Source organism: Amblyomma maculatum, chromosome 8 (assembly GCF_055883805.1).
Source record: "Amblyomma maculatum isolate TAMU_Amacu chromosome 8, ASM5588380v1, whole genome shotgun sequence".
NCBI lineage: Eukaryota > Metazoa > Arthropoda > Arachnida > Ixodida > Ixodidae > Amblyomma > Amblyomma maculatum.
Genome location: NC_139351.1, coordinates 71,508,531 through 71,576,285, shown reverse-complemented (window position 1 = coordinate 71,576,285; position 67,755 = coordinate 71,508,531). Strand labels below are relative to the sequence as shown.

General features: G+C 48.4%; 1 protein-coding gene across 1 annotated transcript; it reads right to left on the bottom strand.

Annotated features, from left to right (window-relative positions):
* Positions 1-9,199: 9,199 nt before the first annotated feature.
* Positions 9,200-64,380, bottom strand: LOC146181464 (putative chitinase 10). The gene is made up of 9 exons (XM_084577889.1): positions 64,335-64,380; positions 63,417-63,440; positions 60,760-60,909; positions 54,512-54,729; positions 22,918-23,012; positions 19,754-19,865; positions 14,030-14,191; positions 11,838-11,951; positions 9,200-9,364 (listed from the first exon to the last, which is right to left on the bottom strand). Exons 1-9 carry the CDS (start codon positions 64,378-64,380, stop codon positions 9,200-9,202), a joined length of 1,086 nt encoding a protein of 361 aa, XP_084434015.1.
* Positions 64,381-67,755: the final 3,375 nt, after the last annotated feature.

Here is a 67,755-nt window from a genome sequence, read left to right as displayed (position 1 = left end):
CTGCCACAAAAAGCGGTATATATGTTTCTGGAGCTGTTTTTTCTTGTCTGGGGGATGTCAAGAGGGATGTCAAGAATGCTGGCCACAAAGCTGAGGGTAGAAATCAGCATTGCCTTGATGATGGTGGCTTGCGCGGTCAGGGGACATTTTAGAGCACCAAGATTGTGGGTTTTGATGCGTAGTTGCTCTTCAGCCCTATTCCAATTTCTAGGCGCTGGCCCAGCCGAATCGAAGAAATATCCGAGGATTCGTGTCTCGCGAGTAACAGAGATCGATTGGATAGTGGTAGGGGAGGGGATCGTGTTCAAGGCCATAACAGTGGACTTCTTGTGATTGAGGCGAGCCCCGCTCGCTTGGCAGTATTCCGTAGTTAGTTCAAGTAGTCTCTCCACTGATGTGTCTGGCACCACCACAGAAACGTCATCCGCGTAGGCGAACACTGGAGTGCAGGGAGGGCCCGCTGGCAATGGTGTTTTGCGGATGCTGCCATCTCTAACAATCTTTTGCAGGAGGGGTTCAATCGCTATGACATAGAGCAACGGGGAGAGGGGGCAACCTTGTCGGACACCCCTTTCCACGGGGAATGGCATTGAGATGCCCCCTGTACAATGACTGCTGCTTGTGGTGCGGCATAAAGCGCCTTGCACATATTTATGTATTGTACGGGAATGCGCGCGAGCTCCAGTGTCCTAAACAGGTACTCGTGACTCAGGCGGTCGAATGCCTTCTCTTGGTCCAGGGAGCAAAGAAAGCCATTGATGCTGCGTGATTCCATCCATGTCAAAAGGTCTCTCAGAGCCATGCCGTGGAGTTCTACCGAACGGCCTGGGACACAGCAAGCCTGTTGCGGGCCTACTATTGACGATAGAGCAGGCGTCAGGCGCAAGGAGAGACATTTGGCAATTGCCTTGTAGTCCGTATTTAGAAGGGTTATTGGCCTCCAAGCTTTAAGGTCACTGCTCCTGGAAGTGTCCTTGCACAGGAGTGTGATGAGGCCTTCGTTCATACTTGGAGTTAGTTCCCCTCGCTCTAGGGCGTCGTTTGCTAAGTTGGTGAAAGCGGTCTTTAGCGACGGCCAAAACTTTATGTAAAAAGCTGGCGGGAGTCCATCCATACCCGGACTTCTGTTTGGCTTCATCTGTTTTAGGGCTGTGTGTAGTTCTTCAGACGACAGCCATGTGTCGTCTAGGTTAGGTGCGTCAGTTGCTACCTCCAGCTGGAACGATGTGGGGGTGCAGGGCTCAGCAGCATAAAGTTCAATGTAGAAATCGCGTGCTAAACTCAATACCTGCTCAGGGTTCGTAACAATATGGCCGGTGAGTGGATCTTCGACTGCAGAGAGGGTTTCGTTCTTTCTGGCAAGGCGACGGCGTAGCAGATGACGCGAACACCATGCCTCGGTTTCCCATCGTTCAGCGCGTGCTGTTGCGCGAAGTCTGTCCCAGCGCCGATTTAGAAGACGATGGAACTCCTTACGCAGGGTGGCCAACGCCGCGGGGATGCTTGGCCCCTGAGAAAATGGGGTCGATAGCGCGATGATGGCATCCGAGACTATTCGGATTTCTTCTCTCTCTTTCCGCGCCATCTTCTTCCCCCACTCTTGGAGGCAAATCTTGATGGAGGTTTTCATATTATCCCAGCTTTGAGCATCCATGTTAGGGGTGTTACGACCGTGCATCCGCATTTGCGCGCTCTATTGTTCGCCTGTGGGCATGGATAAGTGCTGTGGATATGGGCTGTTGGTACAAAGGCTCTAAGTGAGCCTGTTTCCATAAATCCTTTGTGTAAGCCTGTTTTGCCTTGTGAAAACCCTGCAAATGCCAAATTGACCCTGTCAAGAGAACGTCTAGAAAAGTACAAAGGGATGTCCCCCTGCGGGATATAGCCGGAAGTGCTTTCTTTCTTTTGTTCACCCTTCCCGTCGAGAAGCGCTATGGTCAAGTAAGGAATGCCTACTGTACAAAGGAGACGACAGAGTGACACGTCCGCTGACGTGCAGGACAAGAAAGGAGCATGACGCATACGGCCATTAAATGATTTCCCGGGAATGCAGGAAAGATTTGCAATTGCCGGAAAGGAACAATGCTGGAAGCGTATGCGGCGCGCACGTGTACTTGGGTTTCTGAGAAGTAAATCCACTGGCCGGAACCAGCCTATCGATTCTTGGCTGAAGAATAGAAATATACCTCCTCGCCGTTCCCAAGCTTTTCCCGCCAACAAGTGACCAGGCTCAACGAAACAATGCCGGGCCAGTCAGTGCTTCAGACCATCAGTGCAGTGATGTGTTCGATTGGATGCCGATATCTGAGGGGCGTGCCCTGGATTTGGTTGGTCAGCATCTTCAGAGAGGGGCTGGACATAGGGGGTTTTAAGGACGCTGCAGAGCACGAAATGTCGCTCTGAGCCCTGGGTAAACGGCTCATCCAGTCGCTTCTCGCTATGAACTCTTAACGCTTGTCATTTTGCTGATGTACCCTTCTTTTTCGTGTAAATAATCATGTAAATAAGTTTTCTCAAAGTGCCAGTAAACCTGCTTGTACATATTTCACCAACTTCGAAGATTCAGTCCTTCTTCAACCCGGAGTCTCTGCACGCTACCAAGTGAAGGCCGGGTCGACATAGCCCCAGCGTCACGACAGGGGAAACATAACGCTTTATAACTTTGACGACTTCCTGCTGGACACGCTCGTCATCCAGAAGTCGCGTGTTTAATTTCCAGCAACCCTTTTCTCGTGGAGAAATATCAGCCGCACACAAGCGCGTGATAAGCAGCTTGTGATCACTTAGGGCATTGGGGAATACCCACACAGAGTGCAGGGAATCAGCTACACTAGCAGAGACATAGACGCGGTCAATACGGCTTTCGAGACCACGACCAGACCAGGTCATGCCGGCGCGACCAGGTTGGAGTGCGCGCCAAGCATCGGTTAAGTCTAACTCCTCCACCAGATCACGCAAGGCCTGTGCGCCATTGTAGTCTCGTCTAAGCCGCCGCGGTGTACCCCGAAGAGAGCGGCGGTCTTCTTTGAAGAGGACACAGTTAAAATCGCCCAATATCACTATTTTGGCTGGGCCAATAAATCTCTCTTCTAGCCCCTCAAAAAATTCTCGCTGTCCAAAACGGCATGGGGCATATACATTAATGATGCGCATGCCATTGTTAAGGTCAATCGAGACAAAGCGTCCTGCGTTGTCCCTATCATGGCGTAGGACTGACAGGCCGGCGTCTCTTAGGAAGATGAGCGCAACTCCCCCTGAACCCTTCCGAAACTCCAATAGGATTTTGTGCTGAAACGGAGGTCAAAATTTTCAATTTGTTCTTGCCGGTGAATATAAGTTTCTTGAAGTGCGAGGATGTCGATCTTTTTGGCGCGGGCTATGTCTATTGTTTCAGCTTGTTTCGCTGCTTTAGTAAAGCCGCGAATGTTTAGCGTTGCGAGAACGAAGGAAAAGGCCAGGATGTAGCTAAAGGAAGGAAAGGGGGGAAAGCGCGACCACCTCATGAGGAGGGAGCGGTGTCATGCGCAGTGGGAGAAGCGGAAGGTGACTCCGCTGTGGAATCGGCGTCGTAGATGTCCGAGATGTCCGAGTAGCAATCACAATTCGTTGTGTTGCAAATGTGACAGCGATGTTGGCTCGGCATTTCTGTTTCAGTGTCAGAGCTGCTCTCGCTTATTGGTGGAGGGTTTTTCAGAAACGCACGCTTCGTCAACGGCGCGTCGGCGGAAGATTCCGATGATGTTGATGGCGCTGATTTTTTGGTTTTCTTCTTTTTGGGACTCCGCTTGCGTTTGGGGCGCACTGTGGTCGTATCCATGTCCTTCTCTTCATCTTCTTCAGTTTCAACCGATCGGTCTTGTTTTGCGGCAGCGGCGCCGGCTGCACACTCTTGTTCCTCTACCGTGGCGGCCACTGAGGGCACCTGGCAGTGTCCAGTTTCAGTTTTCTTTTCGGGGATCTGTTCGGGCGCTGTAGAGGGTGCGGCAATGTCCGTAACCGCTTTCCCGGCAGCGGACGTTGGGGGCACCTAGTGGTCTTCATAGACAACTTCTGCTTGTTTTCCCTCTAATTCTTCAGATGGCGCGGCCGCAGCCGTCGCCTCCTTGCTATCTTCCTCGGTGACGGCGTTTGTAGACGCATCACCCTGCGTCTCGGTTTCTTTCGGGTTTTCAGGAGTTGCCAGCACGAGTGCTGGTGCGGGGTGCTCCCAATAATCGGCTGGCTGTTCATTCACGTCTTCATTCCCTAACACAGACGCAAATGTCCTCCTCTTACATGCCTTTACAGCGTGGTCCTCACCACACTTAGGGCACACGGCATCGCACACTTCATGCCCATACGCGCCGCAACGCTCGCACTGTGGCGTGTTGCAACTCGCGCCCATGTGGCCTTCGTATCCGCACTTGCGACATACCCTCTTGACTCCTTTATACTAGCACTGGATGGTTGTATCAATCACATCCAGGAAGTTCGGAATCTCAGACTTCATCTCTATCTTTATGCGTCGGATCCCCGTGGTGACGAACGGGAAACCGGGGACGGTCTCGCGGGCAACGCTGACAATTTTTCCATAGGGCTGAAGTGCATTTGCCAACTCTACGTCATGGTGCTCCGATGAGTAGCCAAAGACGCGCACCAGCTTCGCGCGCGTGCCCCGATACTCAAAAGTCACCGCAGTTCCCTTAACATCTACGACGGGATCCTTCAGGAATCTCTCAACAGCAGCCCTAGTCTTCAGGAAAATCTCGAACTTCCCGCCCGTGAAATCTTGAGCGCCACCGAGTTCCGTTTTCGAAAAACGTTTCACTAGGATTTTCGTCAGTTCTAGTGTTGTGGTGCCTTGCGGCACACGGCCGAAAAACGTAAAAGGCTTCAGCCGCTTGGCTCCTGGCATTGCGAGAACGCGCAAGTGTCCTCTCAGCGACGCGAGGCAAGAATGGCGGCGTGGACGCACAATAATCAAATCACAGGGCCAGCTGGCCAACTCACCCCTTTAGGTAACGTATCCGTCCTTGCGTCGCCTTCCTTCTCAGCCTTCGAACTGCGTCTGCACCAGCCCCATCAGAACTGCACAGAAATTCTGTCGTAACATCAAAAAATTTTCTGTAATTTCTTCCGACTGGGGTAGTTCCTATCGCAGCTAGTGAACATAAATTTGGTAACTTCCCGTTGGTGGTTTCTGTTCTATAATCAAAATTATTTTCCTTGTTTAAAAAAATGGTTCTGGTTTAACTCTGGTTAACCCTAGTTCAATTGCGATAGCAAAGGCGGAAGCTTCTTTTGCCTGCTACATCATCACGTCCTATCAGTGTAAGGTGCTACATTATTGGGGACACTTGAGCTCGTCCTTTAGGAGTATGACGCGAGAGCGTGTTACCAGTCTTTTTCTTCTTCTGCTCCTCCTCCTCCTCCTCGGCTGTTCACGGTCAAGCGTGGCCTGCGCCGGGACCACGCGACGGCTCGAAACTATCGCAATAAAAACTAAATGTCTTCATAAGAAAGAGAGGCCCGTTAAGTACTGCATGGACATCTGAACGGCGGATACGTGAAAGATGGTGGTTAAGAAGCAGAATGAATGAAAAACTTTTCGTCAAAGGGAATTCTTCCGGAGTGGGTGGGGCCCTCAGTCCATGGCCCTAGTGGCCTTTGCCGTCTTGCGCGCTCTGTCGTTCCGTTTGAGATGGTCATCAGGCGTTGAGCAGGATAGCGCAGCCTTCCACTGACCCGGTGTTGGTGTGGTGTTTATTGGCGCTACCTGTGTTTATTGACGCCCATGTAACATGGTAGAGTGTAGGGGGTTCCCCGCTAGTGGGCCTATGTTGTCGAATGAATTTTACTGAGTAGACTTAGGTTGAGGTAGGTATTAGTCTGTAGCTGTCTCCAGGCAACCGACTGCTCTCTATTAAGGTCTTCGTGGGGATGTGGGTAGGTACTCCTTAAGGTTTGGTTTGGTTTGGTTTGGTTTGTGGGGTTTACCGTCCCAAAGCAACCCAGGGTATGAGAGACGCCGTACTGGAGGACTCCGGAAATTTCGACCACCTGGGGTTCTTTAACGTGCACTGACATCGCACAGCACACGGGCGCCTTGCTTCCCGCCTCCTTCGAAAAGCGGCCGCTGAGGCCGGGATTCGATCCCGCGTCCTTGGGAACAGTAGTCGAGCGCCGTAACCACTGCGCCATCCCGGTGGGGTAAAGGCTTTTTGATGTTTAAGGATGACTCCAGAGCGTCTAGTGACTGCGTCCAGTTCCCAATCGTTGTGCGTCTCCCGGTTGGCGTATGCTTGGGCATTGGCGTCGGCACGTTGGTTACCTTTGACAGTCTCATGGCCTGGTGTCCACGTTATGAAGCATCTCGAAAAGGGGATTTTTCTTGCATTGAGTAGGCGGATGGCCACAGTGGATATGCGTCCGCTGCTATACCTTCTGCATGCTTCTTGCGAGTCCGTAATTATTTGGGTAGCAGCCTCCTCGCCCTGGTGGGTGATAGCGAGAGCGATTGCCGCTTCCTCAGCCTCGGGAATGTTGTTGCTTTTGACCGAGACGCTGTCGATTTCCCTAAGCTGATGATCAACCACGCTGGCTACCGCTCCGTATTGTTCTTTGCATGTGGTCGCGTCGACGTACAATATACTTTTTTATTGCGAAAGCAATACTGCTAGCACTTTTCTGCCGTCGGTGGAGGTCGTTCCTTCGCTCCGGCGCACCACATGACAACGTGACGTCATGACCAGAGGAGAGCAGCGGCCCCAAATCTTCTCTTTGGCCGTAGTCGTTCCTTCGCTCGGCGCGGCAGCTACCACGTGACAGCGTGACGTCATGACTAGAAGAGAGCATGGGCCCCAACTCGTCTCTTCGGCCGTAGTCGTTCCTTCGCTCGGCGCGGCGGCTACCACGTGATGGCCTCCTCGGCCCGCCGCGTGAGGGTGCTCGCTAGGAGAGGATAAACGGGGCGCCGCAGGCGCGCTCCGCGAGTCCGCTTAGTCATGTCTGAGGAGTTGTGAAAGGCGTCGCTGGAGCGACGTGCTGCGCGCAAACGCCGATGCCATGCCGAGGAGACAGATGTAAGAAATGCAAGAGCGGTTGGCTAAACAACGCGCCTATGCCGCAGAATGGCGAGCCCTGCGGCGTTCTACAAGTTCAGTGAGCGAGAGTAGTTTCATGGACTCTCTGAATGCCGCAGAGCGATATAATTACCACAGAAGAAAGAGAGACCCAGAATTCATACGAGCTCTCGACGAAAAGTACTACCTTGAGCTTTGTCCTCTCCAACCAAAGATTACTACCCAATGGGGTAGCAGTCTAGACTTGGTGATGTATAGACATTCTGACGACTATGTAATTACCAGTGTTCAGACCAAGAGTCACTACTTAACGGACCACCAAAGCGTGTTCATTGGAATAAACAAACAGCAGAAACCATGTTGTGTCCAGAGTAAAGCCTTTAGTCGCACAAAAGGCGAAGCCATATGCCTAACCACCAGCAGAGCAAAGCGCAGGAGGTATTGCTTTCGTATTCAGGCTTAACCAGAGCTAAGCCACAGCTAATTTTTTCGTACACTACGAAATTACTGCGTAGCCCTCCACTACGGCTCCCCTTTCTCTCTTTCCACTTTCACTTCCACTTTCCTCCCTTTCCTTACGGCGCGGTTCGGGTGTCCACAGAGCAAGTGTGACAGATTCTGCGCCTTTCCCTTCCTGTGTACCAATGATTATTATTTATTCTGCGCACTCAAGGGTCGCCGATGCTTCTTGCCGCAGTTTTTTTGCTTTGTTGTCTCTGGATTAGTCATCTTGCACAGCTTTGACAGCATGCGAGGAGCAGAGAAAACGACTATCAGCGCCGTCCTTGTCGTCTGGTGGGCCCACATCCATGACTATAATAGCTCGCCCCATCCGCAGCGCTGCCAAGAGACATTCGGGGTGGGATGCGTTGGTTTGGTTTGTGGGGTTTAACGTCCCAAAGAGACTACGACTATGAGAGACGCCGTAGTGGAGGACTCCGGAAATTTTGACGATCTTGTGTTCTTTAACCTGAACAGACATCACAGAGCATTCGGACTTCTTGCTTTTCGCCTCCATCGAAAAGCAGCAGCCGAGCCCGGGATTCGATCCCGCATCCTTGGTCACAGCAGTCGAGTGCCCTAACCACTGCGCTACCTCAGTGGGATGGGGTGGAATGGTGCGACTAGATACAAGACGACGTCGTACGGAGTTCGTGACTAGTATTTTTAACTTTTGCGTTCACCAATTCAGTAACATATGTTTTGGACACCATTGTTGACTCTTGTCCCCACCTACGATAGGCTGTGGACTTGTTTCTCACCTCTCACTTCTGCCTCTATGTGATCCGTAACATAGTGCATTCATTCGTAGTTCATCGCATTTTTTGTCAACCCGTTGCTATTGTCGACAGATACTTTTAAATATCAAATGTACAGATCCGTTGAGCACGTAACGTGGTGAGTTATGATTGTTGTTGAATATAACGGCGTACTTTGCAACTGTGGGCCGCGCTGGGTCTCCTCCTTGGACGCCACAGATTGGAAGGCATTTACCTGTCTACCGTTTCGATGTTTTGTTACATAGCGGCTCCGCTGTAGCAACAAATAAAGCGCCGAAACATCTTAATTTAACTGTAGAAAGTATGTGCACAATTCATAACTCTTCTAGTCATTTTCACGTGAATTAATATTGGTGATCTCATATCGCTGTGGTCTAGTTCGGTTACCACAAATAGTGAATACCGGTTGCTGCATTTCATGCTCGGGAATTCGTTATTGCTGTGCGATGCTTCACAGAAGTATCCCTATACATGTAGTAAGCTGCATCAAGCTCTTTCCGATATTTCAACCCTAATTTATATTAAGGAAATCCCCCCCCCCCTAGTAGTGAGGAACGTCGTTATGGATGTCTCTGTGCTACTTACCACCACGTGGTGATGTTGACCATGCACTGAAAATACACGGCTTCGTATTTGTCATCATCATCGCAATCTCAGGTCTCCGTCAAGGCAGGTTCGGACCCCTCATAACGCGGACTTAGCAGAAAAGTACGGCCGGCACTAGGCCAAGAGTTACTGCGTCAGAATTGCGATCGATAATAAGAGAAAAAATGCAGGCAACAAAAACACTCGGATGTCGCATCCTTTGAGCGCAACTGCACTCTTTATTCTCGATCCAAACGTGCACTTCACAGACCCTCAGGTATCCTGATTGGGCGGCTTGCGATGGAAGAGGCGCATGGCCTGCTTCACGCTCTGAGCTAGGGGGAAGTGCTTCTCGGAACAGATGCCCCGGAAGTCGTCCTTTTCAACTTGGACGAGCATCACGCAGAAATCTGGGTTCCTGCGCATCGCCATCCGCACCTGCGGGAGAGTGCCCAGGCGGCTGAAGGCAGGAAACGAATGGGCCGGCAAGGGGTGCCTAACGAACAGTTCATGCTCGAAGCATCATCCACATTCATGCAGTACGAATGTGCAAAACTTAACACTGAAGAGGTCTGCATTAGAGAAATCCAAAAGCATGCGCGTTGGCTGCTCTTTATAGTTCCTAGAATGACATGAATTAGCCCTTTTGAGTGTGTTGACTAGACACTAGTTATGGTAATGATTTTTATTGACTTACACAAGTCACGGACTCGATAGTCACGCATTTTGGATCTCCGATCAGACTGACTCATGACAAGTGAGTATGACTCGCGATTAAACTCTAATGACTCACATGACATGACCAGGCGTGACACAGCATTTGTACCACTTGTCGTTACACACACATTCATGACTACAAGCCTCATCTTAATCAGATACCATATCACACTTTAGATTTTGCTTCCACTTTTTGCTTCCATGTTTTTCGGACTTGTTTTCGCAACCATAGCCCTAATAAACGCACCTTGATAAGGACAGGGACAAGAGCTTGCGGCCAGAAAACAGCACTCATCCCGAACCACTAATAAATTATACATTTTACTGTCTCTTCTGGTGCCCCGCCCGCAGCCTGCAGGAACCAAATAAATAACACTCGACAGGAAGAAAGCCACCGCTTACACAACACGCATGAGGCTTCGTCTCAAGTTCATTTGTGCATATTTCTTCAAGACGGTTCGTTAGTGTAAGCACAGAAAGTGCCCTCGTATCCATAAGTAGTTTTTATTTCTGCTTGCGAGTGTATGTGAACGTATAGACTACACAATACATATTTACTGCTCTCTGTGTAATTATTTACTTTCTAGCTTTCTCCCTCACTTATTACCAAAACAAAAAAATTCGTGGGCTGTGGAAAGCTGCTGCCGCCTGGTAAAAGCGAAGATGCCGCTATTGCTATGAGTGGGCGTTTCGTCGCTTTCAACAAGACATCATATGGCTCGAAAAGCGGGACAGGGGTCCAAACCCCACCTCAACTTACTTATACTTAATTACATATCACATATATCATTACATAAAAATACCTATATGTTACATGCACGCAATATATATATATATATATATATATATATATATATAAGAGCACCGGACGCGATATTCGGAGGTCGTGGTCGTGGGTTCGGATCCCACCATCGGCACGTTGTTTTTTCTTCTACTCTGTGTTTAATTATCTCTCCCCTGAACAGATTACATTACTAATTTATGTGATTGTCTTATTGTTTTTTTAATTTTTACTTCAAGAAAGTACAATCCCCAATGCTTTCCTTGGCCTGTCCGACTGTTGGCTTCTTTCCTTCATGTATTATAACGAGCACCCTCATTTCCCCTTCATTTATCTGTATATATATATATATATATATATATATATATATATATATATATATATATATATATATATATATATATATATGCGTGTGTGTGTGTGTGTGTGTGTGTGTGTGTGTGTGTGTGTGTGCGTGCGTGCGTGTGAGTGTGTGTGTGTGTGTGTGTGTGTGTGCGCATGATAACAAAAATACATATATTTGAGCACTTCAAATTACAATGCATTGTTACTTTTGGCTTGAACTGCACTGTGCATACACCGCATACCTCATTGCTTGCTTCGTAATCATCCCCTGTGTATTTTTTCGTCCACAAATATCGGCGCTTATATCTTTTTTGAAAGCTGAGTGCCGTTCGTCTCAGAGAACGTATACTGCCCTGGCCACTTCCAATAAATTTCTGAGCCCGGAAGAGGAGCGACAGCAGGATGCACTTAGACTATAAGCCTAATTGGCAAAGTACCTAGCACGTAATAACAATTTGCCACTCACTCGTGTCTGCTATACAAGCAGTAATGATACTTCAGCGTTGAAAGTGGCAAAAGGTCCCGAAGTCCGACCAATGAAAACTATAATGGGATACAACTCAAGGAAAAAGCGACTTCCCCCTCAACAGAGCTCCTGCAGTTAATTGGCATAGAATGATTCTCTTAACGTCGCGACTGAAACTCACAGACCTGATTGAGAAACGCACGATGTGGCAGACAAAGGGAGGTCCACCAGACCTCAGTCAGGCTACCCGTAGCGTCACGAGGATCAATGGCCACCTCTGGCTGAAGGGCATCGAGGGGCGTACTTTGCCTTTTTTTTCTTGAGTTGTGTCTGATCATACCTCCCGACAAAGAATTCTTAACAAATCCCTTTTACGCCCTGAGGCGACAAACAATGTTATAAAAAGAACATTTGGGACTCAGACCCCGGTATAAAGGCACCCACAGTGGCTCCCACTTCAGTGCTAACAAAACGGGGACCAGGCTACTCAAGCTTGTGACCTAGGTGAACTCGCAAGCGTTTGTTAAGCGTGGTTACGCTGTGTATGCATCACGGCTGCGTCTGGCACAAGCTGGGACCGAACAAAAAGTCCCCCTGCACACCTTGGCCGCGATGGTCTTCTCCGTGTCGTAGGAGATCCACGTCCTTCCGCTGCGAGCGTAGTACCCGACGGCGGACTCGACGTACTTCACCTCACTCCAATGTCTCTTGCAAATCTACGGAAGAGGCGAGAGAGAGTCGATTTTTACAATATCCGCGGTACTTTTTCAGCACGCATTTTAAATTCACTATTGTCAGCCTTTAAAACGCTTGCTCACTATTACGCCTTTCGTCGAGTGACGCGGTAAAGGCGAACTCCAAGCTCGACACATCTTTTATTCTGCTTTGGGTTTTCGGTGACACGTCTAATATACATCTTTAGGGCAATCCAGCGAACTGAGATTAGCCAAAGTAAAATGTGCCCGAACAACTTGGGACCCGTTCAAAAGGCTATTTAAACTCTTGTGATGCCTTCGATGGCTTCTCTGCGTTGATTAGTTCGAACACTAGGAGCGGAGACGGAAGAAGCAATACGGAAACGCTAGTATTCTTAGTGTCATAGGCACAGTCCTGCCACAGAAGTATGATGCGCACCTCGCTGATTCAAATTTTTTTCATAGGTTACGCAATTCCTGTTATGAAAGACCCTATACATATATCAACACATATACCGCTGGTACGCTCTCGTGCAAGCCCAATTAACCGTTATATCTTTCTGCGGATCAGCACCAGAAGCAGCTCCATCATAGGCTGCACCTAAACATCTATGCTACAAGACACGAGCATGACTGACGCTGAATTTAACCTCTTTCAGCAGCATTTTATTCCGCAAGCAATAAAAATAGGGTATTGAAGAAATTACCATAGGAAGACCTAATCAAGCAATAAACGGAGCATATTTCCGCATAGTTTAGGTGCGCCCATATATGAGTATATATCATCTGAAAGCTGGTGCGCAGACAAAGTTAAGGGAAACGATTTTCTTTTTGTTAACCTAATATATTACAATCTAAAGGTTTATCACAAAACGTGCTTTCAATAATTGTTTTGTTATCCTGCTTATGAAAGAGATAGGTTGATAAGCTGCTTGTGAAACAGATAAGATATAAGGCAAATATTTCACTTTTTACGTATGGGATACGGCTTGTTCTCATGCAACTTTCATGCCTGTGATATTGCGCATTTAGCAGGCGCACTTGCGGGGCCAGCTGGCTACACCCAGTAACTCAAGGCTAACCTGTATGATTTTATTGGTCGGTCGGCTGCGCGTTTTCTGGGGTACTTTCTTGCAGGGAAATAATCCGTTAGCAATATTAGTTGGGTTGGAAGGCGAGCAAATTTAATGCACTTTGTTGGACCATGTCTCTCGGCATTTGCGACACTTCCCAAACAAGGGGTGTAAGGAGTAAACAAAATACACTGCGAGGTGTACTGATTCAACCGTTTCTTTGTTTTAGAGCGTATTGGGTGTGTGTAGAACACAAAATCAAGAAGAAATGGGCATGAGTAGGACATGTAGTGCGAATGCATGATAACCAATGGTCGCTGAGGGTAACAAATTAGATTCCAAGGCAAGGAAATCTTAGCAGGGGGTGGCAGGAAATTAGGTGGGCGGATGAGATGAGGAAGTTTGTCGGAGTTAAGTGGATGCAGCTAGCACAGGAAGGGGTTAATTGGAGGAATGTGAGAGAGGTCTTGACCCTGGAGTCGGTATAGTCGAGATTATTATTATTATTGTTATTTTTATATTATTATTATTATTATTATTATTATTATTATTATTATTATTATTATTATTATTATTATTATTATTATTACTATTATTATTACTAATAATAAATAATAATAATAATATGTTATCATTATTACTACTACTACTATTATTATTATTATGAACGTACATGACAGCTAGTGCTGAGGAAACGTCGTTAACAAACTTGAACGATATATCCCTGTGGTCTGAAAAACGTACAAAATCACGTTCACGAAAACTGCACAATGGTAACTATAGTGACCACGGAATAGTGAGCGCTGTCATGAACGCGCTTAACTACGTCCCGTAAGAGGATTACACTCGGCAGCAACGCCAATTCACTGCTCGCACGACAGCTCAAGCTTGGTAAGAAGATGCGGTGAACACATTTCCAGTGAGAAGTGTCGGAGGCCCACAACCAAGTGGACTGCGGCTTCGCTCGTTCCAGCGTTCTCCGATGCCGCGATAACGTATGTGGCGGCCGTTGAGCGACGCACTCGCCTCTGCGTACGAGATGTCCCTGATGTGCCTTCCGGACGCCCCGAGTCCGTGCTGCGTAGCGTCCGTGAGCAGAAACTGGTTTCCGCCCAGAGAGAGCGTGAAGCACAGATGGGAATTGCGCGACCGAGCGGCGAGCAGCGCCAGCTTGTACACTTCGTAACTCTGACAAAGAGAGGGAGAGGGACACTTGTAGTGTTAGCAACAAATCTTTGTTATGGTACCTTGTAACAGCTGATGCCCAGCGTATGCAGATAATAGCGGCCCCTATGTATCCGGCGCTGATAATTCAAGCCTATCAAATAACTACCGCGTCCTAGATATCTTCGCATTAAATTCTACCTTTCTTCCTTTATCTAAACTCGAAACTCCCACTTATCCTTTCTGCATCAATTCTCTAACCGAGTCTAAGGTTCCCACAGCTTAAACTTAAAAGATGCAACTTAAAAAACAAACAGCATAAATGACGTCTCTTAAATACGGATCGTGGTCCGCAGAGTGTGTAATACTCCGCTGAACAGAATGCGAAACAATTTTATTGATATTTGACTACTCCAAACAAGCCAGAGAGATCGAAATTATTGAACGTATTATTTAGTCGGAAGGGCTGCTTTGTATTTACGTAACCAGAAAAGCGTTATCAGCGGACTACTTTCTGTCAGGAATAGTGTAGAAGCTTCTGCAGACTTTAGCTGTATTCGACGATAGGCAAGGGTGTCCTCACTGCTGACGCCAAGAAATAATGGGGGACACTTAAACGCCGCCTTTAGGGGTATGACGCGATAGCTTAGGCTATCCCCCACATATGAAGCCCTGCTTTAATCTAGCCGAACGTGCCCGCATGGCATTGGAGTAACGTGATTGTAACGGCAGGGTAATTCTGACATCACCCTCCCGCTGCTGGATCCTGGCGTCAGGCAGCCCTACGTCCAATCAATGTGCAACCATGTCAGCTGCCAGCTACCCCCGGCCAGCGTCATTCTCGTGATTTGTGGCTCACAATACCGACGACGGAGTTTTTCGCTAACGGGGGCTTTGACGCCATCGCAAAAATGTGAACGCCTGCGTAAAAGGGAGAGAGAGAGCAGAACTTTTTATTTATTCCAGCGGATGAAGAGGCTCCGGCCCTCCATCGCTTGGGATGGATGGCGGGTGCCCCGCCTCAGACGCAGGCCGGCAGGCGTTGTTGGCCGGCGGCGTCCCAGGCCAGCTGGATGGCGGCTAGCTGGAGCCCAGGGTCCGAGCAGCGCAGCATGGTCTCCCAGAGTTGCGGCGTCAGATTTAGACCCCTCCCGGGAGAAAAGGGGCAGTCCCAGAGGATGTGTTCGAGGGTCCCTCTCGAGTCACAGTTTGCACAGAATTCAGATCTTTCTCCTGGGAGCATATGGCTCACCAGGAGCGGGTGTGGGAATGTCCCAGTCTGAAGGCGACGCCAGGCGACGGCCTGCCTGAAATTTAGGGTAGGGGCTGGCGCAGCAGCCACCCGTCTACTGAGTCTATAATGCTGCAGAATTTCTGTGTAAGATTTGGCACACTCTATGGTCCCCGCTCCAAGCCCCCCCTCTCTGCCGCCGGCTCGGTGGTAGAGACCTCGAGCCATGGCATGGGCGGATTCGTTGCCGGGAACGCCAGTGTGCGATGGAGTCCAAATCAGCTGTATAGTTCGCGAGATTGGTGATTGCTGTAATATTCGAATTGCCTGGGGAGCAAGCAACCCACGACTGTAATTTCGTATGGCAGTTTTGCTGTCGCAGATCACGAAACGCGCCTTTGTCTGGGCGCAGGCTAGAGCTACAGTCACTTCCTCAGCTGCCTCAGGAGATCTAGTTTTCAGGGTGACCGCGGTGATCGGTCTACCCGACCCAGCAAAGAGGGAGAAGCAAACTTGTGGAGTAAAGTCAAAACTCGATTTAACGAAACTCGATTTAACGAAACCCGATTTAACGAAAGTCCCGATTTAACGAAGATATCGTAATTCCCCTACAGACACTAATAGGATCCAATGCTTTGACTAGCTCGAAATAACGAAATCAATTCCATGATCAGTCCCGATTTAACGAACCTGATATCTAAAAATGAAGGCGGAAAGTCGCTATTTTCGGTCAATTTTGTAGAGAGCACGCCAAAATTTATTTAATGTGAGCCCACGGTAACAGTGCGAGGCACCGTCGTCCCGCCTTTTTTTTTTGTTTTTCAAACTGCGCTGTGCAAACGAGAGTTGTGTTTAATTGAATTCACCAGATGGGGCCAGCGGTAAAAAAAAAAAAAGTCTCATGTCACATTTCAAGGGGCGGTGTTTCACTTCCGTGCTTTTTTGTGGCGTGTTTCGCGTAGTTCGTTCGCCATTGTGCTTCTGCATATTATCTCCCGTGCCTTGAGCACATGCTTCTCTCAAACTGAGCTTTTTAGACCTACAGTGCTGCGCAGCTCTTCAGACCTACGAGAAACCGGTGCGGTCATTGCTCACAAAGCGAACACAGGCAAATATCACCGACTTCATTAGTGTAAAATAAAGTTGTAGTCCTCTCGGGCTCTTGATGAGTAACAATTTTTGTTTGTTGTGTGTTACTGGCGCCAGCTGCTGGTACCGCATTTCATTTTGGGAGAATTAAGGATTTGCAAGTATGAGGCCGCGGCAACGTTTTGGATACCACCGCACCTTATAATCGAATGTACCAAATGACTCACTCGGTTTACGAAGTTCTCGATTTAACGAAATAATTCACGGCTCCTCTCAACTTCGTTAAATCGAGTTTCAACTGTAGTTTCATATTAGGTAAACAATGTGTACCGTTTCGTACCTGATTGAACTAAAAAAGAAACTGAAAAAGAAGGCATTTACAGAAAACCTACACATCTCTTGTCATCCACATTAGGTGCAAGCATGAATGCAGTGCAGAAGAGACGCAGCGTATCATGGAACGGCTCTTGGCGATGTTGGATTAAAGAGTGGCCCGTGTTCCTGCGCTCTATCCACCACGACGGCTCAGTGGTTCAGATGTACAACTCGAAAAACTGTTCTTGTTCACTTTTACAACCTGAGCAGCTGCATAAAAAGGATAAAGTAAGAATGCGTTAACTACAGTTATATGTCGTGTACGCTCAAAGGATTAGTTGAGACTCGGCTCGAGTTCTGCAGTACCCGTGTGATATGGTACGTACAGTAGGCGCAGGGGCTGTTTTGGTGGTGGGCTGAGCCAGCCGTCTGAAGAAATGGGCAGCGAGATTTTTGGGGAAGGGTGTGTAAATTCACGCGCAAGAAGACATGAGTGTTCTGAATGTGGTGAGAGAGGGTCCCTAGGCCTTGTCCTCATATTGAGTTCATAGAAATACACAGGCCTTAGTCATTCAACAGCAAGAAATGCCTACGGAGGTACAAAAAAGAAAAGAAAGTAAAATGCTTCTGCTGTCGTATTTCTCCAAACCTTCCGCAGGGCGGTGGACTTGCCGACAAGAAAAGAAACACCTGTACAGATGTCAAATTTGTTCCCTGATTCGGCTACTGTGTGTGTATTTCCGAAGGTACCCCTGACGGAAAACGTTCCAGAAACGCTACGTTCATCGCGCTGAGAGTGCTACATAAGCAACAGAACACATGACGCGTTATGGGAATTGTTGCTCAAGAAAGGAGAATTGATTTCCTGCTTAAAATCATTCGCTATAACGAAAACAGAACGGCTGCAACTATGAAAGCTCTGTTATGGGGAGTCAGATTATTTATAATTGCTAACAATGCGGCGAAATGTAACCCATAATAACTATTCTCTTTTGTTATCAGCGTCTTGTCGTCCCACGTTGCCTTCCATGTGCCGCCAAAGAGTGATAGCATCGGCGTTTCCGCCTGGCGAATTTGTTGATTTCAGGTCTTCAGCAACCCAAGCGAAAAGCCTGTATGAGTCACAATAACCTCATATAGATTTCTCATACTAAACTCGTACTAAACTCACACTAAACTCATACAAATCTCATACACTGTCATATATTTTTCATACATTGAATGACATTTGTATGAGATTATATGAGATTTATACGAGTTTAGTGTGAGTTCAGTATGAGAAATTTGTATGAAGTTATTGTGACTCATAGGGGTTTTTGCTAGGGAAGAAGTGATATGGCAAGCACACATGAACAGCGCTGGTATAGGTTTCCGCCTGGCGAATTTGTTGATTTCAGGTCCTCAGCAACTCTAGCGAAAAACATGTATGAGTCACAATAACCTCATACAGATTTCTCATACTAAACTCGTACTAAACTCACACTAAACTAATCCAAATCTCATACACTCTCATATATTTTTCATACATTGAATGACATTTGTATGAGATTATATGAGATTTATACGAGTTTAGTGTGAGTTCAGTATGAGAAATTTGTATGAAGTTATTGTGACTCATAGGGGTTTTTGCTAGGGAAGAAGTGATATGGCAAGCACACATGAACAGCGCTGGTATAGGTTTCCGCCTGGCGAATTTGTTGATTTCAGATCCTCAGCAACTCTAGCGAAAAACATGTATGAGTCACAATAACCTCATACAGATTTCTCATACTAAACTCGTACTAAACTCACATTAAACTAATCCAAATCTCATACACTCTCATATATTTTTCATACGTTGAATGACATTTGTATGAGATTATATGAGATTTATACGAGTTTAGTGTGAGTTCAGTATGAGAAATTTGTATGAAGTTATTGTGACTCATAGGGGTTTTTGCTAGGGAAGAAGTGATATGGCAAGCACACATGAACAGCGCTGGTATAGGTTTCCGCCTGGCGAATTTGTTGATTTCAGGTCCTCAGCAACCCTAGCGAAAAACCTGTATGAGTCACAATAACCTCATACACATTTCTCATACTAAACTCGTACTAAACTCACACTAAACTAATCCAAATCTCATACACTCTCATATATTTTTCATACGTTGAATGACGTTTGTATGAGATTATATGAGATTTATACGAGTTTAGTGTGAGTTCAGTATGATAAATTTGTATGAATTTATTGTGACTCATAGGGGTTTTTGCTAGGGAAGAAGTGATATGGCAAGCACACATGAACAGCGCTGGTATAGGTTTCCGCCTGGCGAATTTGTTGATTTCAGGTCCTCAGCAACCCTAGCGAAAAACCTGTATGAGTCACAATGACCTCATACAGATTTCTCATACTAAACTCGTACTAAACTCACATTAAACTAATCCAAATCTCATACACTCTCATATATTTTTCATACGTTGAATGACATTTGTATGAGATTATATGAGATTTATACGAGTTTAGTGTGAGTTCAGTATGATAAATTTGTATGAATTTATTGTGACTCATAGGGGTTTTTGCTAGGGAAGAAGTGATATGGCAAGCACACATGAACAGCGCTGGTATAGGTTTCCGCCTGGCGAATTTGTTGATTTCAGGTCCTCAGCAACCCTAGCGAAAAACCTGTATGAGTCACAATGACCTCATACAGATTTCTCATACTAAACTCGTACTAAACTCACATTAAACTAATCCAAATCTCATACACTCTCATATATTTTTCATACGTTGAATGACATTTGTATGAGATTATATGAGATTTATACGAGTTTAGTGTGAGTTCAGTATGAGAAATTTGTAAGAAGTTATTGTGACTCATAGGTATTTTTTTGCTAGGGAAGAAGTGATATGGCAAGCACACATGAACAGCGCTGGTATAGGTTTTGCATTCGGCTCGTCTCGCGCTGCTCACCAGGAACTGTGCGGAGGTGCTGTTGTCGTATTTCCTGTAAGGGTTCGTTAACGTTGTGCGTTCATCCGAATGACGCATATGGCTCGTGCTGAAACTAGCGAAGTCCACCAACCTGCACGAAAAGAGAAGCAACAATGAGTTCGCAGAGCGCACTTTCGAGTTATTTACTCCGAACAGAAAAACAAAACCTGTTGTGAACTGGAAAATTTAATACGGAAGGTCTGCCAGCACTGCTCGAAGATAGGCAGGCGCATGGCGCTCAGTTTTTGAAGTGATAGGTGGATTAGAACCTTTCTCTTAATGACAAACGCCATCCCCTTCGACGTAATATGAAGGAACGTCTCTAGAAACTCTTGCTTCGACATAGTGGTCATTGTGAACGTTCATTACGGCATCATTAAAGTGCGTTAACGAAGCTTTCCAACGAAATGTCCTTCTACAGTCCATACTCGGCGAATGCGAATAACAGATATTCCTATCAATTTAAACTTAAGCGGCTATTGAGAGACGAACAAAGCAAACCAAAAATAAGTAAATAAATAAATAAAGGGGGTGGGGGATTCCCCGTGCTTCGAGTGGAACGAATCACCGCCGACGAAAACAGCGCACCTTCCTTTTAAGACATATCAGACCAGTCGGCTATACAGTAAATCACCATTATGTTGCCATTTTGATGATGGTGGATTCATTTTAATGGCGAAAGGGCATTTTGGCCCAAAGAGTACCAAACATAAGCTGGTCAGCTGAGGTCAATAAAATTTGCTAGGTGTGACGTTTAATGATGTGATAACAACAGTGCTGTATAGAGCCTAACAGTTCATTTGTGGCGCATAATCTCTGAAACCAGTGGAATATAGGGCCTAATTTAAGAGAGCACGTTGTTGGGCTAGTCGGTCATACATACTTAAAAATTTGCGCTAAAAAAGACACGGACGAGAAGAGGTCATGGACGGGCGCAATCCATGTCCTCTTCTCGTCCATGTCCTCTTCTCGTCCATGTCCTCTTCTCGTCCGTGTCTTTTTTAGCGCAATTTCCGTTTTTAAGAATATAGGGCCTAAAAATTTGTTTGCGGTGTATACTGGTCTGCGCAATAAATTAAAAGGAGACATGTACATGTTAAAAGGCTAACCTACATTTCTTCCGAAGGCAAGGTGCCTGATGTTGCATTATAAAAAAAGCTCATTCATTTAAGATAAAGAAACAGGCCGAAGCCCACGCCCGTAAGAGATACACACCAAAAAAAAACCTACTGTTGATAAAAATTTAAAAACTCTTTCCAAAGGGAACAATGTTGCATTTTCATTCGACCATTGCTGGTGAGACAATCGCCACCTTCGTGCCAAGTTAGCTTCCAGGTGCTCGGCAGCAACACTGCTGCCACTGAGCTTGTGGAATGCACTCGAATGTGTCAAGAGTTAGAAACGCCTCACCTATGTCCTAATTGTAGTTTTGTGGAGACGCAACCCAAGCTGAAAAACTGGCCAAGGAAAACAGATAATCGGGAAAGAAAAGCCGGCAAGAGCGACGGTGCGTCAAGCAGACCAATGGTTGGGATAAAATAGGACAGCGCTCAAGATGTGGAAAGCGTTAAGGGAAGCTGAGCGATTTGTCCACCAGGAAGGTTAACGATCTAAAGACGCGAAGGCGGCGACGGCGACCAGGCATGCCTTCCAGCTCACAAGATACAAACGGTGGATGAAGGCATGTCTCTGACAAAAACATAATAACTTGGCCAATACAATAGTGCTGTCGGAATAATTTGAGCTGGCCAATAAAATGTTTTATGCTACAATGTTCTCCATGCATGCTATCGCCTACCCTGAACGATTATATAAGACTGTGTTTTTCTTTTTTCTGTACTGTATTGTACGTCTCCGCAAAAGACCCTCTCGTCCGCTTAGCATATTACTGCAGGCATCGTTGTTACAAAAAAACTTTTATCAGACAACAATGAATATTCCTGATACTAAAACACAGCGCGCCTCAGACAACAGCATGCAGCGTTCTTTTGACCTCCTTTTTTATCAGTAAGTGCGAACTGCTTCACCTCTCTAGGTCCCGTCTCCAGCTCCAATACTGTAATTTTAGTGACGTGGTTATTATCACGCTTTCGATAAGGAGGGTACCTGTCTCTGCGAAAACGTAAAGGAGATGCTTAAGTCGGCTTAAGAATAGAACGCGAGAGCACTGCGAGCAACGTTACCCCTACATATACGTAGCTGCCGTCCTGATGCTTTCTGGACCAGTCTTCGTAGCCTCAGTCAGCATCGCATGCAGGTGGCCACACCAGACCCACCTTTTACGAGAAGAACCCACCTCACCCGAAGTAAAGAAGTATTTTTGAATAAGCTCATCGCCCATGCGGCTTACACGCCACGTATTATGGTCCGCTGGCGTCAGTATACGGAGAAAATGATTACGTGCCCCCACTGTAAGACTCTAACCTGCGGCGGCATATCTCATTTACTTTGGGATTGCCCTGCTTTTTCTACTGGACGCCCCGAGATCGAACCCTACCGCCTGAACTACCTAGCGTTCCCTTCTAAAAACTGATGCTAACACACAGATGATATTTGCCAAGTATGGCTCGCTTAGTGGCCTGGTTAGAGCATTGTGATTCGAGTGACGACCTAAACAATGAAGATTATGTCTACTCCCCTTTATCCCCATCCATGGCCATGAGCCTTCCCATTCAAGAAAGGACATTCAATCAATCACTCGTTTAGTAAAAGGCGGTGTCTGTGCGCTGCCCATCCAGCGTCTATGGACGAAGCAAGTCAGGTAGGACCGAAAACCTCTAGAGTGTTTACTGACAATCCTTCGCTCGGCATTGTGAACCTTGCGGGAGCTTGGCCTCACTCAACGGCGAGCGAGAGATTTAAATAACAGCGCATGTCTAGCCAGGCCTGAGCAGTGCTAAACCGAGACTTACGTAACCTGGGATAGCTGAGCTAAATTGAAGGCATATTTCTGCTCATGTGGACTCTAATGGTATGACATCAAAAGCCGCCTTCAAACCGTGATGAACAGGTTGCCAATTATACTGCTGCCGTTCCAGTGCCTCCTATTTCATGCTGCACAGGCATGCCAATGTGAAACTGTAAACCAGCTCGATAATCTGTGCTAACGGCAATGGACACTCGAAGATGCCATGGAAGCTTACTTAAGTATCTTGATCAGCTCCTTCTCCACGATCTTCTGCGAGCGCTCGACGCCAATGGTGAGCAGGTACTGCGTCTTGAATGACTTGCGCAAAGCCTGCGCAAATAAATAGTACAGAAACAAAGACAGTAATGGAGGATTATGTCTTGGGAACACTGGGTTAGGTTTCATGTTTGGAATGCCGCAGTATAAGAATCTGAACAACGCTCGTCCTGGTTCTCCTCCTCCATCACTGGGGCTCGCCGCATAGGCTAAGCCTCTGTAGTCGCTGATATTCTACTTTCAGCGACATACTTCCGTGCTCGTGGCAGTTCCGTTCACTCCCATCTTCCTCCCTTCCCTTACGGTGCGGTTGCGGTGTACGCAGAAAAACAAGTGAGACAGTTACCGCGCCTTTCCCTTCCTATAAATAAATCAGTGGCAAAGCTACAGAGCCAGTAGCAGGCCCATGAATATTCTTCTCCTTACAGCCTCAACAACAACCTCACCGTTTGTAAGAATTTTTCTTGTAAGGATTGGTTGGTTGGTTCACAGGAAGAGAAAGACGCAGTATCTGTCACACTTGCTCTGTGGACACCTCAACCGCGCCGTAAGGGAAGGGAGGAATGTGGGAGTGAAAGTGGAAAGAGAGAAAGGGGAGCCGTAGTGGAGGGGCTACGGAGTAATTTCGACCACCTGGGGATCTTTAACGTGCGCTGACATCGCACAGCACACGGACGCCACTTCGTTTCGCCTCCATCGAAACGCAGCCGCCGAGGTCGGGTTCGAATCCGGGAACTCCGGCAAAGTAGTCGGGCGTCTTACCACTGCGCCACCCCGGCGGGGCAACCTTGTTTGTTTTTTATTTGTTTTGAAGGATTTTTATTTGTAAAGCATTCTGTAAGGATTCTGACTACATTGCAACCTTGTACACGGGACTATTGCAGGCGTCTGCTCCTAAACAAGCACCGCAGCCAGCTGACGCCAAATCTGCCATCGCACTTAGCCATGTCACGTGTTCTCATGACATCACAGGCCCCGTCGACCAATCAACGAATTGTATGCCAGATCTCTTCCGATGAGGTCTTTATTGTTGTCGCATTAAATGTGAGGCAAACCGCATCTGCAAGAAGTACGAGTCTGAGTTAAGGATGATAATAATAATAATAATTGGTGCACAGGAAGGGAAGGGCGCGGTATCAGTCACTTGTTTCTGTGGGCACCTGAACAGCGCCGTAATAGAAGGGAGGAATGTAGGAGTGAAAGTAGAAAGAGAGAAAGAGGAGCCGTAGTGGAGGGCTACGGAGTAATTTCGTCCATCTGGGTTGTTGTTGTTGAAAACCTTTATTTGCACCGAGAAGCAGCTCCGTTTTGGACTCCCCGGCACGCAGGCCTGATGGAGCCTTACTAAGGAGCCTCGCGAACTAAGGTCTGGTGAATATGCATTGTTGCTTCACGGCCTCAGCCGCCAGGCGGATGGCTTGCTGCTGCTGAGCGGAATCGATGTAAGGGATCTTTAATGTGATGTCAGCGCTCGTTAGATCCCCAGATGGACGGGGTCCTCGCTTCGCAGCAGGGAGACCCTGCTGTGAAGCGAGGACCCCGTCCATCTGGGGATCTAACGCGCGCTGACATCACATTAAAGATCCCTTACATTGATTCCGGTCCTCCCTGCTGCGAAGCGAGGACCCCGTCCATCTGGGGATCTAACGTGCGCTGAAATCACATTAAAGATCCCTTACATCGATTCCGGTCACGGTCATAGCCCATTATTGTACTGACAGCGCCTCCATTACAGAACTCACCTGTGTCAGGTAATTGGCCTTTTTCTGTATAAAATCATTGAAAAATGTTCACAACCGGGTTTAAAGTGAACGCGTGAGGGAATTGGCTCACTGTTGGCTGGATGAATAATTTCTCACATGATCGAATTCGTTTGTTAACTGCAGGAAGCGACTAAGAACTCGTGTGGTGTTTAAGCGTTTTAGAGTGAAGCTCTTTGGCGCCCGTTCCTGGGTTTCGCGGCGTCGTCGTCGGCCTCGTAACCAGCTCCGCCCCCCTTTCATCCCCCCAGCGCTAGAAGCGATCGACTGCTACCGCTGGATGCCGCTGACGCCGCTAGAGAGTCAAGATAACGTGACTGCATAGAACACCCTCGCCGTCATGCAGAAAGAGGAGGGGAGGGTCCCCCCCTGTTCCTGTGTGGCGGATAGGGTGCTCTTCAGTTGCCGACGCGCCGGTTATTTCACGTAGGCCCCGGCACGTCGACGAATACGTGACCACCCTCCCACGGCTAGACCTGGTTCTTGGCGCTGCGGAAGCGAGCGTATCATATTGTTTGCGTCGGCATCGGCGGCGTTGTCCCTGAAACCAACTCCGCAGCTGGGGTTGACTCACTATCGGCGTCAGCAGCATCAGTCAGTCGCTGCTATCTCTTCCCTCCTCCCTTTACCGCGTTGTCCGCTTGCTGCGCGCGCTTCTGCCCCCATCGTTTGCCGCTGGGTGTACACGCCGCCCCCCTCCCCCCTCTTCCTGCGAGTCTCCGGTTTTCAAAGCGCCGGCTCGAACTTAATTCCTTTCTTCGCTCCTCCTCCAATGCAACCCCTGCGCGGTGGCAATCAGAGAGCCAGATCGGTGGCGGCGGATCTGTATATGTGCACCGCCCGAGCCGAAAAAATTGCCGCTGCCGTTCGCCACTGCGAAATTATCTGCTGCCAGTTCTTTCTGAGCCATGAGCGAGACGACCGGTGGAAGTGCCGCCGCCGCCGCTGCTGCTGCTGCTGCTTGCTGCTTGCTGCTGCAGTGGAAGGAGAGAAAGGGGAGCCGTAGTGGAGGGCTACGGAGTAATTTCGACCACCTGGGGATCTTTAACATGCGCTGACATCGCACAGCATACGGACGCCTCTTCGTTTCGCCTCCATCGAAACGCAGCCGCCGCGTTCGGGTTCGAACTCGGGTACTCCGGCACAGTAGTCAGGCGTCTTATCACTGCACCACCCCGGCGGGGCCCTCCGCGGCCTCGTGCGGACAGAAGAGAAAATAGAGAAGGAAGGAAAAAGAAGAACGAGATAAAGATGCGTGCCGCAACAACAGCCGTCGTCCACCATCAAAGCAGTGGTGGGTGCAATGACGGCCTACAACAGACAAAAATCGGTGGCTGGCTAGCCCCCGCCGCAAGCGGCGTTGACCTACCGTCCCAATCCCGTAGTGCCAGGAACAGCCACCCTTCACCCCATCGACTGAATTAGGCTACAAACTATTTAAACGAGCTAATGAGAGCCTTCGTTGGCCACTTCGCGATGAGGCTGCCAAGCCTCTCAACGCTGCACAGCCTTACAAGAACGCACGAGCCTCGTCCGAAAGGGGCTGAACTCACAACAGCCCTTTCGGACGAGCGTTCTTGTAAGGTTGTGCAGCGTTGAGGTGTTAGGCAGCTTCATCGCGAAGTGGCCAGCGAAGGCTCTCATTAGCTCGTTTAAATAGTTTGTAGCCTAATTCAGTCGATGGGGTGAAGGGTGGCTGTTCCTGGCCCCACGGGGCTGGGATGGTAGGTAAACGCCGCTTGCGGCGGGGGCTGTTGCGAGTTCAGCCCCTTGCTGCGCCGGGGTGGTGCCGTGGTAAGACGCCCGTCTACTGTGCCGGAGTTCCCGGGTTCGAACCCGACCACGGTGGCTGCGTTTCGATACACACATATATATATATATATATATATATATATATATATATATATATGCGTATTTTAGGCTTCAATAGAAAAAAAAGCGCTTGTGGTGTACGTGTTTTCTTACTGTGTGTCTTGTCCTTTTGCGTTAAACTGATCACCAACTAGCCCAATAATTAACGCTTTTGAGGTTCGTGTCATTTCACAAATGCTATGATGAGGCATATTATATATATATATATATATATATATATATATATATATATATATATATATATATATATATATATATATATATATATATATATACTCACTCACAGGCCTGCGCGCGCACAGCTTAGTGAGTAATCTGAGTGCAGTACGCAGAAAGTCGTCCCACGTACGTGTCGTCTTACGTGTCTTGTCCTTTTGCGCTAAACAAGATGTATTTTAAGATACGAATCTTACATGATCCCCGCCGCGATGGCGCAGTGCTTAGGGCACTTGACTGCTGTACTCAAGCATGGGGAATCGAATCCTGGCTGTGGCGGCCGCTTTTCGATGTGTGTGCTGTGCGATATGGCGGTGCACGTTAAAGAACCCCAGGTAATCGCAATTTCCGGAGCTTTCCATTATGGTATCTCCCATAGCCCGAGTTGCTTTGGGACTTTAAACCTCATGAGCCGACCGACCAACCTCACACGAATTTGTCACTTGATGTCACGTAGTGGTGACAAGCCCACAAAAGTACACTCCCCGGGGTTCGGACAGGTAGGTCACCGCCGCTTGCGGCGGGGGCTAGCCTGCCACAAACGTTTTATCTTTTGTAGGTGCAAGGCACTCCTGACAAGGCTCCCCAAATCGCGAGGAGTTCTGCATGAAGAGGGGTACCTTGAGGTAGGTGGAAGGCATAAGCGCCTGAAAGGGAAGGATTGTCATCGCATACCCAGCCCACAGATGCAAATTCGCTTGTAATCGATGCGTCGGTGTATATGTCAGTCGTATCAGGGATTCGCTCTTGTCGGTGATGGGCAGCGAGGAGCTCCCGGTGAATGACAAAATCGCGGTTTATATGTCGGCGATGGAGGCGTGTGACTACTGGCATCTCCCAAGAGGGAAGAGATGCATATAGGGCTGGTGTTTTGTCGTTACGCTGTTCATCCCAGGCCAGCAGGCGACGCCCATGGACAGTGTTCTCTAGACGTATTCGATGACGCGTCTGTGACTCGGTAACGATGGTAGTGAGCGGTGGAAGAGCGGCCAAACGCTCAAGTTTGGCTATAGGAGTGTGCTTAGGTAGACCGGTAATAGTGCGTAGTGTTGCGCGATGAAGGCGTTCGACCTTAGCGAAGTCAGTCTTCGACAGTTGGAGGACGGGTGTGCCATAGAGGATTTTTCCGACCGCCGCTGCTCTGGCCATCGCACGGCAGGCATGTTGCCGCGCACCGCCGTGCCGGTTGGACAGGCGACGAATAGTATGTAACAGTGCTGGCCAAAGGCGTTGTAGCTGATGAACCCATTTCTGGGGACTGTTGCAGCTTGAGATGGGCAGGCCAAGAATGCGGATTTGCCCATTTGAGGAGGTGGTGGTGTTGCCTCCGATGCGAAGATGGATCTGCATACTGAGGTTGGTTTTATGTTTTCCGTCGATACTAATCAAGTCTGTTTTATGTGGTGCGAGTTCGAGGCCAATTTTGGTTAGTGTATCTTCAAGACAAAGAAGGGCAGCCTGAAGTTCAGTCTCCATAGAATATTTGTCTACGTATCCGCTGCCTCAGTCCAGACGGTAATATCATCGGCATATATAGCGAACCTTGTGCTTGTGCTGATTTCCAGATTCTCGGCGACGCGTGTCATGGCCAAGTTGAACAATATGGGTGCGAGAATGGAGCCCTGAGGTACACTCCTATCCAAGTAATAGGTTTTCGGCACCCATCCCGGAGCTTTGCCATGTAGCTGAATGGATTTAGATGTCAAATATTGCGGATCCAGATTTGGGCACGAGTACTAGGAAAGCGTTTGGCGAGCTCCTCTAGGATAACCTCATTGCGAACATAGTCAAAAGCTTTGTGTATATCGACAGCCAGGAGATAGTCAGGTAGCGCTTTACGATGAGCTCTATTCAGAACTCTTCGCAAAAGCCGAAGGCAGTCATGCGTGCCGAGGTTAGGGCGGAAGCCGGCTTGAGCTGGATGAAATCCAGGACTGACATATTCAATGTAGTGACTAATTCGGGTATGCAGCAGGCGCTCGATGAGTTTGCCTGGCTAGAGCTATGTGATTCGAGTGACCACCTAAACAATGAAGATTCTGTCTACTCCCCTTTATCCTCATCCATGGCCATGAGCCTTCCCATTCAATAAAGGACATTCAAACAATCAATCTGTTGTAGGCCGTCATTGCACCTGCCACCGTTTCGGTGGTGGACGACGGCTGTTGCTGCGGTGCGGGTCTTTCCCTCTTCGTTTTCTTTCTTCTCTATTTTCTCTTCTCTTCTGTCTGCACGAGGCAGCGGAGGTGGCTCAGCTACAGAGCTAGTAGCAGGCCCGTTCATTTTCTTTTCCTTCTTCCTACAACTACCACCACAACAACAACCACCACAAAGGTTTTCCCCTGATGGGGCTAGCCTGCCACATAATTTTTATCTGTTGTAGGCCGTCATTGCACCCGCCACCGTTTTGTGGTGGACGACGGCTGTTTTTGCGGTGCGCATCTTTCTCTCCCTCTTCTTTTTCTTCTCTATTTTCTCTTCTGTCTGCACGAGGCAGCGGAGGTGGCTCAGCTACAGAGCTAGTAGCAGGCCCGTTCATTTTCTTTTCCTTCTTCCTACAACAACCACCACAAAGGTTTTCCCCTGATGGGGCTAGCCTGCCACATAATTTTTATCTGTTGTAGGCCGTCATTGCACCCGCCACCGTTTCTGTGGTGGACGACGGCTGTTTTTGCGGTGCGCATCTTTCTCTCCCTCTTTTTCTTTCTTCTCTATTTTCTCTTCTGTCTGCACGAGGCAGCGGAGGTGGCTCAGCTACAGAGCTAGTAGCAGGCCCGTTCATTTTCTTTTCCTTCTTCCTACAACAACCACCACAAAGGTTTTCCCCTGATGGGGCTAGCCTGCCACATAATTTTTATCTGTTGTAGGCCGTCATTGCACCCGCCACCGTTTCTGTGGTGGACGACGGCTGTTTTTGCGGTGCGCATCTTTCTCTCCCTCTTCTTTTTCTTTCTTCTCTATTTTCTCTTCTGTCTGCACGAGGCAGCGGAGGTGGCTCAGCTACAGAGCTATTAGCAGGCCCATTCATTTTCTTTTCCTTCTTCCTACAACTACCACCACAACAACAACCACCACAAAGGTTTTCCCCTGATGGGGTTAGCCTGCCACATAATTTTTATCTGTTGTAGGCCGTCATTGCACCCGCCACCGTTTCTGTGGTGGACGACGGCTGTTTTTGCGGTGCGCATCTTTCTCTCCCTCTTCTTTTTCTTTCTTCTCTATTTTCTCTTCTGTCTGCACGAGGCAGCGGAGGTGGCTCAGCTACAGAGCTAGTAGCAGGCCCGTTCATTTTCTTTTCCTTCTTCCTACAACTACCACCACAACAACAACCACCACAAAGGTTTTCCCCTGATGGGGCTAGCCTGCCACATAATTTTTATCTGTTGTAGGCCGTCATTGCACCCGCCACCGTTTCTGTGGTGGACGACGGCTGTTTTTGCGGTGCGCATCTTTCTCTCCCTCTTCTTTTTCTTTCTTCTCTATTTTCTCTACTGTCTGAACGAGGCAGCGGAGGTGGCTCAGCTACAGAGCTAGTAGCAGGCCCGTTCATTTTCTTTTCCTTCTTCCTACAACTACCACCACAACAACAACCACCACAAAGGTTTTCCCCTGATGGGGCTAGCCTGCCACATAATTTTTATCTGTTGTAGGCCGTCATTGCACCCGCCACCGTTTCTGTGGTGGACGACGGCTGTTTTTGCGGTGCGCATCTTTCTCTCCCTCTTCTTTTTCTTTCTTCTCTATTTTCTCTTCTGTCTGCACGAGGCAGCGGAGGTGGCTCAGCTACAGAGCTAGTAGCAGGCCCGTTCATTTTCTTTTCCTTCTTCCTACAACTACCACCACAACAACAACCACCACAAAGGTTTTCCCCTGATGGGGCTAGCCTGCCACATAATTTTTATCTGTTGTAGGCCGTCATTGCACCCGCCACCGTTTCTGTGGTGGACGACGGCTGTTTTTGCGGTGCGCATCTTTCTCTCCCTCTTCTTTTTCTTTCTTCTCTATTTTCTTTTCTGTCTGCACGAGGCAGCGGAGGTGGCTCAGCTACAGAGCTAGTAGCAGGCCCGTTCATTTTCTTTTCCTTCTTCCTACAACAACCACCACAAAGGTTTTCCCCTGATGGGGCTAGCCTGCCACATAATTTTTATCTGTTGTAGGCCGTCATTGCACCCGCCACCGTTTCTGTGGTGGACGACGGCTGTTTTTGCGGTGCGCATCTTTCTCTCCCTCTTTTTTTTCTTTCTTCTCTATTTTCTCTTCTGTCTGCACGAGGCAGCGGAGGTGGCTCAGCTACAGAGCTAGTAGCAGGCCCGTTCATTTTCTTTTCCTTCTTCCTACAACTACCACCACAACAACAACCACCACAAAGGTTTTCCCCTTATGGGGCTAGCCTGCCACATAATTTTTATCTGTTGTAGGCCGTCATTGCACCCGCCACCGTTTCTGTGGTGGACGACGGCTGTTTTTGCGGTGCGCATCTTTCTCTCCCTCTTCTTTTTCTTTCTTCTCTATTTTCTCTTCTGTCTGCACGAGGCAGCGGAGGCGGCTCAGCTACAGAGCTAGTAGCAGGCCCGTTCATTTTCTTTTCCTTCTTCCTACAACTACCACCACAACAACAACCACCACAAAGGTTTTCCCCTGATGGGGCTAGCCTGCCACATAATTTTTATCTGTTGTAGGCCGTCATTGCACCCGCCACCGTTTCTGTGGTGGACGACGGCTGTTTTTGCGGTGCGCATCTTTCTCTCCCTCTTCTTTTTCTTTCTTCTCTATTTTCTTTTCTGTCTGCACGAGGCAGCGGAGGTGGCTCAGCTACAGAGCTAGTAGCAGGCCCGTTCATTTTCTTTTCCTTCTTCCTACAACTACCACCACAACAACAACCACCACAAAGGTTTTCCCCTGATGGGGCTAGCCTGCCACATAATTTTTATCTGTTGTAGGCCGTCATTGCACCCGCCACCGTTTCTGTGGTGGACGACGGCTGTTTTTGCGGTGCGCATCTTTCTCTCCCTCTTCTTTTTCTTTCTTCTCTATTTTCTCTTCTGTCTGCACGAGGCAGCGGAGGTGGCTCAGCTACAGAGCTAGTAGCAGGCCCGTTCATTTTCTTTTCCTTCTTCCTACAACTACCACCACAACAACAACCACCACAAAGGTTTTCCCCTGATGGGGCTAGCCTGCCACATAATTTTTATCTGTTGTAGGCCGTCATTGCACCCGCCACCGTTTCTGTGGTGGACGACGGCTGTTTTTGCGGTGCGCATCTTTCTCTCCCTCTTCTTTTTCTTTCTTCTCTATTTTCTCTTCTGTCTGCACGAGGCAGCGGAGGTGGCTCAGCTACAGAGCTAGTAGCAGGCCCGTTCATTTTCTTTTCCTTCTTCTTACAACTACCACCACAACAACAACCACCACAAAGGTTTTCCCCTGATGGGGCTAGCCTGCCACATAATTTTTATCTGTTGTAGGCCGTCATTGCACCCGCCACCGTTTCTGTGGTGGACGACGGCTGTTTTTGCGGTGCGCATCTTTTTCTCCCTCTTCTTTTTCTTTCTTCTCTATTTTCTCTTCTGTCTGCACGAGGCAGCGGAGGTGGCTCAGCTACAGAGCTAGTAGCAGGCCCGTTCATTTTCTTTTCCTTCTTCCTACAACTACCACCACAACAACAACCACCACAAAGGTTTTCCCCTTATGGGGCTAGCCTGCCACATAATTTTTATCTGTTGTAGGCCGTCATTGCACCCGCCACCGTTTCTGTGGTGGACGACGGCTGTTTTTGCGGTGCGCATCTTTCTCTCCCTCTTCTTTTTCTTTCTTCTCTATTTTCTCTTCTGTCTGCACGAGGCAGCGGAGGTGGCTCAGCTACAGAGCTAGTAGCAGGCCCGTTCATTTTCTTTTCCTTCTTCCTACAACTACCACCACAACAACAACCACCACAAAGGTTTTCCCCTGATGGGGCTAGCCTGCCACATAATTTTTATCTGTTGTAGGCCGTCATTGCACCCGCCACCGTTTCTGTGGTGGACGACGGCTGTTTTTGCGGTGCGCATCTTTCTCTCCCTCTTCTTTTTCTTTCTTCTCTATTTTCTTTTCTGTCTGCACGAGGCAGCGGAGGTGGCTCAGCTACAGAGCTAGTAGCAGGCCCGTTCATTTTCTTTTCCTTCTTCCTACAACTACCACCACAACAACAACCACCACAAAGGTTTTCCCCTGATGGGGCTAGCCTGCCACATAATTTTTATCTGTTGTAGGCCGTCATTGCACCCGCCACCGTTTCTGTGGTGGACGACGGCTGTTTTTGCGGTGCGCATCTTTCTCTCCCTCTTCTTTTTCTTTCTTCTCTATTTTCTCTTCTGTCTGCACGAGGCAGCGGAGGTGGCTCAGCTACAGAGCTAGTAGCAGGCCCGTTCATTTTCTTTTCCTTCTTCCTACAACTACCACCACAACAACAACCACCACAAAGGTTTTCCCCTGATGGGGCTAGCCTGCCACATAATTTTTATCTGTTGTAGGCCGTCATTGCACCCGCCACCGTTTCTGTGGTGGACGACGGCTGTTTTTGCGGTGCGCATCTTTCTCTCCCTCTTCTTTTTCTTTCTTCTCTATTTTCTCTTCTGTCTGCACGAGGCAGCGGAGGTGGCTCAGCTACAGAGCTAGTAGCAGGCCCGTTCATTTTCTTTTCCTTCTTCTTACAACTACCACCACAACAACAACCACCACAAAGGTTTTCCCCTGATGGGGCTAGCCTGCCACATAATTTTTATCTGTTGTAGGCCGTCATTGCACCCGCCACCGTTTCTGTGGTGGACGACGGCTGTTTTTGCGGTGCGCATCTTTCTCTCCCTCTTCTTTTTCTTTCTTCTCTATTTTCTCTTCTGTCTGCACGAGGCAGCGGAGGTGGCTCAGCTACAGAGCTAGTAGCAGGCCCGTTCATTTTCTTTTCCTTCTTCCTACAACTACCACCACAACAACAACCCCCACAAAGGTTTTCCCCTGATGGGGCTAGCCTGCCACATAATTTTTATCTGTTGTAGGCCGCCATTGCACCCGCCACCGTTTCTGTGGTGGACGACGGTTGTTTTTGCGGTGCGCATCTTTCTCTCCCTCTTCTTTTTCTTTCTTCTCTATTTTCTCTTCTGTCTGCACGAGGCAGCGGAGGTGGCTCAGCTACAGAGCTAGTAGCAGGCCCGTTCATTTTCTTTTCCTTCTTCCTACAACTACCACCACAACAACAACCACCACAAAGGTTTTCCCCTGATGGGGCTAGCCTGCCACATAATTTTTATCTGTTGTAGGCCGTCATTGCACCCGCCACCGTTTCTGTGGTGGACGACGGCTGTTTTTGCGGTGCGCATCTTTCTCTCCCTCTTCTTTTTCTTTCTTCTCTATTTTCTCTTCTGTCTGCACGACGCAGCGGAGGTGGCTCAGCTACAGAGCTAGTAGCAGGCCCGTTCATTTTCTTTTCCTTCTTCCTACAACTACCACCACAACAACAACCACCACAAAGGTTTTCCCCTGATGGGGCTAGCCTGCCACATAATTTTTATCTGTTGTAGGCCGTCATTGCACCCGCCACCGTTTCTGTGGTGGACGACGGCTGTTTTTGCGGTGCGCATCTTTCTCTCCCTCTTCTTTTTCTTTCTTCTCTATTTTCTCTTCTGTCTGCACGAGGCAGCGGAGGTGGCTCAGCTACAGAGCTAGTAGCAGGCCCGTTCATTTTCTTTTCCTTCTTCCTACAACAACCACCACAAAGGTTTTCCCCTGATGGGGCTAGCCTGCCACATAATTTTTATCTGTTGTAGGCCGTCATTGCACCCGCCACCGTTTCTGTGGTGGACGACGGCTGTTTTTGCGGTGCGCATCTTTCTCTCCCTCTTCTTTTTCTTTCTTCTCTATTTTCTCTTCTGTCTGCACGAGGCAGCGGAGGTGGCTCAGCTACAGAGCTATTAGCAGGCCCATTCATTTTCTTTTCCTTCTTCCTACAACTACCACCACAACAACAACCACCACAAAGGTTTTCCCCTGATGGGGTTAGCCTGCCACAAAATTTTTATCTGTTGTAGGCCGTCATTGCACCCGCCACCGTTTCTGTGGTGGACGACGGCTGTTTTTGCGGTGCGCATCTTTCTCTCCCTCTTCTTTTTCTTTCTTCTCTTTTCTCTTCTGTCTGCACGAGGCAGCGGAGGTGGCTCAGCTACAGAGCTAGTAGCAGGCCCGTTCATTTTCTTTTCCTTCTTCCTACAACTACCACCACAACAACAACCACCACAAAGGTTTTCCCCTGATGGGGCTAGCCTGCCACATAATTTTTATCTGTTGTAGGCCGTCATTGCACCCGCCACCGTTTCTGTGGTGGACGACGGCTGTTTTTGCGGTGCGCATCTTTCTCTCCCTCTTCTTTTTCTTTCTTCTCTATTTTCTCTACTGTCTGCACGAGGCAGCGGAGGTGGCTCAGCTACAGAGCTAGTAGCAGGCCCGTTCATTTTCTTTTCCTTCTTCCTACAACTACCACCACAACAACAACCACCACAAAGGTTTTCCCCTGATGGGGCTAGCCTTCCACATAATTTTTATCTGTTGTAGGCCGTCATTGCACCCGCCACCGTTTCTGTGGTGGACGACGGCTGTTTTTGCGGTGCGCATCTTTCTCTCCCTCTTCTTTTTCTTTCTTCTCTATTTTCTCTTCTGTCTGCACGAGGCAGCGGAGGTGGCTCAGCTACAGAGCTAGTAGCAGGCCCGTTCATTTTCTTTTCCTTCTTCCTACAACTACCACCACAACAACAACCAACACAAAGGTTTTCCCCTGATGGGGCTAGCCTGCCACATAATTTTTATCTGTTGTAGGCCGTCATTGCACCCGCCACCGTTTCTGTGGTGGACGACGGCTGTTTTTGCGGTGCGCATCTTTCTCTCCCTCTTCTTTTTCTTTCTTCTCTATTTTCTCTTCTGTCTGCACGACGCAGCGGAGGTGGCTCAGCTACAGAGCTAGTAGCAGGCCCGTTCATTTTCTTTTCCTTCTTCCTACAACTACCACCACAACAACAACCACCACAAAGGTTTTCCCCTGATGGGGCTAGCCTGCCACAATTTTTATCTGTTGTAGGCCGTCATTGCACCCGCCACCGTTTCTGTGGTGGACGACGGCTGTTTTTGCGGTGCGCATCTTTCTCTCCCTCTTCTTTTTCTTTCTTCTCTATTTTCTTTTCTGTCTGCACGAGGCAGCGGAGGTGGCTCAGCTACAGAGCTAGTAGCAGGCCCGTTCATTTTCTTTTCCTTCTTCCTACAACAACCACCACAAAGGTTTTCCCCTGATGGGGCTAGCCTGCCACATAATTTTTATCTGTTGTAGGCCGTCATTGCACCCGCCACCGTTTCTGTGGTGGACGACGGCTGTTTTTGCGGTGCGCATCTTTCTCTCCCTCTTTTTTTTCTTTCTTCTCTATTTTCTCTTCTGTCTGCACGAGGCAGCGGAGGTGGCTCAGCTACAGAGCTAGTAGCAGGCCCGTTCATTTTCTTTTCCTTCTTCCTACAACTACCACCACAACAACAACCACCACAAAGGTTTTCCCCTTATGGGGCTAGCCTGCCACATAATTTTTATCTGTTGTAGGCCGTCATTGCACCCGCCACCGTTTCTGTGGTGGACGACGGCTGTTTTTGCGGTGCGCATCTTTCTCTCCCTCTTCTTTTTCTTTCTTCTCTATTTTCTCTTCTGTCTGCACGAGGCAGCGGAGGTGGCTCAGCTACAGAGCTAGTAGCAGGCCCGTTCATTTTCTTTTCCTTCTTCCTACAACTACCACCACAACAACAACCACCACAAAGGTTTTCCCCTGATGGGGCTAGCCTGCCACATAATTTTTATCTGTTGTAGGCCGTCATTGCACCCGCCACCGTTTCTGTGGTGGACGACGGCTGTTTTTGCGGTGCGCATCTTTCTCTCCCTCTTCTTTTTCTTTCTTCTCTATTTTCTCTTCTGTCTGCACGAGGCAGCGGAGGTGGCTCAGCTACAGAGCTAGTAGCAGGCCCGTTCATTTTCTTTTCCTTCTTCTTACAACTACCACCACAACAACAACCACCACAAAGGTTTTCCCCTGATGGGGCTAGCCTGCCACATAATTTTTATCTGTTGTAGGCCGTCATTGCACCCGCCACCGTTTCTGTGGTGGACGACGGCTGTTTTTGCGGTGCGCATCTTTTTCTCCCTCTTCTTTTTCTTTCTTCTCTATTTTCTCTTCTGTCTGCACGAGGCAGCGGAGGTGGCTCAGCTACAGAGCTAGTAGCAGGCCCGTTCATTTTCTTTTCCTTCTTCCTACAACTACCACCACAACAACAACCCCCACAAAGGTTTTCCCCTGATGGGGCTAGCCTGCCACATAATTTTTATCTGTTGTAGGCCGTCATTGCACCCGCCACCGTTTCTGTGGTGGACGACGGCTGTTTTTGCGGTGCGCATCTTTCTCTCCCTCTTCTTTTTCTTTCTTCTCTATTTTCTCTTCTGTCTGCACGAGGCAGCGGAGGTGGCTCAGCTACAGAGCTAGTAGCAGGCCCGTTCATTTTCTTTTCCTTCTTCCTACAACTACCACCACAACAACAACCACCACAAAGGTTTTCCCCTGATGGGGCTAGCCTGCCACATAATTTTTATCTGTTGTAGGCCGTCATTGCACCCGCCACCGTTTCTGTGGTGGACGACGGCTGTTTTTGCGGTGCGCATCTTTCTCTCCCTCTTCTTTTTCTTTCTTCTCTATTTTCTCTTCTGTCTGCACGACGCAGCGGAGGTGGCTCAGCTACAGAGCTAGTAGCAGGCCCGTTCATTTTCTTTTCCTTCTTCCTACAACTACCACCACAACAACAACCACCACAAAGGTTTTCCCCTGATGGGGCTAGCCTGCCACATAATTTTTATCTGTTGTAGGCCGTCATTGCACCCGCCACCGTTTCTGTGGTGGACGACGGCTGTTTTTGCGGTGCGCATCTTTCTCTCCCTCTTCTTTTTCTTTCTTCTCTATTTTCTTTTCTGTCTGCACGAGGCAGCGGAGGTGGCTCAGCTACAGAGCTAGTAGCAGGCCCGTTCATTTTCTTTTCCTTCTTCCTACAACAACCACCACAAAGGTTTTCCCCTGATGGGGCTAGCCTGCCACATAATTTTTATCTGTTGTAGGCCGTCATTGCACCCGCCACCGTTTCTGTGGTGGACGACGGCTGTTTTTGCGGTGCGCATCTTTCTCTCCCTCTTTTTTTTCTTTCTTCTCTATTTTCTCTTCTGTCTGCACGAGGCAGCGGAGGTGGCTCAGCTACAGAGCTAGTAGCAGGCCCGTTCATTTTCTTTTCCTTCTTCCTACAACTACCACCACAACAACAACCACCACAAAGGTTTTCCCCTTATGGGGCTAGCCTGCCACATAATTTTTATCTGTTGTAGGCCGTCATTGCACCCGCCACCGTTTCTGTGGTGGACGACGGCTGTTTTTGCGGTGCGCATCTTTCTCTCCCTCTTCTTTTTCTTTCTTCTCTATTTTCTCTTCTGTCTGCACGAGGCAGCGGAGGTGGCTCAGCTACAGAGCTAGTAGCAGGCCCGTTCATTTTCTTTTAATTCTTCCTACAACTACCACCACAACAACAACCACCACAAAGGTTTTCCCCTGATGGGGCTAGCCTGCCACATAATTTTTATCTGTTGTAGGCCGTCATTGCACCCGCCACCGTTTCTGTGGTGGACGACGGCTGTTTTTGCGGTGCGCATCTTTCTCTCCCTCTTCTTTTTCTTTCTTCTCTATTTTCTTTTCTGTCTGCACGAGGCAGCGGAGGTGGCTCAGCTACAGAGCTAGTAGCAGGCCCGTTCATTTTCTTTTCCTTCTTCCTACAACTACCACCACAACAACAACCACCACAAATTTTTTCCCCTGATGGGGCTAGCCTGCCACATAATTTTTATCTGTTGTAGGCCGTCATTGCACCCGCCACCGTTTCTGTGGTGGACGACGGCTGTTTTTGCGGTGCGCATCTTTCTCTCCCTCTTCTTTTTCTTTCTTCTCTATTTTCTCTTCTGTCTGCACGAGGCAGCGGAGGTGGCTCAGCTACAGAGCTAGTAGCAGGCCCGTTCATTTTCTTTTCCTTCTTCCTACAACAACCACCACAAAGGTTTTCCCCTGATGGGGCTAGCCTGCCACATAATTTTTATCTGTTGTAGGCCGTCATTGCACCCGCCACCGTTTCTGTGGTGGACGACGGCTGTTTTTGCGGTGCGCATCTTTCTCTCCCTCTTCTTTTTCTTTCTTCTCTATTTTCTCTTCTGTCTGCACGAGGCAGCGGAGGTGGCTCAGCTACAGAGCTATTAGCAGGCCCATTCATTTTCTTTTCCTTCTTCCTACAACTACCACCACAACAACAACCACCACAAAGGTTTTCCCCTGATGGGGTTAGCCTGCCACATAATTTTTATCTGTTGTAGGCCGTCATTGCACCCGCCACCGTTTCTGTGGTGGACGACGGCTGTTTTTGCGGTGCGCATCTTTCTCTCCCTCTTCTTTTTCTTTCTTCTCTATTTTCTCTTCTGTCTGCACGAGGCAGCGGAGGTGGCTCAGCTACAGAGCTAGTAGCAGGCCCGTTCATTTTCTTTTCCTTCTTCCTACAACTACCACCACAACAACAACCACCACAAAGGTTTTCCCCTGATGGGGCTAGCCTGCCACATAATTTTTATCTGTTGTAGGCCGTCATTGCACCCGCCACCGTTTCTGTGGTGGACGACGGCTGTTTTTGCGGTGCGCATCTTTCTCTCCCTCTTCTTTTTCTTTCTTCTCTATTTTCTCTACTGTCTGCACGAGGCAGCGGAGGTGGCTCAGCTACAGAGCTAGTAGCAGGCCCGTTCATTTTCTTTTCCTTCTTCCTACAACTACCACCACAACAACAACCACCACAAAGGTTTTCCCCTGATGGGGCTAGCCTGCCACATAATTTTTATCTGTTGTAGGCCGTCATTGCACCCGCCACCGTTTCTGTGGTGGACGACGGCTGTTTTTGCGGTGCGCATCTTTCTCTCCCTCTTCTTTTTCTTTCTTCTCTATTTTCTCTTCTGTCTGCACGAGGCAGCGGAGGTGGCTCAGCTACAGAGCTAGTAGCAGGCCCGTTCATTTTCTTTTCCTTCTTCCTACAACTACCACCACAACAACAACCACCACAAAGGTTTTCCCCTGATGGGGCTAGCCTGCCACATAATTTTTATCTGTTGTAGGCCGTCATTGCACCCGCCACCGTTTCTGTGGTGGACGACGGCTGTTTTTGCGGTGCGCATCTTTCTCTCCCTCTTCTTTTTCTTTCTTCTCTATTTTCTTTTCTGTCTGCACGAGGCAGCGGAGGTGGCTCAGCTACAGAGCTAGTAGCAGGCCCGTTCATTTTCTTTTCCTTCTTCCTACAACAACCACCACAAAGGTTTTCCCCTGATGGGGCTAGCCTGCCACATAATTTTTATCTGTTGTAGGCCGTCATTGCACCCGCCACCGTTTCTGTGGTGGACGACGGCTGTTTTTGCGGTGCGCATCTTTCTCTCCCTCTTTTTTTCTTTCTTCTCTATTTTCTCTTCTGTCTGCACGAGGCAGCGGAGGTGGCTCAGCTACAGAGCTAGTAGCAGGCCCGTTCATTTTCTTTTCCTTCTTCCTACAACTACCACCACAACAACAACCACCACAAAGGTTTTCCCCTTATGGGGCTAGCCTGCCACATAATTTTTATCTGTTGTAGGCCGTCATTGCACCCGCCACCGTTTCTGTGGTGGACGACGGCTGTTTTTGCGGTGCGCATCTTTCTCTCCCTCTTCTTTTTCTTTCTTCTCTATTTTCTCTTCTGTCTGCACGAGGCAGCGGAGGTGGCTCAGCTACAGAGCTAGTAGCAGGTCCGTTCATTTTCTTTTCCTTCTTCCTACAACTACCACCACAACAACAACCACCACAAAGGTTTTCCCCTGATGGGGCTAGCCTGCCACATAATTTTTATCTGTTGTAGGCCGTCATTGCACCGCCACCGTTTCTGTGGTGGACGACGGCTGTTTTTGCGGTGCGCATCTTTCTCTCCCTCTTCTTTTTCTTTCTTCTCTATTTTCTTTTCTGTCTGCACGAGGCAGCGGAGGTGGCTCAGCTACAGAGCTAGTAGCAGGCCCGTTCATTTTCTTTTCCTTCTTCCTACAACTACCACCACAACAACAACCACCACAAAGGTTTTCCCCTGATGGGGCTAGCCTGCCACATAATTTTTATCTGTTGTAGGCCGTCATTGCACCCGCCACCGTTTCTGTGGTGGACGACGGCTGTTTTTGCGGTGCGCATCTTTCTCTCCCTCTTCTTTTTCTTTCTTCTCTATTTTCTCTTCTGTCTGCACGAGGCAGCGGAGGTGGCTCAGCTACAGAGCTAGTAGCAGGCCCGTTCATTTTCTTTTCCTTCTTCCTACAACTACCACCACAACAACAACCACCACAAAGGTTTTCCCCTGATGGGGCTAGCCTGCCACATAATTTTTATCTGTTGTAGGCCGTCATTGCACCCGCCACCGTTTCTGTGGTGGACGACGGCTGTTTTTGCGGTGCGCATCTTTCTCTCCCTCTTCTTTTTCTTTCTTCTCTATTTTCTCTTCTGTCTGCACGACGCAGCGGAGGTGGCTCAGCTACAGAGCTAGTAGCAGGCCCGTTCATTTTCTTTTCCTTCTTCCTACAACTACCACCACAACAACAACCACCACAAAGGTTTTCCCCTGATGGGGCTAGCCTGCCACATAATTTTTATCTGTTGTAGGCCGTCATTGCACCCGCCACCGTTTCTGTGGTGGACGACGGCTGTTTTTGCGGTGCGCATCTTTCTCTCCCTCTTCTTTTTCTTTCTTCTCTATTTTCTTTTCTGTCTGCACGAGGCAGCGGAGGTGGCTCAGTTACAGAGCTAGTAGCAGGCCCGTTCATTTTCTTTTCCTTCTTCCTACAACAACCACCACAAAGGTTTTCCCCTGATGGGGCTAGCCTGCCACATAATTTTTATCTGTTGTAGGCCGTCATTGCACCCGCCACCGTTTCTGTGGTGGACGACGGCTGTTTTTGCGGTGCGCATCTTTCTCTCCCTCTTTTTTTTCTTTCTTCTCTATTTTCTCTTCTGTCTGCACGAGGCAGCGGAGGTGGCTCAGCTACAGAGCTAGTAGCAGGCCCGTTCATTTTCTTTTCCTTCTTCCTACAACTACCACCACAACAACAACCACCACAAAGGTTTTCCCCTTATGGGGCTAGCCTGCCACATAATTTTTATCTGTTGTAGGCCGTCATTGCACCCGCCACCGTTTCTGTGGTGGACGACGGCTGTTTTTGCGGTGCGCATCTTTCTCTCCCTCTTCTTTTTCTTTCTTCTCTATTTTCTCTTCTGTCTGCACGAGGCAGCGGAGGTGGCTCAGCTACAGAGCTAGTAGCAGGCCCGTTCATTTTCTTTTCCTTCTTCCTACAACTACCACCACAACAACAACCACCACAAAGGTTTTCCCCTGATGGGGCTAGCCTGCCACATAATTTTTATCTGTTGTAGGCCGTCATTGCACCCGCCACCGTTTCTGTGGTGGACGACGGCTGTTTTTGCGGTGCGCATCTTTCTCTCCCTCTTCTTTTTCTTTCTTCTCTATTTTCTTTTCTGTCTGCACGAGGCAGCGGAGGTGGCTCAGCTACAGAGCTAGTAGCAGGCCCGTTCATTTTCTTTTCCTTCTTCCTACAACTACCACCACAACAACAACCACCACAAATTTTTTCCCCTGATGGGGCTAGCCTGCCACATAATTTTTATCTGTTGTAGGCCGTCATTGCACCCGCCACCGTTTCTGTGGTGGACGACGGCTGTTTTTGCGGTGCGCATCTTTCTCTCCCTCTTCTTTTTCTTTCTTCTCTATTTTCTCTTCTGTCTGCACGAGGCAGCGGAGGTGGCTCAGCTACAGAGCTAGTAGCAGGCCCGTTCATTTTCTTTTCCTTCTTCCTACAACTACCACCACAACAACAACCACCACAAAGGTTTTCCCCTGATGGGGCTAGCCTGCCACATAATTTTTATCTGTTGTAGGCCGTCATTGCACCCGCCACCGTTTCTGTGGTGGACGACGGCTGTTTTTGCGGTGCGCATCTTTCTCTCCCTCTTCTTTTTCTTTCTTCTCTATTTTCTCTTCTGTCTGCACGAGGCAGCGGAGGTGGCTCAGCTACAGAGCTAGTAGCAGGCCCGTTCATTTTCTTTTCCTTCTTCTTACAACTACCACCACAACAACAACCACCACAAAGGTTTTCCCCTGATGGGGCTAGCCTGCCACATAATTTTTATCTGTTGTAGGCCGTCATTGCACCCGCCACCGTTTCTGTGGTGGACGACGGCTGTTTTTGCGGTGCGCATCTTTCTCTCCCTCTTCTTTTTCTTTCTTCTCTATTTTCTCTTCTGTCTGCACGAGGCAGCGGAGGTGGCTCAGCTACAGAGCTAGTAGCAGGCCCGTTCATTTTCTTTTCCTTCTTCCTACAACTACCACCACAACAACAACCCCCACAAAGGTTTTCCCCTGATGGGGCTAGCCTGCCACATAATTTTTATCTGTTGTAGGCCGTCATTGCACCCGCCACCGTTTCTGTGGTGGACGACGGCTGTTTTTGCGGTGCGCATCTTTCTCTCCCTCTTCTTTTTCTTTCTTCTCTATTTTCTCTTCTGTCTGCACGAGGCAGCGGAGGTGGCTCAGCTACAGAGCTAGTAGCAGGCCCGTTCATTTTCTTTTCCTTCTTCCTACAACTACCACCACAACAACAACCACCACAAAGGTTTTCCCCTGATGGGGCTAGCCTGCCACATAATTTTTATCTGTTGTAGGCCGTCATTGCACCCGCCACCGTTTCTGTGGTGGACGACGGCTGTTTTTGCGGTGCGCATCTTTCTCTCCCTCTTCTTTTTCTTTCTTCTCTATTTTCTCTTCTGTCTGCACGACGCAGCGGAGGAGGCTCAGCTACAGAGCTAGTAGCAGGCCCGTTCATTTTCTTTTCCTTCTTCCTACAACTACCACCACAACAACAACCACCACAAAGGTTTTCCCCTGATGGGGCTAGCCTGCCACATAATTTTTATCTGTTGTAGGCCGTCATTGCACCCGCCACCGTTTCTGTGGTGGACGACGGCTGTTTTTGCGGTGCGCATCTTTCTCTCCCTCTTCTTTTTCTTTCTTCTCGATTTTCTCTTCTGTCTGCACGAGGCAGCGGAGGTGGCTCAGCTACAGAGCTAGTAGCAGGCCCGTTCATTTTCTTTTCCTTCTTCCTACAACAACCACCACAAAGGTTTTCCCCTGATGGGGCTAGCCTGCCACATAATTTTTATCTGTTGTAGGCCGTCATTGCACCCGCCACCGTTTCTGTGGTGGACGACGGCTGTTTTTGCGGTGCGCATCTTTCTCTCCCTCTTCTTTTTCTTTCTTCTCTATTTTCTCTTCTGTCTGCACGAGGCAGCGGAGGTGGCTCAGCTACAGAGCTATTAGCAGGCCCATTCATTTTCTTTTCCTTCTTCCTACAACTACCACCACAACAACAACCACCACAAAGGTTTTCCCCTGATGGGGTTAGCCTGCCACATAATTTTTATCTGTTGTAGGCCGTCATTGCACCCGCCACCGTTTCTGTGGTGGACGACGGCTGTTTTTGCGGTGCGCATCTTTCTCTCCCTCTTCTTTTTCTTTCTTCTCTATTTTCTCTTCTGTCTGCACGAGGCAGCGGAGGTGGCTCAGCTACAGAGCTAGTAGCAGGCCCGTTCATTTTCTTTTCCTTCTTCCTACAACTACCACCACAACAACAACCACCACAAAGGTTTTCCCCTGATGGGGCTAGCCTGCCACATAATTTTTATCTGTTGTAGGCCGTCATTGCACCCGCCACCGTTTCTGTGGTGGACGACGGCTGTTTTTGCGGTGCGCATCTTTCTCTCCCTCTTCTTTTTCTTTCTTCTCTATTTTCTCTACTGTCTGCACGAGGCAGCGGAGGTGGCTCAGCTACAGAGCTAGTAGCAGGCCCGTTCATTTTCTTTTCCTTCTTCCTACAACTACCACCACAACAACAACCACCACAAAGGTTTTCCCCTGATGGGGCTAGCCTGCCACATAATTTTTATCTGTTGTAGGCCGTCATTGCACCCGCCACCGTTTCTGTGGTGGACGACGGCTGTTTTTGCGGTGCGCATCTTTCTCTCCCTCTTCTTTTTCTTTCTTCTCTATTTTCTCTTCTGTCTGCACGAGGCAGCGGAGGTGGCTCAGCTACAGAGCTAGTAGCAGGCCCGTTCATTTTCTTTTCCTTCTTCCTACAACTACCACCACAACAACAACCACCACAAAGGTTTTCCCCTGATGGGGCTAGCCTGCCACATAATTTTTATCTGTTGTAGGCCGTCATTGCACCCGCCACCGTTTCTGTGGTGGACGACGGCTGTTTTTGCGGTGCGCATCTTTCTCTCCCTCTTCTTTTTCTTTCTTCTCTATTTTCTTTTCTGTCTGCACGAGGCAGCGGAGGTGGCTCAGCTACAGAGCTAGTAGCAGGCCCGTTCATTTTCTTTTCCTTCTTCCTACAACAACCACCACAAAGGTTTTCCCCTGATGGGGCTAGCCTGCCACATAATTTTTATCTGTTGTAGGCCGTCATTGCACCCGCCACCGTTTCTGTGGTGGACGACGGCTGTTTTTGCGGTGCGCATCTTTCTCTCCCTCTTTTTTTTCTTTCTTCTCTATTTTCTCTTCTGTCTGCACGAGGCAGCGGAGGTGGCTCAGCTACAGAGCTAGTAGCAGGCCCGTTCATTTTCTTTTCCTTCTTCCTACAACTACCACCACAACAACAACCACCACAAAGGTTTTCCCCTTATGGGGCTAGCCTGCCACATAATTTTTATCTGTTTTAGGCCGTCATTGCACCCGCCACCGTTTCTGTGGTGGACGACGGCTGTTTTTGCGGTGCGCATCTTTCTCTCCCTCTTCTTTTTCTTTCTTCTCTATTTTCTCTTCTGTCTGCACGAGGCAGCGGAGGTGGCTCAGCTACAGAGCTAGTAGCAGGCCCGTTCATTTTCTTTTCCTTCTTCCTACAACTACCACCACAACAACAACCACCACAAAGGTTTTCCCCTGATGGGGCTAGCCTGCCACATAATTTTTATCTGTTGTAGGCCGTCATTGCACCGCCACCGTTTCTGTGGTGGACGACGGCTGTTTTTGCGGTGCGCATCTTTCTCTCCCTCTTCTTTTTCTTTCTTCTCTATTTTCTTTTCTGTCTGCACGAGGCAGCGGAGGTGGCTCAGCTACAGAGCTAGTAGCAGGCCCGTTCATTTTCTTTTCCTTCTTCCTACAACTACCACCACAACAACAACCACCACAAAGGTTTTCCCCTGATGGGGCTAGCCTGCCACATAATTTTTATCTGTTGTAGGCCGTCATTGCACCCGCCACCGTTTCTGTGGTGGACGACGGCTGTTTTTGCGGTGCGCATCTTTCTCTCCCTCTTCTTTTTCTTTCTTCTCTATTTTCTCTTCTGTCTGCACGAGGCAGCGGAGGTGGCTCAGCTACAGAGCTAGTAGCAGGCCCGTTCATTTTCTTTTCCTTCTTCCTACAACTACCACCACAACAACAACCACCACAAAGGTTTTCCCCTGATGGGGCTAGCCTGCCACATAATTTTTATCTGTTGTAGGCCGTCATTGCACCCGCCACCGTTTCTGTGGTGGACGACGGCTGTTTTTGCGGTGCGCATCTTTCTCTCCCTCTTCTTTTTCTTTCTTCTCTATTTTCTCTTCTGTCTGCACGAGGCAGCGGAGGTGGCTCAGCTACAGAGCTAGTAGCAGGCCCGTTCATTTTCTTTTCCTTCTTCTTACAACTACCACCACAACAACAACCACCACAAAGGTTTTCCCCTGATGGGGCTAGCCTGCCACATAATTTTTATCTGTTGTAGGCCGTCATTGCACCCGCCACCGTTTCTGTGGTGGACGACGGCTGTTTTTGCGGTGCGCATCTTTTTCTCCCTCTTCTTTTTCTTTCTTCTCTATTTTCTCTTCTGTCTGCACGAGGCAGCGGAGGTGGCTCAGCTACAGAGCTAGTAGCAGGCCCGTTCATTTTCTTTTCCTTCTTCCTACAACTACCACCACAACAACAACCCCCACAAAGGTTTTCCCCTGATGGGGCTAGCCTGCCACATAATTTTTATCTGTTGTAGGCCGTCATTGCACCCGCCACCGTTTCTGTGGTGGACGACGGCTGTTTTTGCGGTGCGCATCTTTCTCTCCCTCTTCTTTTTCTCTCTTCTCTATTTTCTCTTCTGTCTGCACGAGGCAGCGGAGGTGGCTCAGCTACAGAGCTAGTAGCAGGCCCGTTCATTTTCTTTTCCTTCTTCCTACAACTACCACCACAACAACAACCACCACGAAGGTTTTCCCCTGATGGGGCTAGCCTGCCACATAATTTTTATCTGTTGTAGGCCGTCATTGCACCCGCCACCGTTTCTGTGGTGGACGACGGCTGTTTTTGCGGTGCGCATCTTTCTCTCCCTCTTCTTTTTCTTTCTTCTCTATTTTCTCTTCTGTCTGCACGACGCAGCGGAGGTGGCTCAGCTACAGAGCTAGTAGCAGGCCCGTTCATTTTCTTTTCCTTCTTCCTACAACTACCACCACAACAACAACCACCACAAAGGTTTTCCCCTGATGGGGCTAGCCTGCCACATAATTTTTATCTGTTGTAGGCCGTCATTGCACCCGCCACCGTTTCTGTGGTGGACGACGGCTGTTTTTGCGGTGCGCATCTTTCTCTCCCTCTTCTTTTTCTTTCTTCTCTATTTTCTTTTCTGTCTGCACGAGGCAGCGGAGGTGGCTCAGCTACAGAGCTAGTAGCAGGCCCGTTCATTTTCTTTTCCTTCTTCCTACAACAACCACCACAAAGGTTTTCCCCTGATGGGGCTAGCCTGCCACATAATTTTTATCTGTTGTAGGCCGTCATTGCACCCGCCACCGTTTCTGTGGTGGACGACGGCTGTTTTTGCGGTGCGCATCTTTCTCTCCCTCTTTTTTTTCTTTCTTCTCTATTTTCTCTTCTGTCTGCACGAGGCAGCGGAGGTGGCTCAGCTACAGAGCTAGTAGCAGGCCCGTTCATTTTCTTTTCCTTCTTCCTACAACTACCACCACAACAACAACCACCACAAAGGTTTTCCCCTTATGGGGCTAGCCTGCCACATAATTTTTATCTGTTGTAGGCCGTCATTGCACCCGCCACCGTTTCTGTGGTGGACGACGGCTGTTTTTGCGGTGCGCATCTTTCTCTCCCTCTTCTTTTTCTTTCTTCTCTATTTTCTCTTCTGTCTGCACGAGGCAGCGGAGGTGGCTCAGCTACAGAGCTAGTAGCAGGCCCGTTCATTTTCTTTTCCTTCTTCCTACAACTACCACCACAACAACAACCACCACAAAGGTTTTCCCCTGATGGGGCTAGCCTGCCACATAATTTTTATCTGTTGTAGGCCGTCATTGCACCCGCCACCGTTTCTGTGGTGGACGACGGCTGTTTTTGCGGTGCGCATCTTTCTCTCCCTCTTCTTTTTCTTTCTTCTCTATTTTCTTTTCTGTCTGCACGAGGCAGCGGAGGTGGCTCAGCTACAGAGCTAGTAGCAGGCCCGTTCATTTTCTTTTCCTTCTTCCTACAACTACCACCACAACAACAACCACCACAAATTTTTTCCCCTGATGGGGCTAGCCTGCCACATAATTTTTATCTGTTGTAGGCCGTCATTGCACCCGCCACCGTTTCTGTGGTGGACGACGGCTGTTTTTGCGGTGCGCATCTTTCTCTCCCTCTTCTTTTTCTTTCTTCTCTATTTTCTCTTCTGTCTGCACGAGGCAGCGGAGGTGGCTCAGCAAAAGGGCCAGTAGCAGGCCCGTGCATTTTCGTTTCCTTCTTCCTACAGCCACAACAACAACCACAAATGAAGACACTGCCTCTGCCCTGGAATTAACTTTTCATTGGACTGACTTGCGCCCACAAAAGAACTAAGTTAATCGGCGGCGGCGATAGCAGCAAGAGTACTCGGCGGTCATCGATCTACAAATGCCCACTGCATTCGGCAGTGGTAAATTTAAGGTTGGCGCAAAAGCATCTAGGTAATCCAGCTAATCCTGCAGTAGCCACAGGATTGGAGGAGGTCGGTTTACAACCCCATTCCAAAGAAAGGCAGTGCCAAAGATTGTTCCAACTACCGCACGATCGCGCTTATTTCGCATGCTAGCAAGGTGATGTTGAAAATCCTCCAAGGTAGGCTGCAGCAGTATGTGGATCGGGAGCTTCCAGACGTGCAAGCTGGGTTTCGCAAGGGCAGGTGAACTAGAGACCAAATTGCCAATTTTCGCTGGATCATGGAAAAAGTAAGAGAGTTCCAGAAACCCATCTACTTCTGCTGTATTGATTATGCGAAAGCGTTTGACTGCGTAGATCACAGCAGATTGTGGCAAGCTCTCCAAGAGATGGGAGTTCCAATTCACCTCATCTGTCTCCTCAGGAATCTGTATGAAGGGCAAGAGGCCACAGTCAGAACTGGGCATGGTCTTACTGATTGGTTTCAGATTGAGAAAGGAGTGAGGCAAGGCTGCATACTGTCGCCCTGCCTATTTAACCTATATGCAGAGTGCATCATGAGGAAGGCCGGTCTGGACGAGTCTTCAGCTGGAGTGAAGATTGCTGGAAAACGTATCAATAACCTTAGGTATGCGGATGATACGACTTTAATGGCAGAAAGTGAAGTGGAACTCAAGAGGCTTCTGATGCGCGTACAAGAAGAGAGTGAGAAGTTTGGGCTTAAATTGAACATTAAAAAGACAAAGATCATGGCGTCTTGCCCTATCAAGTCCTGGAGCATCAAGGGACAAGAAGTGGAAGCTGTGACAGATTTTCTCTTCTTTGGCTCCAAGATTACACCGGAAGGAGACTGCAGCCATGAAATTAGGAGACGCATGCTTCTGGGAAAGAGAGCCATGGTTAGCCTTGACCGCCTAGTAAAGAGCAGAGACATTAGTCTGTCAACCAAGATCCGTATAACTCGTGCTATGGTCTTTCCAGTTGTGATGTATGGATGCGAGAGTTGGAGTGTGAAGAAGGCTGACCGCCGAAGAATTGACGCGTTTGAATTGTGGTGCTGGCGGAGACTTTTGAGAGTTCCTTGGACTGCCAGAAGATCAAATCAGTCGATATTGTTGACCATAAGCCCTGACTGCTCATTGGAGGGTCAAATTCTAAAGTTAAAGCTCAGATACTTTGGTCATCTGATGAGAAGAGAGGAGTCGCTGGAGAAAGATTTAATGTTTGGAAAGGTTGAGGGTCGCCGGAGAAGGGGTAGGCAGCGAACGCGATGGTTAGATGGCATCCTCGAGGCGCTGCAGATGAAGTAATGTGATGTTAGGAAGATGTTAGAGACTGGAAAGCGTGGCGTGACATGATCTATAGGGTCACGAAGAGTCGGACACGACTGAACGACTGAACTGAACTGAATCCAGCTAAGGATACTGGAAAGGTCTGGAATAATGTGGAAATAGTAGTTCTTCCCTCCAATCATTCCATACTAATCTCGGAGCTCCTCTCACTGCAATGAAACTGATACTCCGTCGAGCAAAAGTACAGAACCATGTTAAAAATACGACAGTATTTGTTTTCTGTAGTTCTGTATGTTCCGTCGTAAACGCCAGATTTTTCTTTAGTTCTGTAGTACTTTTCGGTTGTTCGTTAGTTTTTCTGTAGTATACTTCTGTTGTCTCTAGTTCTATAGCACGTTTCTGTTGTAAATACATGAATTTCTAACGTTACTACAGAAAGTTCTGTTCTCGCAACAGGTTTCCCGTCAAAAACCCCGCAGAAATTCCGTCGTAACAACAGAAAATTTTCTGTAGTTTTTTCCGACTGGGACTTTTTTGTGACACTAAGCATGAATAAGCAAAGAGCACAAGACCAGTCCGTGCGTTAAGATCACAGAGATCAGGGTGGTGGTGGTGGTGGTGACAAACGTTTATTGATCTAAAAGGGGTGGATGTATGCATCGGCCGGATCTATGAACATCCAGCCCTTACAGATACTGGGTGGGGTCCCTAGTACGGGACCCCAGTGGCGTCGGCCGCTGCCCGGGCTCGCTCGACCAAGGCCTTTTGGGCCTGCAGGTCATAGCAGCTGAGCAGGGTCGCCTCCCAGTCCTCCCGAGTGGGGTTGGGGTGGGGAGGAATAGCTGGGTTGGATGGGCAAGCCCACACCATGTGGTAGATGTCCGAAGACGTCTCCACACAGTGCGGACAACTGCCCGTGAAGGAGAGATTAAAATGTTTTAGTGCTGCCGGGCACAGCAGAGTGTTGGTATAAAGACGGAGTAGAAGCCGCTCCTCCGTCTTAGATAGACCTTTACTCGGGCGAGGGTAAAGGCTATGACAGGATTGATAATAAAGAACAATGTCCTTAAAAGAATACGCGGGTTCGAATTTGAGATCCTGATCTAGGGGGTCGAGATGGGAAGCCCGGAAAGAGAGCGCGCGGGCGGCGGCGTCGGCTGCCTCATTCCCCTCGAGACCCATATGAGCAGGAGCCCATACTATTTTCCGGTAAGCGGGGTCCCCGGCGTAGGTGCAATTTCGAAGTAGTCGGTAGGCTAAGTATGGCGCCCAGCCTTGCTCGACGTTCCGACAGGCCCCTCGCGAGTCGGAGATAATTGTTTTAGAATCAGTGTGGGTAGCTGCCAGAGCAATGACAACTTCCTCCGCGTGGGTTATGTCACGGGCGCGAAATGTAAGCCCGTTAACAGTTTTAGACTGGTGGACCACTGCGGCCGTGTACCATCCCCCATGGTGAGGGCCGGAGGCGTCCACGTAGTAAATGGCGGGTTTCGACCCATAATGGCGGCCCAGGGCTTCCGCCCGCGCCAGGCGCCTGGCCCTTGTGGTCTTCATATGTCATGTTTTTAGGAAGAGGGCGTACGTGGAGGGCGCATCTCCACTCGAAAGGGAGGTGTACACAATCTTCCATAAGGGTGGTATGTTGGATGTGTAGCCGGGCAAGAAGGCGGCGACCCGACAGTATCTTAGAAAGACGTGTGTATTGGTTGGTTAAGTAAGCCTCTCGGATCTCCCGGAACGTATTCACCATGCCCAGGCCCAGTAGACGCTGGTTGGAAGTGTTCACGGGGAGGTCGAGGGCTCTCTTAAAAATTTTGCGCAGGACGACTTCGAGTGCATCCTCGTCTTGTTTCCGAAGGTGGAGGTAAGGAGTCGAATACAAATTTCGACTGGTCACGAATGCATGCGCCAGCCGCAAGGCGTCTTTGCACCGCAAGAAGAACTCTGCCACCGCCGCACCCAACACTCACCAAGGCCGAAGCTGTGGCATGGCGACAACTGCAGACTCACACCTATACAAATTTGTACCACAAACATTTGTTCTTCCCCACCCGCTACCCAGATAAATGCCCCACCTGCCAACAACACCGACCTACACTATACCATTCTGTTTGGGCCTGCCCAAAGCCACCCGGTGGCATTCCACCTGTACCTCACCCTACCCTCTCATCTTGGGAAGATGCCTTGTCGCGCACGGAGCTGGCCGAACAACGCCGGCTAATCGAGCGGGCCTAGAGGATTGCCGTGGCCCATGGGCTTATGGACTGACGTGTATTTATTTCTTTCTGAGACCGCTTCATCAGCACCAACCCGCAAGACCAGCGACAGCTGTTCTGGCGGGCCTGCAGGATTGAGGCGGCACATGGAGCCCTGGACTGAGGGCTCCACTCAGGAAGAAAAGGAAGTTTACATAATAAATGTTTTTCCTCCTCCTCCTCCTCCGCCTCCCACGTTTGTTAGAAACCCGGCGGACCATGCGGCTCACCTCGTCCCCCACCTTACGGAGTTTCGCCAAGGTAGTGTCCGACCGTCTATGTTGATGAATGAAGAGCCCTAATACCCGGACTTCTTTGCGTTCAGGAATTGATCCTGTCTCTAAAAAGAGCTCAATTTTGGCCGTACACTTTGGTGAGGGGCGTATGTGTACAAATTCAGATTTTTTAGGGGAGCATTGAAGGCCGCAGCGGCGAGCATAACGGTGCGCTATGGTTGCCGCTTGCTGCAGGTTGGCCTCAATATCTCCAAGAGAACCTTGCGTGGCCCACAGGGTGATGTCATCGGCATACAGCGCATGCTGCACACCAGCGACAGCACCCAACTGGGCCGGCAGGTGCATCATAGCCAGACTGAATAAGAGAGGAGACAGCACTGCACCCTGTGGTGTTCCTCTGGTTCCAATTTGGAACGGGCCATGTTCGGTGTCCTGGATTTTAATGTAGGATTGGCGATCTGTCAAAAATTGCCGAATGTATCTGAACGCGTTGCGTCCGCAACCTGTTTGTGAAATATGAGTATTACCTCATGAGTAACATTGTCGAAGGCTCCTTTCAAGTCTAAGGCGAGTATGACCCTGTCGTTGTGAGGTTATTCGACCGGGTCAAGAACGTTCCGATTAAGTTGTAGCAAAACATCCTGTGCGGACCTGTACGGGCGAAATCCATGGAGTCTGCGAAGATGTGTTGATTTATGAACTCGGACAACCTGTCACGCACCATCGTCTCCATTAGTTTGCCCGTACACGAGGTTAGAGAGATGGGGCGAAGGTTGTCCGTGTTGATAGCCTTGCCAGCTTTTGGAATGAAAGTGACCAGAGCAGTCTTCCAATCGATGGGGAGTGGCGCGTCCCCAAGCCAAGTTGAATTGATGTAATCCAATAAGGACTGGTAGGCCGGGTCGGGTAAGTTAGCTAGTAATTTGACTGTAATTTTGTCCCGACCCGGGGCTGTGCCACGTTTCATTTTCGCCAGGGCCGCCCGCAGATCGTGGAGCTGGAAAGGTTCATCCAGCTCAGCGTTCTCCGAACCTGCATAAGAGTGCGCCGGTCCGCGGGGGTCCTGCGCGTGCCGGCAGCTGTAGAAAGCAACAAAGACTTGTAAGCTTCGTGGTAGAGGTGTTCCGCCTAGCTCGCAGAACTCTTCCACCCCCTTGCTCGGGGCTCAGTCGAGAGCACGCCGTTTTATTCAGACAGCTACAGACGGGCTCACTCCCCAGCCGTAGCTGATGCATAGAATGCATCCCGAGACGCACCCGACAGACAAATGCAGAGTCTGCCGAACGGAGACGGCCGGCTTCGCACACATGCTGTGGAATTGTAGCAAGTACCAGGAAGAAGCTAAGTCTGGGAGTATCCCGCCGCGACTGGAAGCAGCCGTAGGGAGCGACAATCAAGAGGAACAACTCTGGGCCGTCCAGCAGGTCATCAAGGCGCTGGGCCGGCAGGGAACCAGCGAGCCGGCCACGGCGAGCGGGGACTCAGGCCGCGCGGCCGGTACCTAGAGGACGGCGTAGGCCCCGTCCAGAGCGCGCGTTCTACTGCAGGCCCCGAATAAACGTTTTACCAATCCAATCCAATCGACAAGAGCCATTGCAAGCGTGTGTGCATGGTAGCAAGATACAGTGAGGAACGATAAAAAAACAATGTGCGCGAAAGAGTCACAAGCACTATTCTGCATAGATTATTATTCTATGCGACGTCGTTTTTTTTTTCTGTTATAGCTCATTCGCGGTCCCTTTCTAACCGCGTTTCCCTTCATTTTCGGCGGGTTACCAAAGAACGAAAAAGGCCACAGAGGCGCATACGAACCGTGACAATCTCCGTGATGTTCTGTGCATTCCTCGGTAAGATGTCGAGCCCCATCACGTGCAGCCCGTCTACGCCACTGCGGTCGAGCCATATACGTGCGTCGGAGGCCAGCCGCTTCGGGGCCCAGCCGGTGCGCAGCATCGCCTCTAGGTCCACCGAAAGAAGCAAGACCACGTCGGCCGCAGTGTCGCGAACGTGGAGGAACTTCTTGAAGGCCGCTGCGCAAGACAGCGGTAAAGCGCCAGAAGTCAAGAAGTTATGAGCTGTATGTACAAGTTCGCACCGGAAACAAAGAGTGCATTGCATATTCATGGTAAGGTAGGTGGGTGATTAACAGGTCTTAAGTTGTTCTTAAGAGAAAACCTTGTCTTTTAGGAACGGTTTAGAGCTGGCTCAAAACACCTTGGGGACAAAAAATATTTTCATTCACAAGAATATGCCACCTTCCCTTTGTAAGTTTGGCGTTCAAACAAGCAATTCTTCCTTTATAGCCAAGAAACCACAGACCCATCTTTATGTTTCCAAGAAAACAGTTATTTGCTCAAAGCCCAGAAATTCATAACTGCCTGCCGGAAAGTCCGCTCAGAGAAAAATGTCTGGTTCATCATGGCCTGTTGAGTACGCTTGCAGGGCGCCATCGGAAATAAACCCGTCGCGCCAACCATTTGCATTAAATATTTGCTGTCAGTCCTTATTTCAGGGAGCCTTTAAACTGCCTTCGGAGTCCGACTCGAATTCTTAAGATGATATTGACGTGTTCTGCCGACGTTCTTCTGATCAGTTAACATTTCATATTGCTCAATTGAATAAACACTCGTTGAACCTCTCGCTGAAAGCTTCCAATCCAACAGACCTGATCGAATTGGCCGAGATATCAAAGCTAATCAATAAGCGCAAGGTGGCCGATATAAGGAAGTATAACATGGAGAAAATTGAGCATGCTGTAAAGAACGGGGGAAGCCTTAAAGCGGTAAAGAAGAAATTGGGCATAGGCAAAAACCAGATGTATGCGATAAGGGACAAGGCGGGCAACGTCATCATGAATATGGATAAGATAGTCAAAGTAGCCGAGGAGTTCTATACAAATCTCTACAGTAGCCAAAGTAGTCAGGACCGTAATGAGATTGGCGGTAGGGAAAAACATTCAGACGTTCCACCAGTGACGAAGGACGAGGTCAAGAAAGCATTAGAAACTATTAAAAGGGGGAAATCAGCTGGAGAGGATCAGATAACTACGGACTTGCTGAAGGACGGGGGGGATATCGTGTTAGAAAAACTGGCCACCTTGTATACGCAGTGCCTGGTGTCATCGACGGTACCGGAACCATGGAAGAATGCAAACATTATCCGCATTCATAAGAAAGGGGACTCTAAGGACCTTAAAAATTACAGACCAATCAGCTTACTGTCTGTTACGTATAAGGTATTTACTAAGGTAATCGCTAATAGAATCAGGACAACCTTAGACTCCAATCAAGCAAAGGATCAAGCAGGGTTTCGGAAACGGTACTCTACCATCGATCATATCCATACCATCAATCAGGTGATAGAAAAATGCTCGGAATATAACCAGCGCTTATACATAGCATTCATTGATTACGAAAAAGCATTTGACTCAGTTGAAACCTCGGCGGTGATGCAGGCATTGCGAAATCAGGGGGTAGACGAGCCATACGTGAAAGTGCTGGAAGATATATATAGCGGCTGCACAGCAACCATAGTTCTGCATAAAGAAAGTAACAAAATTCCCATAAAGAAAGGTGTTAGGCAAGGAGACACAATCTCCCCAGTACTATTCACAGCTTGTTTAGAGGAAGTATTCAGAGACTTGGAATGGGAGCAGTTAGGGATAAGGGTAGATGGAGAATACCTCAGTAATCTGCGATTTGCTGATGACATTGCCTTGCTAAGCAACTCGGGAGATGAACTACAAATAATGATTGATGACCTAGACAGGAAAAGTAGAAAGGTAGGCTTGAAAACCATTATGCAGAAGACAAAGGTAATGTTCAACAGCCTCGGGAAGGAACAGCAGTTTACATTAGGTAGCGAAGTATTGGAAGTAGTAGGCGAATATGTCTACTTAGGACAGATAGTAACCGCAGATCCGGACCATGAAAAGGAAATAACAAGAAGAATAAGATTGGGATGGAGCGCATTTGGCAAGCACTGCAGATTATGACTAGCAGCTTACCGGTATCGCTCAAGAGGAAAGTATACAACAGTTGCATCTTACCTGTACTCACCTATGGCGCTGAAACGTGGAGGCTAACCAAGAGAGTTCTACTTAAGTTGAGGACAACCCAGAGGGCTATGGAACGAGAAATGGTAGGGGTAACATTAAGAGATAGGAAGCGTGCAGAGTGGGTCAGAGAAATGACTCAAGTTACCGACATTCTAGTGGAAATTAAGAAGAAATGGACATGGGCAGAACATGTAGTGCGAAGAGAGGATAACCGATGGTCGCTGAGGGTAACAAACTGGATTCCAAGGGAAGGAAAGCGTAGCAGGGAGCGGCAGAAAGTTAGGTGGGCAGATGAGATTAAGAAGTTCGCAGGGGTCAAGTGGATGCAGCTAGCACAGAACCGGGTTAAGTGGAGAAATATGGGAGAGGCCTTCGCCCTGCAGTGGGTATAGCCAGGCTGATGATGATGATGATGATGATGAACCTCTCGCTCAATGACAGTAGCAAGATCATGGATGTAGAAAACTCTCATAGTGCGCGAGAAGGGATATTCCTTGCAAAGCTTCCTGGTACTTTGTGTTCGTTCCAGAACCCTGAGCACCAGGGTTGTTCCCGCTTACAGATGACCTACTTCTATGCACTTCGACGGAAGGAAATTTTTCGCTTGAAAGACAGACTTTTCACAGGGGGCAACAAGGTCTCTTGCGGCATTTACGTGGTCCCGACAGGAGCGGGTGGAGTAGAGTTTTCCTTCGAAAACCTGTTACAGGGTTCATGTAAACGCTGCCGGGTCGAGAAGTCGAGGGGTCAAGTTGAGTCAACTCCGGCGCAGGGGTGGGTTAACTCGACTAGACTCCACTGCAGGAAGCATCTAAACGCGCTCCCCGAGAGCATGTACATGCTTCCTCGAGCGCGGGGTACAGTGGGAGGAGAAAACAGTACAGAAAACGCTAAAAATGTGCGGGGGAAAACGCCGGAATCGGGTGCCGTCTGCAAGTTCTTCGCCTCGATGCAAGGCGCCGCCGTAATCGCCGCTCGTCGGTGCCTTGTCAGGTTGGGTTGAAGTAAGCCCGGTAGAGTCGAGTCCACTCAACTCGACTCGTCAGCTTAGCGCCCACAGTCGGGTTCATGTAAACAGGGTTTCTATAACTACAAGAAGAGTTTCACTAACTGAAAACTGTGAAACGTGCCTGAATAATTGGAGGTTTCCAAGCACTCTCTGCCGGAGGTGTTTCGCCAGATGAGACAAAAAATAAAGCGGGCGGGGGGGGGGGAAGGGGGGGGCGGGGGGGGGGGGGACACTTATGCTCTGCTTTTAAAGGCATGGAGCGAGAGAGTTAATCTCTCCCGTTTGCCAACTCTACCTGCGGATGTTTGTCTACTGCACCTTTGCTACTTGCGTAATTACTAACCACTTAATTTATATTTCTGATATCCCACACATACTGCTTAACATAGACCTTAATGAAGTTGTACGAACGTGCTTCGGTGGGCTAGGGGTAGTTTGTCCGACTTGGAATGCAAGTGTCTTGGAAGGCTGATTCTGATCTCGTCATACCCTCTGACCGAACAGGCTCAAACTGGCAGCTCCTGCCGATTAGGCGATGCCATTAGGCCACATGACGCTAGTCAACCAGTCATCGCCCGGCCATGACAGCCACAAACAATCACCCGCCAGAGGCATGTCTGTGAATTTTTGCTAGCAATGCCCGCGCCAAAACCTCTAGAAAACTGATAATTTAACACTGTCGCGGTTATAATTTGAAACAGCGCTCACAAAACACGCCTTGCGCCTCTTCAGAAGTTCCAGCTTTCTTTTTCCTGTCCCGTATACGAGGTCCGATGTCGTATTAGAACAGGAATGTTGCTTGGCACATAGGCAAAATAACATTTTAAGCGATAGCGAGTCGAGGTCGTTCAGCCGCAAAATCATCGCCGCACCCTAGAATTGACAACCGTAATCTAGAACCTATAGCGGTGGCATATAAGTAGGGGATCCGCCCCGAGTGCAAGGGGACAGCGGTTTGACTCTCGTTTCCACGCAATGCTCGACCGGATTAAAAAAAAAAAAAAAATCAGCATGTCGATGGAATTGCAATAACAGGTTTGGGGTGCGACCTGATGCCGGTAATCATCTACGGAAACACACTCCCTACCCGAACAGGATATATGGCTACCTTGACGCCGTAATCGCTACAACCTCCTATGAATACTCTATTAAACCTCCCGGTCTCAGGCGGCTGTGGAGAAACTGATCATGGCGGCGGTCAGACCTATGACGCAACAGAGGATGCTAAGAATTTCTGGCTCCCGAAGGGCCGCCCTCACAACGTTTATTGCTAGAGGCTTAGCTAGTGAAACTAGTCAGCAGTACTCTTAGAGGAACTTAATTGCATGAAATTGGATGTCTGGGGCTTAGTGTGGTTAGGAGGCATGAGGCACATAGTCTACTAAGGGGCGGGCATGTATTATGTTATTGAGGTTCACCGGAGAAGCGATAACTAGGAGTAGCCAGGGTTCCTTGTCAATAAGCATATCGCATGATAATCCAGAAACGTTCTGTAGTGTTAATGAGAGGGTGGCATGCATCGCAATTAAGCTTTATAAGAGTTATAAGCTGAAGGTTGTACAGGCCTACGCGGAACATGCAGTCATGATGACCAGGCAGTGGAAGGCTTCTACAATCGAAGGTGTAGAAGCGGCAATTGTTCACGGAAAGTAAAAACACAGTATACTGTACTGATGGGCATCTTCAATGCCAAGGTAGGAAGAAAGGAAGATGGACACCAGGCAGTGAGTAAATATGGAGTTTGGTGAAGGAATAGCAGCGAGGAGTTATTAGGTAAGTTCTCTGAACGCAATAACCTACGAGTCATGAATATCTTCTTCCGCAAACGGAATAACAGAGAGTGGGCGTGGATAATCCCTAACCTAACGGGGAGACTAAGAATGATATTGACTTCATACAGTGTTCTAACCCTGGAATTATGCAAGATGTAAAGGTAAGCGAAAAGGTTCGAAGCAGTGACCGCAGGATGGTAAGCTCTCGAATTAATCTGGATTTGAAGAAGCTTGAACGGAGCAGATTAGTGAGGAAGAAGACAATCAACTAATTAGTGGTAAACAGAAGAATTTAGGATAGCGATGCAGAAAAGATATTCAGCACTAACCGAGGAAGCCACATAGAAGCAATAAACGATAGCTCCAAAGATATCATTACGGAGTACGCGGTAGATGTAGGCGGTAGGATAATTAGAGAAAATATTGGTAACCTATCTAAGGAGACAAAAATATTTGATCAAGAAACGCCAAAGTATGAAAGCCTCCTACCCAAAAGACGGGATAGGACTGACAAAGATATCGGAGCTGATAAACGTAAAGTGGCCGACATAAAGAAGTATAACATGGAGAAAATTGAGCATGCTCTAACGGAATGGTCGTAGCCTGAAATCGGTGTAGAGGAAACTGGGCATATGCAAAAATCAGATGTATGCACTGAAGGACAACGAGGGCAATGTCATTACTAATCATCATATCGTTACTAATATCATTACTAATTTTCAGTGCTGAAGGGCAGTCAGGCGTTCCGCTGTTACGAAGGACGTGGTTATGAAATCTTTAGAAACTTGAAAAGTGGGAAGACAGATGGGAAGCTATGGCAGGGAAAATGGTAGGTGTAACTTAAAGAGATGTGAATCGCGCAGAGTGGCTCAGAGATGTAACTCGAGTTAGAGTCAAGAGACTCTAGTCTAAGAGAAATGAGCTCGGACAGAATATGTAGTGCGAAGACAGGATGACCGATGTTCGCAAAGGATACTTATTTGGATTTTAAGGGAAGGTATCAAAACAGTAGGTGGACGGAGGAGATTAAGTGCTTTGCAGGAGGCAAGTTTATTGAGCGAGCTCATCAACGGGTTAATTGGTGAAATAATTGGGGCAGGCCTTCACTCTACATTGGGTACCGGCCGGCTGCTGATGATGAACACGATCGGTACGAGTTATTGGTTAGCTTTAAAAATGAGCAAGCGCTACATGCAGCGTGGCTATGCGCATCTCCGCGTACCTTGGTCGTAGCTGTAGAGGACGTCCGGGGAGTCGGTTCCCGCGCGGTTGGGCACGCTGGCGTAGATGAAGTGCGTGCACACACCGTACGGATAGATGCCTGCCCGGTAGCGCGGCGAGAACTGGCACAGCAGGTTAAAGTTGGTCGATGCTGTGCGCGCGCCAAGGAGACACCTCTTGTTTGGTGTAGGTAGAACGTGGAGCGTTTTAAACGTGAAGAACCAGCAATGACAGCAACGGGAACGTTTAAAGCTCTAGGATGCGAAGTCGAATGCGGAATGACACTTTTATTTGCGGCCATTAACTTATAATCTGGCAACCGGAGTTAACTGCTCCATATTTCAGCCACATCTTGTACACAACTGTGTTTAGGTGCGGCCGCTGAGTATTTAGTGGTTAATCGGGTCAATCACACTTTACACGAGCACTGTGGTTGGCACGCGGTCACACTGTCAGCGATGTGTCAAACTGCACAGGTCAGACTGCACAGTCAAGCTGCTCAGCCATGCACACGCGCTTGCAGCTTGCGCTGCGTGAGTTGCAAGATCATCGGCTCGAACGCCCCCGAGAAGTTCGATCGACCACCTACGTGGCCTGACTGGAAAAATAAAACGCCGCTAGTGGCTACTACTTAATGAAGAAATGATTGGTACGCCTACGCAATCTGATAGGTCTTAAAGCGCAGCTTTTAAGCGCCCGTTCCTGCGTTTCGCGTCGTCGTCGCCGTCGTCCCTCGTAACCAGCTCCGCAGCCAGGGCAGCGCGCGCTCCTGCCGCCACCGTTCGCCGCTGCGTGTGCCCCCCCCCCCCACCTCTCTGTTCCTCTGTGGCGGCGAGCGCGCGTGTTTTCTGATGGCTCCGCGCACTCCTGCCGCCACCGTTCGCCGCTGCGTGTACCCCCCTCCCTTTTATTCATGGCAGCGACCGTACGCGTTCTTGACTGCTGCGCGCGCTCCCGCCGCCACCATTCGCCGCGGAGTGTACCCCCTCTAATTCCTGCATGGCGGAGACGGTGTTCTCCGGTTGCTGAAGCGCCGCCTCGGCAGCGGATCCCGATGCGTGCATCCCAAGCCGAAGCGCAGAGCCACGCTGACTTGACCCGCAAGCGGCGTCAGCGGCATCAGTCAGTCGCTGCTATCTCTTCGTCTCACAACGTTCCTATGGGCTCACGCGCCGCCTCCCGCGACTTCCCGATAACTTAATTGCTCTCTTCGCTCCTCCTTTAATGTCATTCCTGTGCAGCGGCAATCAGAGCATCGGGGTGGCGGCGGATCTTGATATGTGATAATAATAGAAGTGCGCACCGCCCGAGCTGGAACGCATACCTCAACTATCGAAAAGCTGAAACAGCTGATGAGCTGCGCTGAAATTTCGCGTTAGGAAGTAATGTAATCGTCGGCAATATTTTAATGATTTAATGCCCGGCTACTCGAATCAACACCACCGAATGATGGAAGGCGCGCTGTTACACCGCAATCATCGATCAGCGCCAGAGCGGCTCTCCACATTTCAGACATCTGTTTCGGACCAAAACATATTCTGTAAAGGCTCCTTTACTAGTTAATTCGGCACCCCCCCCCCCCCCCCCACCCCTCCCTCCCATCAAAGTCCATTCCAACTGCCGTATCTCGTGACAAGGCGTACAGATATCAAGTACTATATGCCTTAATGGTATCAGTGACGACACTCTGCGACGAACAGCGAAGAGGAAATAGAATCAATAGGAAAATGATTCACATGAAAAGAAGCCATATTGTTCGAAAGGCTAGTTGAAAGGTAGGCTGGAAAGTTAGCCACGTGAAATATTACTGTGCTTTGAAGGAGCCGATTTTATGTTATGCAAGCATCAATGCCCTTGTATAAACATTTTTCTAAACCCGTAACAAAGCTTGAACAATTTATACTGAAAGGTACTGAAAGTATTAGCCAAAATATATATTCGGCCTGATAACTGCTAGTATTCTAGTTGTGCGGTCATTCTATTGCTTTACATCACTCTTTCTACTTGGCCTTTTTGTATATAGGCATACGCACAGCCTTGTGGCGTCCTCTGTCGCCGGTTTGTAGATTGCTAAATAGTCATTTTTGTCGTAGAACACTTTAACTCGTTTGTGATTACAATACAACTCTGCTGTAGTAGTCTCTGGCAAATTGATGTAGCAAACCTATATACTGCCCGTAAAAGACATTGGTGACGACCGCTAACTTCACAGTATGAAAATGTGCCTCTGCTCAGAGTGGATTCAGAACGCAGCATGCAGTGCAGATAAATTAGAATTACATGTAAAATAATAATAAAAACGAATTGAATGGCAGAGACAATCCCAGAAAACGTTATACAGTATTCAAAAAGTCGTTTTCGTGTATTCTTTAGGAGGTAGGGACAGATATTTATTGCCGTATAATACTTGCATATGTCAAGTTCATCCGGTCTGGTAGAAAACGACTCGACCTGGAACCTGGCATTTTTTACACGTGTGGTGCAGTTGGCTCCCATTCAAAAACACAAAATGAGCCATAAGAAACGGGTATTGAGAAATATTGTTGTAAACTGAATCGCAGGAATAAACTGCGAAGTTAAACTAAAGTACTGAGCATGGTAAACGCACAATGACCTGGGTTTGAAGCGTCCGTATGTTGAAACTACACGTTTACTTGCCTGAGTATGTGATTGGTCCGTTTTCTGTAAGACAGAGATAGAGTTAATGCAGGTTTTGTCTCATTCCTCCGTACGAAATGCTTACACGCCCAAGCTTTGCATGCTTGATGTGTAAGGAATCGCAAGCAAATTCTTCGAATCATAACGCTAAACGTTTGGCGGCAGAAAACGACAAAAAATGACAAGTTATCTACTTGTGGTATTATTTCCAGTTTTGGTAATTCCCCTCTGCTTAACGTGCCATCTGTGAAAACACTATGTTTCATTATGCTACTTGGAGATGCTTTTCAGTAAGGACTCCATATTGTACACGCTAGCTCTCTCATTAAACCGATAGGTGTTAGAATAAATACAACAGTCTCATAGTGATCCTCTCATCGATTTCTAATTTTTTTTTCTCGCTTACAAAAACCTCTCCTGGCATTCATACCCATTGTATACTCTCAATTACGCTAAAAAACCTGCGCACTCTTTAGAAATCAGCTCTTTCGATAATGCGCGTCTGCCACACATTAAACGTGTCAGCTTGAGACAGATGATTTCACTATAGGTCATAGATGGATCCGCAATCACTAGAACACTACATTTGCGAATACGAGTGACAATCCTCATCCACTCACTTCCTCGAGTGACTCATGAAAGGCACCGAGCATGGATCCTGCGTTAGATGCCATCGCTGCCAGTTTGTTCTCTTGCGACTCATGAATATAGAGAAGTGCATTTTTGTAATACTTCAAGCCTTTTCAAGGGTATTTGCCGTGTATGAGACAGTGATACGAATCGCAAACTTCTTCTCTGCCACTATCATATGACCACATCGAACGACCGCCGGCCGCACTCTTGTGACCCGCTCTGCAACGTCACCCTTCCCCGAATTCATAGCAGGAGTCCAGGTCGGTGAACCTGTGCTTCGCTTACGTTCCTGGTTGGAGTTCTCTTTGAAGGCCTTTCCGATGGCGGCCATGCTCTCCTCAGGTGCTTCTGCACAGATGAAAACACTATGACTTATGGCTAACTGAATGATAAAAAACTAGACTATGAAGCAAACCTCCAAGGTTTGCTTCCACCCAGTGTCGCTAAGTCGCAACACATCAAAAGTACTACGCGTCTTACTTGCCTTGCAAAGCTTAGCCGCCAGTTCGGCATAAGTTGTTATCACAGGCAGCTCTTTGGAATATGTCTGCCGTCTAAAAAGAGCTTATTTGTAGGCGAGCTGATGGAACATCGCAAGGGAGAAAACTGCAGAAACAGCAGGAAAATTTCCTCCCCTACTGTGTTGTCTCATTGCCTCTACGCGGTTTTGTTCCGATGTCTACTGTCACCTAGCTTTAGTCCAGTTAAAAGGGCCTTGAAATGATGTTCATAACCTTGATCTCATGCAAGGAAATTGTACAGGATGAATAGTAGGAAAGAAATGGACATGGGCAGGACATGTAGTGCGAAGAGAGGATAACCGATGGTCGCTTAGGGTAACAAACTGGATTCCAAGGGAAGGAAAGCGTAGCAGGAGGCGGCAGAAAGTTAGGTGGGCGGATGAGATTAAGAAGTTCGCAGGGGTCAAGTGGATGCAGCTAGCACAGAACCGGATTAAGTGGAGAAATATGGGAGAGGCCTTCGCCCTGCAGTGGGTATGATCAGGCTGATGATGATGATGAGCAGAAATCTGTGCTTGCATCCTGATTGGCGTGGTCAGATGAAGTGGGCTGCACAGGGTGGGTCGGAGAGAAGTCTCGATATGTGTTCTTCATTTTTTCAGGCACTTCAGCGTGTACAATTTGAGAGTAAGAGGCTAAACTTCACCTTTAATGGCCAATACCTTGACTGCTAACATAGCCAGAATAAATAGTTTTACCGTGCAGTGAGGAGTGATTAAATAAATGCCAAACACTATTTCAGTTTTTATAACCATAGTAATTACTGTGTAGTGCACTCATTTCACGCAGAGCAGAAAGACGTTTGATCCTGATGCGCGAGAATCATTTCTGTAACTGAAACTGAGTGTCACGTGCATTTCTCATTCCTGCTGCATGCAGTCTACGAATCTGTAATCACCGCCTGGTGATTGCCAATCCCCCATGTGGGCATGCGCCATTTTTATGAGGGCAACAACTACAACATGACTGCTAGACCACTGCTATATCTCGAAGTCCTCCTGTCGCTACCTGTAACGTCGCCTCGCCTCTGCCTTCAGGTATGAACGCGGAATTCTCCAGGTCGCTTACAATTGTTTCATGATATATTTAGGACGCATAAACCATTATGTTGGTCTATGGTCAAAGTTTATTTCGCAACCAAGTTGTGAGGAAAGTCAGGAAAAGCTGCATCAAGAGCTTGAGGCATCCGTGCTTACTATATGCATACAAGCACTCACAGTAAAAAGTGGGCCAGTAGACAAAAAGAACAAATGATATTATGCGACTATGCTGAAATTTGAGAAACTCAATGAATGCAATGAACGCGTGTTCTGCGCATAGTACAAAAGGAACACCCAAGCGGACTACGCGGGAGGAAGCAATCAGATTCAAATGCGCGATTTGATTAATGGGGTCTAACGTCTCAAAGTGACTCAGGCTATGAGAGGCGCGTAGCAGAGGCCGCCAGAAATTTCGACTATCAGGTGTTCTTTATCGTGCACTGACACTGCGCAGCATATATATAGACTTCTTGCTATTCGCCTACATCTAAAAGTGGTAATGGCAGCAAAAACTTGAATATGAATATCAGGCGAACTTCTTTGAAGCATATTTCTGGCAAAAAAAGAAAAAAGACTGGCCCTGTAGTCCAGCTCATTCAGTAGCGCAGGCAACGTATACTGCATAATGTTTTCGCTGTAATTGGTACAGGATTCTTTAACGTTCCAAGGCTTTCCTTTGCGGCGATCATACACAGGTTTGTTCAATTCCGGTGAATCTAATCAGGGAGTCATCGTTTTTCCCTATTTTACACCACAACCTTTATATATATACATATATTTTATTATCATAATGTTGTGCGCCTGGAAAAGACTACTGGTGTGGAAAAATATGAGGCCCTATATAAAATGGGTATGACCCGTTACTGTAAAATAGTAAGATTGTTCATTTGTACATCTGCTTGGTACAAATCGTTTATAATGTTTGTCTCTTTTCTTCATTAACCTCAGAATGTCTTTATTAATGCAAGGCTTCCTACCTTTCCTTGACTGCATAATTTTTTATCATGGGAAAGGAAGTGTAGTATATATAAATGAATTTTTCATAAAAATTGTTATATGCTTCACCAAGGAGGACAACCCAGAGGGCTATGGAACGAAAAATGGTAGGGGTAACATTAAGAGATAGAAAGCGTGCACAGTGGGTCAGAGAAATAACTCAAGTTACCGACATTCTAGTGGAAATTAAGAAGAAGAAATGGACATGGGCAGGACATGTAGTGCGAAGAGAGGATAACCGATGGTCGCTGAGGGTAACAAACTGGATTCCAAGGGAAGGAAAGCGTAGCAGGGGGCGGCAGAAAGTTAGGTGGGCGGATGAGATTAAGACGTTCGCAGAGGTCAAGTGGATGCAGCTAGCACAGAACCGGGTTAAGTGGAGAAATATGGGAGAGGCCTTCGCCCTGCAGTGGGTATAATCAGGCTGATGATGATGATGGAGTTTGCTTTGCTCAAACACATCTTCCCAGGTAACAGAAACCCAAATGTGTGCAAGAAGGAGTTCGTGTAAGCGTAGGAGTTTACCTCATCATGATCAAACATGTACGTTTTACTTTAGAATTTCGTTCTTGGGGGAGGCGGAGAGATTTTTGCATATGTATTTTGTCAGTCATCGAAGTCATGATGTTGACCAGCCACCTACGGCATAAACTTATTTTAAGCTGCCCAACTGCTGCTGATACATCTCGGGCGTTGTCCTAACAAAGCAAACACAAGGAATACCATCTCTCCCATTTTTGTTGTCACGGCTCGCAAACCTTCTGTAAACCCTGGTTTGCTTTCTTGTCAAGGACAGCAATACCAACAACGTCAGGTAAATAAATAAATAAAATAATTAAGGGCACCCTGTGAGAAAGAGGAGAAACGTGCATAAAAAGTGCTGATCACGAGAAGGTGTGACACGCAGGCTAAGAACCGAAATGAATCCTATATCTCACAGATGTTTCCGTGCGGCATCATTTTTATAGACTTTCCACGTTCCATAAATTATATTACAGAAAGGAATCATTAAAACAAACTATTTTCGCTAATCCGATTTACGTATCAGCCCGCATTGGTCATCGTTTCAAAGTTAATGCTCAAAGTTGAGGACTAACCAGAATTTCTACTCTTTCCTCCCCAAGATCAGCTCAAACTGGAACCACCTGC

Bases quoted from the DNA above. Each gene is read 5' to 3' on its own strand.
- LOC146181464 (XM_084577889.1), bottom strand. From the start codon at position 64,380: ATGGCCGCCATCGGAAAGGCCTTCAAAGAGAACTCCAACCAGGAAC. The intron at 14,192-19,753 runs GTGAGCAGCGCG...TCTCTTTGTCAG, and splicing joins GCACCTCCGCACAGTTCCTG to AGTTACGAAGTGTACAAGCT. The intron at 11,952-14,029 runs GCGAGTGCGTCG...CCTCTTCCGTAG, and splicing joins GGGACATCTCGTACGCAGAG to ATTTGCAAGAGACATTGGAG.